The sequence below is a fragment of the Sminthopsis crassicaudata genome, chromosome 2, assembly GCF_048593235.1.
Source record: "Sminthopsis crassicaudata isolate SCR6 chromosome 2, ASM4859323v1, whole genome shotgun sequence".
Taxonomy (NCBI): Eukaryota; Metazoa; Chordata; class Mammalia; order Dasyuromorphia; family Dasyuridae; genus Sminthopsis; species Sminthopsis crassicaudata.
The window spans coordinates 666,128,123-666,200,211 of record NC_133618.1 but is presented as its reverse complement, the minus strand read 5'-3'; the positions used below and the strand labels follow the sequence as shown (position 1 = coordinate 666,200,211).

The window sequence follows — 72,089 nt, the reverse complement described above, 5'->3', positions numbered from 1 at the left end:
ACTAACTGATAAAAATATGATTATATGCATATATATGTAAATATGTATATACACAAACACACAAACATGCATTATATATGCACATGTGTATGTATGTATATATATATACATACATATGTGTATATATGTATGTATTATATTTATATACTTAATGTTCTACTTTTAATGGTAATATATATATGAAAAAATGAATTGAGACCAAACATTTTTGAAAATATTCTTCTTATTCTCTTTCCAGATTTGATTATTAGGCTTATCATTAAGTGAGAATTTTTTTTTTATTCATATGGGATTGTCAGGCATTTCAAAGCTATTCTATTCACTTAATTCTTTCAAACAGCCTTCTAATCTACCTATTTATCAAATATAATTGGAAGAGAAATTATCATTTTTGTCCTTCCCCCATTGGAATGCCAAAATTAAATTTCATTAGACTGTAACAATTTAATTACCAAAATAGTTGGGAGGGCATGAAAATTATTTTTTATCCTTAAAGTTACAGCTTATGAATTATTCTGCTTGCTACATACAAATCTATGATCGGTTTATTTAGTCAACAACAAGTACTGAGTATTTAGTGTGTGCAAAGCCTTTTAAAATAAAAAAAAGTGTAAATGATGGGGTATAAACAATATCATTTTAGATATATATGATTGGAGAATGAACAGAAGGACATTTCTGTAATATGTGACACACACAAAAAAAGACAAGAGATTCATTGATATTCATTCAATGTCAACAGAATAAAAGCAAGGCCCTAAGAACACTGAGTTTATGCCTTATTGAGGATTTAGCAGAAAAAAAACAAACAACATATGTGTTATATAGATTAAAAGGACATGGATGGATTCTATTATGTAGCAATGAATTCAGTAAGATAAGAAATCTGTTGACTGCTTAATTGCATTAAAACTTACACGGAATATATAAAGGAAAGAGAAAAGATGAGTGATAGGGCTGAATAAGTTCCTACTTATCATCAATGAGTAACTTATGAGCAAAAGGTAGAATCATCAAAGAATGTGTTAAAACAAAACAGGTGGTCTGGCCATGTTGTTAGAGCAAGGGGTAATGAATCAGTGAAATAAAGGTCATTTGCTAAGAGAAAAAGTTGAGAGCATTGGGTAAACACTGGAAATATTTGTAAAAGAACATGAATGGGAATTGAAGACAGGTATTAATTATGACTAGAACTCTAAGGAGATTCTAATACCATGGAGATATTGTGAAAGACACCAAGCTAGGTAGTGGGATAGAAAAAAGAAAAAAATACTCTTTTCAATTATTTCCTTTCCCCTCACTTTTCAGCCTATTCCAATCTATTTTATGATCTCTTCACACAAATGTAATTGTTCTTTCCATCTCTTTCAATGATCTCTTACTTATTGGATTTTTTCATTGTTTTCAGTTCATCTTTCAATGATTTCCCATCTATTATATTTAATGGTCCTTTTCAGTTTTCATCCTTCTTGTTCTGTTTGATCCAATGGGAAGTGGACATCCCAGCCCCTAATGGATACTTTCTCCACCCTGTCTTGTTATGATTGACCATTCCTGGTTTTCCTCTAATTATTCTGACCACTTTTTCCCAATCTCTTTGACTAGAACATCATGTTTTATCATATATATATATATATATATATATATATATATATATATATATATATATATATATATATATATATATATATATATATATATACATATATACATATATATATACATTTATATACATATATACATATATATATATACATTTATATACACACACATATATATATGTATGTGTATATATATATATATGTGTATATATGTATGTGTGTGTGTATATATATGTTAATTACAGCTCTGTGGTACCTCATAGCTGTGATTCCCAGATCTAGATTTCCAATCCTAATCTCTCATGATGATCAGTCCATTATTATTAATTTGATTGTTTGATATGTCTATCCAAATATCCTATACATACCTCAAATTCAATATGTTCAAAAGAGAACACATTACAGAACTTTCCTATTTCTGTTGAGAAAACCTACATGAACAAATGGATAAACAAATAAAGGGAAAAGAATAAATAATTATTATCTGCCTCCATTCTTCACTATCCCTTGTATTTTCAACTTATATCTAAAAAGTTAGCAAGTCTTTATTATTTTACTTTACCAATTTTTTCATATCATTTTCTATCTGAACCTTTTTTGTCTCTCACAGAGGCACAATTGATTCAAGTACTTATCACCCCATCTGATACAATTGCAACAAACTCATAATTTTTTCTTCCTGCTTCTAGTTTCTTCCTTTTTCTAATCCATCCTACCCAAATTTGCCCAACTGATCCTCCTAAAATTCTAATTTCATTTCCCTGCTCTCAAGAAGCTTCTGTGGTTCCTTATTGTTTCTAGTCTTTTAAAAAAGTATTTAAAGACCTTTACATTCCAGGGGAAAGGAAAGAAACAGGCATTTAGCTAGAATCTACTATGTACCAGGTACTGTGCTAAGTATACTTGCTTGAGTCTCACAATAACAGTGTAGAGCAATTGCCATTATTATCTCTATTTTATAGTAAAGAAAACTGAGATTCAGTGACCACAAATCTAGGAAGTATTGAAGGCTGGATTTGACCTCAAATTTTCCCGACTGCTAGGCCAGGATTTTATTCACTGTGCCAGCTAGCTGTTTCACTCCTATTTCTCAACTGATTTTGTGGTGTGTCCCATTGCAGTCTACATTCCGTCCAAACTGCCTTGCTTATTGTTCATAGAATGCAACTCCACATAAAGATTTGTGACATAGGGCACTTAAATCAAAATCAGTTTTTCTAAAGATAGAGACTGAACTTATATGATTGCACGGTATAGGGAACTCCTGGGTAAAAAACTCTCTCTACTAATGCAGCTCAACACCTCTGCAATTTATAGCCTTTGTTGCCTAAAGCAGTGGTATCAACCACAGGATCCCTGCCAGCCACATGTTGACTTAGGAAAAACATAAATAAATGTAACTCAAATTTTATTTATGTTCTTAACAAGTTCCTAATTACTTTTTAATCATTTTGGGCACCCTGAAGAGTTGTATGGTCAAGTGGAGCCTGCAAATTAGAAGTCTGACCCCTCTGGTCTAGGTTATTGATTGGTTAAGTTATTTTCTAGGATCATGCAGCCAGTATAGCAAAAGTAGGTATTGATCTGAGACTTCCGGCAGTCTATGCTTGTTCTCTACCCACTGGACTATGTTTCCTCTTAATTTCCATATCTAATCTAAAAATTATATCATTTTATCATGTTCTCACTTTATCAGCATTTAGTTACAATCATGAAAGGAGCAAATTGGGGCTACTCTTCACTGAGAAGCAATATTTATTTTTTTTCTTTCTTCTTATAGCCCCTTTGTTATATAGTTTTGTTTATTAAAGGATGAGAGACCTCAATTTAGACCCTAGTTCTTAGGGCAGGTGTAAGAGATTTAGGTGAGTTTCTCCCCACACTTCTGTTTGAATCACTGAAGAATGTCTACATCAAAGTAAATATCTACATGATACTATGTTATATGATTAAGTTTTAGGAAGAAAATTTAGAAGAAAAGTATTTAAAATGTAAAATTTGTATTGAAAATGACTCTCTGGGTATGGAGGTAAAATAAAAAGAAAAGGATGTTCCACCAGAGCATTGTGTATGTAAAAAACTCATGATCACACTCATTTGACATATCAGTCATTTGGAGGACAATGGACAGGGGAGTAATTTTCAGACATAATTTTCATATACAAGAGTTATACTCCTGCCAGGATCTAACAGTCAGTCAATTATTGTTCCAATATTGTTAATCTGTGAAAATTTCATTAACACATAACACAACTTTACCTTTCATAGTTTTCCGTCTTTTCTCAAGATCACCTGGGACTATAGGTTTTCAATTGCAATATGGAGTTCTCTTAAAGCAGCAACTGTGAAGGAAAACTATTAATGAATTTTCACATTTAGCCCTGAAAGATAGTTCTTTTCCCTTCCCCTAACTAAGTAGTTTCAAGGAATAGTATCCATCTTTCTGTAATTATAATAGTATGAAGTCAGAGTTATCAGATGTGGGGATGATTACTTTTTAAAAGATGTCTACATTAAGCATCTAAATTATAATTCACAGGGAAATTCTCATGAAGTTTTGTTAGTTACAAGTGGATGATTTCTGAGGTACATATTATCTAATTTATCATGGTAGTCTCTCATTCCTGAGTTGTTGAACAGCTCAGCATCAATGCAATTTGGACATGGACGGATGGGGCTGAATTGTGGGGCCCTCTCAGAACCAGTATTTGTAATCATTTTTGAGATTTTTTTTCCTAATCTTGAGCTAACTCTCCAGCTCCTGCAGGTTTCTTTGTAGTAATGAACCAGAACACTAGCAGAGAGTCTGTGGGGTAGTTGGTTTCATCTTTTTGTTTCATTTTGTTTTGTTTTTTCCTTCGAATTAGTCTTTGAGTATCTGCTGTCTTTTTTGGCAGTATTATGAGATTGGTCCCTGTGATCCAATGCAGTTCCAATGAAGTTCTCTTATTGTTTCAAAGATGTCTACTTTCCTCTTAAGGATCTAATTAGTTTCCTTATAGACAATGTTATGGGTTAAACTAGATGGTTTTTTAAAAGATATCATCTTCCAGCTGTAATGTGCTGTTATCTCCAGAAACTGTCCATCGCTCTCTGGGAGGAGATCTGCTGTCATTAACTCAATCTCTCGGCCAGACTCTCCTTCCTCCAGAGAGCCGCCACTCCAACTCTGACCTAGAGTTGAGACTCTTTTTTCTCAATCTCTCGAGTGCTGCCCTCTTTTATCCTCCCAGAGAATGGGCATGGGATAACACAAGGGCTTCTGGGAAGAAATACTCCGGCCAATGAACTTGCTCCTCCTAAACATGTAAGCTCCTCCCCAGAACTTCAAAAGGGTAAAACTCCCAGTAAAGGTGGGAACTAGAGAATTGTTAAGTACCAACTTAGCACTTAGTAAGAACCTAATATCTCTTCATCTCATTAGCACTTAGTAAGAACCTAACATCTAGCTATTGAACTGAACCTAGAGACAGTAAGTTTCAAATATGTGGATAAAAAAGGGGAGGATAGGGAAAAATAGTATCAAAGAGATACAATAGTCATTTCTCCAAGATATATATCATCTTCCAGTGAAGTGTTTGGGACCTTTTTTCCTAATTAATTTTATGATACAACTCAATACCAGATATGGTATTCAAATGGATATGTATTCAAATATTGACTGGGCTATGTAATACTACTATGATCTTAAACATACTATCTGACTTTTACAAGCTTTAACTTTATTTGAAATAAGAAGATTGACACTATTGATCAGAAAATGAAATTAAGACAACTCTGAAGTACCACTACACATTTCTCAGATTAGCTAAAATAACAGGAAAAGATATTGATGAATGTTGGAGGAGATGTGGGAAAACTCGGTAGAGTTGTGAACTGATCCAACCATTCTAGAAAGTAATGTGGAAATATGTCCAAAAGTTTATCAAACTGTGCATACACTTTGATGAAGCAGTATCTTTACCGGGCCTGTATTCCAAAGAGATCACATAAAAGAGGAAAGGACCCTATGTATGCAAAAAATTGTTTGTAGTAGCGCCTTTTTGGTAGTGGCAGAAAACTGAAAACTGCATGGATGACCATCAGTTGGAGAATGGATGAATGAATTATGGTATATTAATGTTATGAAAAAATTTATTTTTTGTAAGAAACGCGATCAATAGGAGGATTTCAGAAAGGCCTGGAGAGATTTATTTTTTTGCACTTTTGTATTTTGTAAAAAAAAAAAGAAAGAAAGAAAGAAAGAAAGAAAGAAAGAAAGAAAGAAAGAAAGAAAGAAAGAAAGAAAGAAAGAAAGAAAGAAAGAAAGAAAGAAAGAAAGAAAGAAAGAAAGAAAGAAAAAAAAGACTAATTGTTGATTTATTTTTAATATTATAGTTTTTATAGCCTCCATTTGGACTGAACTTCATCTTTATTGCCAAAAAGTATGATATTCATATATATAGTGTAACAGAATGTATATCATTTCTTTGGCTCATATATTTACCCTAATAGATTTCTATGACAAATTCTGTTTCTGTTTATGAAGACAAGAAGTATGTCAGAATTAATTCAATGGTCCAGATAAGTGTGTTATCTCTATGCTTGCTAAGTTTGTTGGGTACACCAAAGAAGATCTGGAAACAGGTCTGAAATTTCTTACATGAAATATTAAAACCCTGTTTTGTCACAAAATATTTTATTTGTTTTGTCTTCCTAACATAATATGAAAATCTCTCGGTTGATTAGATTTTTAATAAGGTAATTCCTTATCTTCTCTGGGTTGCTCACTCTGCCAATGATTGATTTTTTTGCCTTCATGCATCTAGGTCCCAATCTTAAATTTGAGTTTTGAGAGAAGATTTGAGTTTCAGGGCCCCAGGAAACAAGAATTGTGAAATTGGGGCAAAGTTCATTGTGGATAACCATACATCATTACCTATAGAAAAGGTCATGTGGCTTTATAATTCTTTCAAGGAATTATGCATCTTATGTAGCCCTGTGTTTTGGGGGGAAAGATGTACATAATTACCCAGTTTGCATCTTGAATCCAACTCCAGGTAAGAATACAAGGCTAATTTGAAGTCAAATACTTATGCCCAAATCTAGAGCATTGGAGAAACAGAAACATGGTAATAGAAATTCTGGAGCAAGCCTCCTAGCCTGGTGAACTAAATATTCTTCTCCTGTGACAAGGCATTAGCACATTCTTGCAAAAGATACCAAGTGTCATCAGATGAATTAGCCTATAACAATAAAAATAGAGAAGTGGGAAGATTCAGTAATATTAAGTGGCTTGGCTACTGTAGAAATTATATTTTCCTTTTTCCTATTAATCTTCCCCATAATCTTGCATTCACATATAATAGTTCAGTTAACTTCAAGGTGCTTGTCTGTCTCAGTAATTATATGCGAGCCAAGAGTATCTTATTTCTGCTGTAGAATCTTCAGAGTCAATGAAATACTGTTATTGCCAAGGAGAATTTTGAAAAAGAGGTCAAACCAATAAAGGTTAATATTGAAAAGCCCTCAAATTAGCCTAGTATACATCACTAACAAAATCTAACAGCAAGAGATACAAAAAGAAATTTGTCTAAAATAATCATCAATAGTATAAAATATTTGGGAAATTGTCTGTCAAGGTAAAGTCAGGAACAATATGAGCAAAAGTACAAATCACTTTCTACACAAATAAAGTCAGATTTGAACAACTGGAAAAGTATCAAGTGCTCTTGGATAGGTTGAGTGAATCAAAGATGACAATACTCCCTAAATTAATCTATTTATTTAATGTTATACCAATAAGACTCCCAAGAAGTTATCTTACTGACCTAGAAGAAAGAACAACAGAATTCATCTGGAAGAACAATAAGTCAAGAATTTCAAGGGAATTACTGGAAAAAAAAAAAAGGAAATGACTGTGGCCCTAGCTATACCAGATCTAAAACTACATTATAAAGCAGCCATCATCAAAACCATTTGTTACTGGCTAAGAAATAAAATAGTCAATCAGCAGAATGGCTTAGCTTTACAGGACAAAATATTTAATAATGATAGCAATCTAATGTTTGACAAACCCAAAGACCCCAGCTTTTGGGAAAAGTGTTGTTCCACTATTCTGTTTAATTGTTCTGCCTCAGTTTTCCTAATTGGTCTTGCCTCAGTTTCCTTAATTGTGCAGCCTCAATCCCCTTAGTTGTAAACCCCGCCTCCAGTTCCTTAAGACTGGTATAACTCAGAGGTTATAAATTGTCAATGTGCAAACTCAAAAAGGGGGAGTCCATACTTGCTGTCTCTAACCAGACATTTTGTTACCTCCCAATTAATAAGAACATATGATCCTACCCCCCAACCTGTCTGAACCGAGCTGATGGATCCTGCCTGGACATTACCACTCACCAGAGTTTAGACTCCACTCCCTTGCCTGTGTTTAGCTACTGTGTATAAATATGTCATGGGAACTCATGCTGGAGGCTGGAGGCTGGATTCTTGGAGATGATAGTCTCATTCAGCCCTGGGATTAAACCATGGATCCATTTGATCCCAGTAAATCTCTCCCTTTCAAATAAAATATTAAAAACTCTCTAATCTCTATCTTGCCTCCACTTCTCCAGCATTACATAGGAAACTCACTATTTTACAAAAACTGTAGGAAAAATTGAAAACTAGTTTGGCAAAAACTAGGCATTGATCCATATCTAACACCATATACCAAGATAAAGTTGAAATGGATTCATAATCTAAACATAATGATGGTATAAACAAATTAGAAGAACATAGAATAGTTTTCCTGTCAGATTTGTGAAGGAGGAAAGAATTTGTGACCAAAGAACTGGAGATCATTATTGATACAAAATAGATAATTTTAATTATATTGTTAAAAAGGTTTTATACAAACAAAACTAATACAGACAAGATTAGAAAGGAAACAATAAATGGGGAAATATTTTTACATTTACGGTTCTGATAAAGGCTTCATTTCTAAAATATAGAGAGAATTGACTCAAATTTAAAAGAATTCAAGCCATTCTCCAATTTATAAATGGTCAAAGCATATGAACAGACAATTTTCAGATGAAAACATTTAAAATATTTCTAGTCATATGAGAAGGTGCTCTAAATCACTATTGATATGATAAATGCAAATTAAAGCAATTCTAAGATACCACTATGCAATTCTCAGATTGGCTAAGGTAACAGAAAAAGATAATGATGAATGTTGTAGGGGATGTGAGAAAACTTGGACACTAATACATTGTTGGTGGAACTATACATGGATGCAACCATTCTGGAGAGCAATTTGGAATTATGCTCAAAAAGTTATCAAACTATGCATACCCTTTGATCCAGCAGTGTTTCTATTGGCCTTATATCCCAAAAATATTTTAAAGGAGGGAAAGGGACCCACCTGTGCAAAAGTGTTTGTGGCAGTCCTTTTTGTAGTGACAAGAAACTGGAAACTGAATGGATGCCCATCAATTGGAGAATGGATGAATAAGTCATGGTGTATGAATGCTATGGAATATTATTGTTCTATAAGAAATGATCAGCAGAATGACTTCAGAAAAGCCTGGAGAGACTAACATGAACTGATGCTAAATGAAATGAACAGAAGCAAGAGGATACATGGCAACAAGATGATCAGTTCTGATGGACTTGGCTCTTTTCAACAATGAGATGATTCATACCAGTTCCAATTGTTCAGTGATGAAGAGAGCCATCCACACCAGAGAGAGGACTGTGGGAACTGAGTGTGGTTCACAACACAGCATTTTCACTCTTTATGTTGTTGTTTGCTTGCATTTTATTTTGTTTCACTCTCTTGTGCTGCATGATAATTGGATAAGTATGTATGCATGTATTGGATTTAACATATATTTCTACCATATTTAACATGTATTGGACTGCTTGCCATCTCGGAGAGGGTGTGGGGAAAGAGGTGATTTAGCAAGGTCTAATGTTAAAGAATTTTTGATGCATAAATTTTGAAAAATAAAAATCTTTAATAATAAAAATGTTAAAATAGTAGAATCTACTTCATATTAAAAGTTCAGTCTTCAATTGTTCAAAAAATAATTAATCTTACCAGGACATCAAGGGTGATATGATAAGTAGACAGTTATTATTGAACTTCAATATTTCAAGAATTGATAAATTCACTGGGTTTTTTCCTCTCTTTTTTTTTCTGATAAAGGTATTAGAGTGATATGGGGAATAAGTATTTATATAGTATCTACTATGTGCCAGGCACTGCACTAAGGGCATTTGACAAATATTGTCTCATCTGATTGATATTATCCCGCCGTGACTTAATAAATGTGAGAAGCAAGTGGGCTAAATATATAGTTAATATAATAAAATTTTCAAATAGTCTCTATACTCAAGAAGCTATCAGAAAGAGGGTCTGAACCCAGTTAGATATTTTATAATGATTGATTGAATTTATTGATTAATATTAACCAAGGATAACTAATGCTATGTAATGGAAGTACAGTTACTCCAGTTGTGTCCAAAGAGTCGCCACAGAATCATAGATTTCTAGAGCTTACTTTAGTTGACCGATCTAAAATCCATGTCTGCCAGCCTCCAGATTCCACTTTTGGCCAGGACTCAAGCTCCCGTGGCTGTGACCTGGAATTGATTGGTGAACATTTACCTTATGTTGCCCAATCCCAGATTTCTCATGTTACTAAGTGATCTTGTTCCAATACAAGGAGCACTATTTTCCAAATTTGCTAGCATATCCATACATAGTTTTAACAGAATCATCTATGTAACATTTTCTAGCAACACTAAATCAGACTACAGGTCAAAATAGCTCTTAGAACAGAGACAGGCATCCCAACTCATCAATTAAAAATTGTTCCAAATCAAATTAGAATTAATAAATTCAAATAAAATCTGGAATAAGCAACTTTTTTAGCCCCAGAAATGTACAATAATGTTAACTATGAGGCAAACCAAAATACAGTGCCAAGGGAAGCAAACATTCCAAAACAGGCCAGAGACATAAGTAGAACAGATGTGAGAATTCTCAGGTCAGAACTCCATAAGCTCAAGAACCTGGAGATTCCTGATACTCTGTTCTTAGATGCTAGGATGCCCTAAAAGAGGGAGGGAGGAAAAGAAAGAGTATAGGAGGGGTAGAGGGAGGGAGGAAGGAAGAAAGGGAAGGAGGAAGGGAGGGAGGGAGAGAGAGAGGAAGAAAGGGAGGGAGGAAGGGAAAGAGAAAGCAGGAAAGAAGGAAGAAAGGAAGGAAGGAGGGAGGGAGGGAAGGAGGAAGAAAGGAAGGGAAGGAAGCTAGAAAGAAGTGTTCTGAATTTCAAGGTTTGGAGTGGAGAGGTAACCATGAAGCTAAAGATCAGCATAGAAACCAGGTGACTGATGCCAAGGCCATGCCTACCTACATTGAAAAGTTCAGCAGGAAGTTGAACTTTGTCTCTGCACAAAAGTCCAATAAAAAATTATGGTTATAGGATAAATAATCAAAAACATATGTAGGTAACTCTATAGAATTAGGAAGGATTCACAGATACCCCAAACTGCATCAAAATGGGATATGTCTAAAATAATTGCAAGGAGAGATGCAAAATAGAAGGAAAAAAATGAGTTTTCCATAGAACTAAATGAATATCTAGAGGAGATAAAATGAGATTTAAAAATGACTTAAAAGTTCTAGAGGAAAGAAATTGGAAATTGAATGTGCATATTTGTATATGTATACACTTACACACATGCATGCATGCGTACAGCTGTGTCTATATATATATATATGTGTGTGTGTGTGTGTGTGTGTGTATGTGTGTGTGTATGCAAGAAAATTATACATATATATGTTAATGTGTATCTTATATACACACAGTTGTGTGTGTGTTTGTGTGTACATACAACTAATAATGGCCCCATATACAGTAGAGGACTTTGGCGTCTTCGGTGTCTGATCATGTTCTAAGCACTCCACACAATCTGCTTCATCTGCCTTCATGGTTATTGGAACAAATTGTTCTCATCTTCCCATTTAGGGGAAGTCTTTACATACTTGCAGTAGACATTCCCCAAAGGTGAGAGTTGGGTGACAAGTAAACAACAAAGGCAGATAAGGAGCCCTGAAAATAGCTCAGCAAACCACCATACCAGAGATGCTACTCCTTCCTGAACACCTCATAGACCCCAAGCCTTAATTTACGCAAGTAGTGAACTTCATGAAAATTATATTAGACAAAACATAAACCAATAAGTTTATAAGATCGCAGGAAACATTAGAACAGTAAAATAATGAAAAAAAAATATAAATGTATCTATATTTTTAAAAAAAAGAAAATATGTAACCTAGATAAGTCAAATGGAAATAATTTAAGAATCATGTTTTCTGATCAGCAGTACGATTTCAGAGAAGTCTGGAGAGACTGATATGAACTGACGCTAAGTGAAATGGACGGAATCAGAAGATTGTTATACATGGCAACAGCAAGATTAAACAATGATCATGGGGAAAGAAAGCAGAGTTTGTGTTAAATGATAAAGCAGAATCACTTTATTATTTTCCTTAACTTTATTTTTCTATTATTTCTTAAATTTGTTATTTTCTATCACTTCTTCTCTGTCCTCTTGGAGAAAAAAAAAACAAAATAAATTTTAAAAAGTTTCAATATCAATCAAATCAAATTGCCAAACACATAGTAAGTATTAACAAATATTTATTATTTGACTAAGTGACCAGTGAAGGACTTACATGAGGGCATGAACAAGAATTACACAGAATGAAAGGACATAGATGGAGTCAGGTCTACATCTTAAAGGGAATGCTCACACTGATGTGTCACATGTAAGGATGGCAACACAGCCATTATCTGAGTTCATCATCAAATGTTTATTATTTATAATGATGGCAATTGCTGAATGTATTACATTCTTTCTTATTGTTTATTATCCTAATACTTAATATCTAAAAATTAAAATTCTTAACATTTTTATAATATCCTTAATAACTACCAGATTAATTATAACTATAAACACATGGAAGTAACAAGTGAACTAGTTTTCCAGACCCAACTTCCTACCAGACTTCCTGATCTTGAAATCATTACCCTCTACTTACCAATTTCTCTTGGTACACTTGTCATGCTAAACTGAACAACTGGGTTCATTCGAGGTAGTCATATGGGTCAATGACCCATTTATAAAATATAAACAAATAACAAAATATCTTCACATTTCACATTTGATGTTTCTCAACAATGTACAAGCCACTTCAATGTTGTATGAAGATGTATTCTGATGGAAGTAGATATCTTCAACATAAAGAAGATCCAACTCACTTCCAATTGATCTATGATGGACAGAAACAACTACACCCAGAGAAGGAACACTGGGAAGTGAATGTAAAATATTAACACTACTGCCTATCTACCCAGGTTACTTATACCTTCGGAATCCAATACTTAACGTGCAACAAGAAAATTGGATTTTCACACATATATTGTATCTAGGTTATACTGTAACACATGTAAAATGTATGGGATTGCCTGTCATCTAGGGGAGGGAGTAGAGGGAGTGAGGTGATAATTTGGAAAAATGAATACAAGGGATAATGTTATAAAAAATTACTCATGAATATATACTGTCAAAAAAATTAAAAAAAAAAAAAAACCCAACCCAAACTTCACCCTCAGAAGGCCTTTCCTGTCCCCCTCAGCTGTTGTGCCTTTCAACTCAATAGTAACTTGATTTTGTAGGCCTTGTTATATTTACATATGTGCATGTTTCCAATGTTAGAATATAAGTTCTTTAGGAGCAAAAATCTATTTATGTCAAAGATGGCAAAGAATGGAAAATGAAAAGAGAATCCAGTTAAAAAAAACAAACAAACAAACAAACAAACAAACAAACAAACAAACAAACAAACAAAAAAAAAAAAAAAAAAAAAAAAAAAAAAAAAAAAACAATGTACAAGCCCTTAACTGTTTTTCTTTTGTAGTTGTTATTGTTTTTATTGTTTGTTTTGTTTTGTTTTGTTTTGTTTTGTTTTGTTTTGTTTTTCTTTATAGAGGAAAGAGTAGGGTAATTTGTTTACAATGGTAAGTCATCTCATATGTCATTCTCTCCCTTTACAGATGAAACTATTAAAGCCCAGAGACATAAAGTACCTTATCTAAGGTCACATAGAGAGTAAGTATCAGAATCAGAATTTGAATTCATATTCTATTACCCAAAACCAATATTTTTCCCCACTGAACTACCCAAGAGTCTGCCAACATGCAACACTGAATGGTGTTGCTAGAATATTTACAAAAATGTGGACTTGTTCATCCCTTACAGAGGTTGTCATCACTGTTATATGTAACGTAGATAAGTCAAGGGGAAATAATTTGGAACATTGTTCCAAAGGGTACAATATAAAGATTTTTCTTCTAGTATTTTGTAGCTTACAAACAGAACACCTTTATGTATTATGACTTAGCACTAGCTAATCAGATACATGCAGATCATTCTTCATATTTTTTCAGTAATAGGTTAAATCTTTTTTCCCTTCCATCTCTTGTATTGTCACAATTTTGTTTTAATTTTCTGGGGATATAATTTGGTTTCTTATTAAAGATAATTGGAATGCTTTTATCTCATTGCTCTGTCCAAGAAGATGAAATATTGAAAGACATTAAAACACAAAAATCTAGGCAACTAATACTTTTTTCTACTAATGCTGGGGGATATAATCTGAATTAACAACTTTCCATATCTTATTCATTCATCCCCATTATAAGAGACAGTCAAGGTGAAGAAAAAAAATGTGTAAGTTTTCTCTATTGTAGTAGCTTCTGCATAGCAATCATCCCAAGGAAAGCAAGATAGCAATGAAATTGCAAATTTTTAAAAGTGTGAGTGGCATGTTGAATATTTTCTGAAACTTCATCAAGTTTTCCCAAGAGAAATATTTCAGAATGAACAAAATGAACAAGCTTTTTATAAAAAGACAAACTAAATAGAGATTAAGGTCCAAATTTCACACTCACATTTCAACCCCTGCATAGAAACACAAATTAAACTTTAATAATTAATTGAAGGAGATAATTTTTAATTATTGACCAAGGACTGCTTGCAGTGAAACTTACCGCTTCATTCTGGTGCTTGGTGAGATGTGAAAACAACCCTATATTGGAAAATTTGTCATAAATTCACACATATATGTACATGTATAATGATTACCCATATATATAGACATATGGACTATATCATAATTTTATATTTGATTGCATGTATAGAAATGTGTAAATTGTACACTATCATACATGTGTATATATACATTGTAATATATATATATATACATATATATATATACATATATATATATGTATACACACACACTCACACACACATATATGTATATGTATTGTGTGTGTGTGTATATAAAACCACAAGCCAATGGGCTTTTTAAAGCCCTCAAAATAGTAGGCACTGTGTTAAATATTAGAAATATAAAAAAACAAAAAAGACAGTCATTCCTCTCAAATAGCTTTCATTCGAATGAAAAAAGACAACACATAAGAGGAAGAACAAAGGTAGGAGGGATGGAAGAAGAGATCTCCACAGAGTTATGGTAGGGAAGTCTAGAGAATAGAGGTGGTTGACATGGGCCCTTCCTCAGAATGGAAGTTCCTGAAAAGAACTCACTATTGGAAGAAGAGGGACTCAGGAGGGGAGTGAGAAGGAAGTATTTGTCCTAATAGAGAATTGTAGAGGATAAAGGATAGAGACTCAGCAACCTTATTGGTAATGAAGTCCAGATAATATGTATGTTATGTATTTATATGTATTTATATATGTATGTATACATATATAGATAGGTACATATGTATATGTGTGTATATATATATATATGTGACAAAAATATATATATGTAAGCAAAAAACAAAAAACAAAAAACAAAACTGGTAAGCCAGTTGACAATAATTAATGAAAGCTTGCTTTATTCTAAGACATTGAGTATACATTGAGTATACAAAAATGAAACAGCTCAAAGATCTTCTATTCAGATAGAATATGGTTGAGTTACTCAGAAAAAGCATAATTTTGATGGTTACAAAGTGCTTTCTTTATGTACCTTATCTTAACCAATGCCCATAACAATGAGACTAAAAATTTAAGAGGATTACCGGCACTGAGTTCTCTTAAAAATGGGACTTGAACCCATCTCTCTTAATGCCAAGTGCAGTGATTTGCATGACACAGTTTCCATGTATAAAGCCACTGAGTCAATCCCTGTATGAGTCATTGGTTTCATAAAGAATAAGGAAGGATCACAGGTTGCACCCTGACCCAGCCACTTTGCATTTCCTGAATATATCCTGCTAATGGCTAAGCTAGATCTTGAACTTTGATTCCAAATTCAGTATCCAATCTCTACCACCACCTTGGGTAATCACAATGTAATAGGTGACTTTCTTAATGCACTGATTTACTGCACTCCTGGAATGAAAATTCATACATGTTTTAGGGATCTGAAAAGCACTCAAAATCATAAACCTTCTCAACAGAGAAGTGTTTTATTTAACCAATGAGAAATACAAAAAGAAATTCACTTCTGAATCCATAATCAAAGGTCTCACTCTACAATAGACAATTATCCTTCAAGGAACTATATTATCTTTGATACTACCTTGGATAGAATTCCAGCAATGAAAACAGTCATCATATAATCTTGATGCTAGTGCATCATGGCATAATTCCCTTCCTCCAACAGCCATCCTTTGGTACAGGCTTCTACGACTTTATTTTCATTGTTGCAGGCTTTAAACAGATACCATCAATCTTCTTGCAGTTGCCATGATCTCTTATAATTTTTAAGAGGTATTACAGGTCCCTTTGATTTCCTAGCTTCCTTCTCTATGTTCTCCTCCAAGTAGAGAGTGCAAATTATTTCACAGATTCTCAAGGAGCTTGCCCATGGAATGATTGCACTGAATTTGCACCTGACAATATTCACATTTAACATCTTGCATAGCTTGACTCCCTTCTATTTGTCCAGTTTTCTTAAATTATTCTTTTTCATAGTCTACAATCTAATTATTCTGGACTACTTGCTGTTCCTCACATGTAATACTTCACCCCCAATCTTTGTGGCTTTGAAGTCGACATTTATCTTGCCTGAAAGGCCCTTCCCTCCTCAACTCCATCTCAGGGCATTCCTGTTTTCCTTCAAGACAGATCAGATTCCTTCTTCTATAGGATGCATTTTCTGGTCTCCCCCCCTCTACTCCAGCAGCTACAGATTTCTTCTCCAAAATTATCTTTTATCTATTATATCATTTATATAGCTAGATTATGTACATGTTGCCCCCTGACTAAACCATAAATTTCTCAGAGAGAAAATGTTGTTGTTGGTGTTGTTGTTGTTGTGTGTTTGTGTGTGTGTGTGTATCTCTACTTATTTCCCCAGCACTTATAACTGTTCTTGGCACATATTAAACACATAATAAATGACTGTTGAATGACTCAGAATTGATGATCTTTTGTAAAATAAGATTTAAAAATGTTTATTCAAGACTTGCACTAATTTTGATGTTCATCCATCAGTATCTAATTATACTTACAGGGTGTATGGGGTATTCAAGGAAGTCTAATACTCTAGAGTGAGGGCTGCTAAGCTCTTTTCCGGAATTCTCACTGCCCTTTTGAGGACCAACTAACACTCAGCACTCACCAGCAGCTATTGTATGGACAAGAGACACACCTCTGTAAAACCATCTCAGTAGGCATGCTAAAAGGCTAGAATGAGCAGATGCATTTACCATAAGGTAACCTAGCACATATGGCTAATTACCAATTGGGCATTTTTCTATTAACATATGCTTGGGGGATGACCCTACTTAACTATTCTGTGCTGGCTAGATCTGTGGGTATGGACCAAGAAGGGGAAGAGAGATCAAGAGAGTGGAGTAGAACAAGCAGGATTATTCTTTGGTGGTGGAGAGAGAGGAAGGAGGTGTGGAGATTCCTATATCTAATCCCCTGACAGTGACCCCAAGAGACCAAGAATAAAGACTTTTGCTTATCCTGACTCTGGCTGATTCTAAGATACCCAGGGTCTCAACAGGTTGAAGGTACCTGATGGGCCACAAATCTATTGGAAGATTCTGAGTTCAAATCTGGCTTTAGACACTTACTAGCTATGTCTTCTTGGGCAAGTCACTTAATCCTCTTTTCCTCAGTTTCCTTATCTGTAAAATGAATAGAAGGAGGAAATGACAACACCCTGCCAATATCTTTGCCAGGAAAATTGGCAGATAGACTTATGAAAAGTCAAACATGATATAAAACAATTGAACATTGGAACTATGTTCAAAAAGTTATCAAACTGTGCATATCTTTTGACTCCACAGTGTTTCTACTGGGACTCATATGTGAAAAAATGTTTCTGGCAGCTGGATGCCCATCAGCTGGAGAATGGCTGAATAAGTTATGATATATTGATGTTATGGAATATTATTGTTCTACAAGAAACGATCAGGAGGATGATTTTAGAGAAGCCTGGAAAGACTTACATGAACTGCTATGAAGTGAAATGAGCAGAACCAGTATTATACAAATAATCAATTCTGATGAAGATGGCTCTTTCCAACAACAAGATGATTGATGCCAGTTCCAATGATCTTGTGATGAAGAGAGCCATCTGCACCCAGAGAGAAGACTGTGGGAAGTGAATGTGGATCACAACATAACATCCTCTTTCTTTTTATTGTTGTTCACTTGTATTTTGTTTTCCTACTCATTTACTTTCTTTTTTTGATCTAATTTATCTTGTGCAGCAAGAGAATTATATAAATGTGTTTATATATATATATATATATATATTGTATTTAACATATATTTTAACATATTTAACATATATTGGATTGCTTGCCATCTAGGGGAGGGGATGGGGGGACAGAGGAAAAAATCTGAAACACAAGACTATTCAAAGTTCAATGTTGCCAATTTATCCATGCATACGTTTTGAAAATAAAAAAGCTTTATGAAAAAAAGTTTTAAAAAAGAAAACCAATTGAACCACACCACTTATCTTTATTAAGCTCTTACCAAAATTGAGTATTTGTTTCAATTTTTATGATCATGATTCTGAGAAGGGGTTTATGAACTTCACTGGACTGCCAAGAGATCCATGAAACACAACAAGTTTAAAAACCCTTGCTATACACTGACTGGATAACAGGCCTAAAGAAATAATGCTTTTGTATTTTCACTTGATTCCACCTCCATCTATCCATCCATCCATTCATATGTACATCTATGCATATGTGCAAACCTACATAAAAATCTCATCAAGAACCTTTAGCAGCACTTTGTTTTCATTTTCTTTCAAATAGGTCTTCATTTTTAATTCAATTCAATAGACATTTATTAAGTACCTTCTAGTGTATTCCAAAAATTGTGAGAAAGAAGAAAAGGAGGAGAAGGAGAAGGAAGAGGAAGAAAAGGAAGATGATGAGCAAGAAGATGATCAGAAAGAGAAGATGAAAAAGATGAAGAAGATGAAGAAAAAGAAGAAAAAGAAAAGAAGGAAGAAAGCAAATAATGTCTAGCTTACATTACATTGAAGTTAGTTCATCTAGAACTCATGAATGTTTGTCTATGCTGTATTTCAGCTCCAGAGGGCTGTTTCCTAGGAATACTTTTGACATTTGGAGATACTTTGCTCTCTTTCCATCTCTCATTTTCTTTTAGGGCAGCTGGACCTGATTATTCTCATTTCTCCAGGCTACTGAATAAATCCAAAGATGATGAGGGAAGCAAATTCTCTGGTTGTCAACTCCAGGATAAGTTCCTGTGCCTCCCAGGGACAAGAGGATCCCCTCACTGCAGATGCAATAGGCATTGCATTAATTCCTACTGTGGATGTGCTGAGAAACTTTATCTGTATAGCACAAAGTTGTCAGCTAAAAAAGTTTGCCCTCTAGCAACACCAGCCTGAATAGATTTTTCAGTACCTAATTTTCACCTTCTTGCAAAAGCATTTGTGTTCTTTGTACTAAGAGAAATTGTCCCCATTAAATCATGCTAAAGCTCAATGAAAATCAGCCGTTGATACTTCAATTAATGCTGTAATCATCAGTCATCTGTAAAGACTAATGTCATCAGCACAAAGGAAGACCAATAACCAGCCTGACCATGCAGGGGAATTCATAAGCAAATGCAGATATTTCCAAAACCATTGGGGAAGGAAGGTGGAGGGGGAGCAGAGACAGATGATTTGGAGTCTATCATTTTGCTATCTTGCATTCGGTCTCATTCCAGTGAAACAACCCTGCCCTCTTCCACCTCCACAAGGAAGGATAAGAGGAAAAAGTAACTTTGGGACCCAAATTTTGCCTTTGACTACTCATTTGGGGACATCTACTCTAATGTGTGATTAATGCCAGTGGCCACCTCTCTTTTGGAGACATCACAAATTATTAATTAACAATCCTTGTAAAAAAAAATTCTGTATCCTAAAAGGTGAAAATTAGGCATTGGCCCCTCAAGACCAATGGCCCTGATCATTTTGCTTACTAATGAAAAACTAAAGGAAGTTTTCATCTTATTCTCCTTTGAGAAAAATGAAAGCACACAGACTTCAAAAATGTTATGCTTAAAAGGAGTTACTCATTAAATATAATCCGATAGCCTTCCCACACAGAAAATGACAAGGGAATATGGCTATCCATTATAGAGAAGGGGAAAACAGCCCATCGGTCCCCATTAGTGGGTTTTAATAGTCACCCAGGTTCATTGCCCAACTCAACTTGATCTTCAACTGCTCATGCTCTGTTACTTTCCCAAATTGAATCTGTCTCCAGGACTTGTCAATCTTATCTCCATGACATTTCTTGTATCTGCTTTCTTCTTTCCACTTACATCACATCCACCCTGATCCAATTTCTTAACATCTCTCACGTATACCACAGCAATAAGCCTCTTACATCTAGCTTCCCACTCTCATCTTCCTTACACTCACCAATTTGGTATTTTAAAATCACTGACCCGAACATGTTGCCCCATCTACTCCAAAAGTTTCAATGACTCCCTAGTGATTTGAGGATACAATACTTTGGTAATTTATAATCCTACACAATAAAATTTTATCCTAACTTTTCAAGGTGATCACACATACTCTGTAGTTGCAGAGTTTATAATTCAGCCAAAGAGGTCTCCATCTGACTCTCAATATAAGAATTCCCATCTTCTTTCCCTGTGCCTTTTTGAACATTGTTACCTCTAGCTAGAATCTCTGTTCCTAGAATCCTTACATCCCTTTGAGATTCAGTCCAGGATTCAACTTTTACAAGAGGAATTTGCTGATTTCCCTGTGACCCCCCAATAAAATTGCACATAGTCCACACTATATATGCTTTTTTGTGAGTAAATATGATTTCTTTATAGTAGGAGGGATGCTCCTTGAGTCCAGGCAGTGCTTATATTTCTGTCTTTATATATCAAGCCTCTAACCCAGTATTTGGCAGATAGTAGTGGAATTAAAATGAATTGATGATCAGAATTGAATGATAAAGTTAAAAAAGGATTTATAGAGGTACAGTGGACCTAGAGTCCTAGACCTAGAGTCAGGAAGACCAGAATTTGAATCCAGTTTGATTCATAGATGTGTGACCATGAATAAGTCATTCACCTTCTGTTTGCCTCAGTTTCCTCTTCCCTAAAGCTGAGGTGATAATAATAGCACCCATCTCCCAAGATTGATGTGAGGACAAAATGCAATACTTGTAAATTACTTTGCAAACCTGAAAGTCCTGTATGAAAGAGAGCTACTCTAACTATAGGTCATCAATCTTGAGCTAAAAGGGACCATTTCAGCCCAAATGATTTATTTAAAGATGAGCCTCAGAAGACACAGAGATGGAATAAGATTTTTCCAGTGTTACAAAGGAAATAAATATCTGTGCCAGGATTTAAATCTAGATCCATTGGTTATAAAGCAAGCTTTTTTTTTTCACAAATAAGGTCAAATAATATCGACAGACATAAAATTTTAGCCCAAGTTCCCTGCAACAAAATGCAATACTCCCTGAACTAAACCATGTGCACTGTGTCATATTGTTTTGTTTTGTTTTGATTTAATAGTAAGAAGTGGTCATTTATAGTCAGTTCAAGGCGCTCTCCAAGGTACCATGCATCTGATCAATATGGCAGATTCCTAAGAATTAGGAACACTCATATTCACAATTACCCTGTAAAGATTACATATTACGTGTATGCAGGGTGGGGGTGAATGAGACATATAGGGTGTCCATGGAGGCCAAGTACCTCCGGTGTGAGGCCTTATCAATCCTTCTTCAAGGCTGCTTATCCAAGGCTGGTATCCCCCTGCCTCCCAATTCTTACTTATGATTCCAAGAAACTGTAGCATGCACAGCAACTTAGTGTTGCCGGTAAACTATCTCAATCAGACAAACTAAACCAGGTTGAGGATAATTGATGGGCCTCAAATCCATTGGTGAGTTAGGGGGATGCCTACCCCAAGCATGTGAAGATATTTTCACAGTGAAATGTGCAGGTGACACCAATGGCAGATCATCCATTGCATCCTGGACCATCTCCAATCATCTTGACTTTCATCTTGTCACTGGATTTCAATCACTCAGGAAGAGAGAGTGAGGCTATGACTTTGTACAATTCTACCTTAAATCCAAGTTAGATGTAAGTCAGGATATCATCCCCATGATATCACTGGTCCCCTTCAAAAACAAAACGATGAACAATAACAATAAACTTTACTGTATAGGAATATTATGGGCCAGAACTCTGAACTTGAAACAAAGAATGCTTACAAGGTACTAAGTGGAGACAATGGTTATCTGATTTAGCATGGTTCAGTATGATTGATTTAATCCTACAACAAGTAATGGTTTCCTAGTGATAGAATGATTAATGTATATTCAGTGTGGAGCATATAAGCAGGGACTGAGAGCCACAGAGAAGAAGCTGGCAGAGACAGAGAAGACAAAGGACTGGAGGCAGGAGCTCAAGCTCTCAGAACCAAGGAGAGAGATAGGCCTCTAAGAAAGCTAACTGGGTCTCAGGAAAGGAAACAAAACTTTGAAAGAGATAATAAAGGATTTGGACTTCAACACCTGGCTGATTAATGAACTGAAAGGAAGGCTGCTCCCAGGGACCTCCAGGAAATCAAACCAGAGAACATTATATAGGAAGATGAAAGAAAGAAAGAGAAGAAAGAAAGAAAGAAAGAAAGAAAGAAAGAAAGAAAGAAAGAAAGAAAGAAAGAAAGAAAGAAAGAAAGAAAGAAAGAAAGAAAGAAGAAAAGAAAGAAAGAAAGAAAGAAAGAAAGAAAGAAAGAAAGAAGAAAGAAAGAAAGAAAGAAAGAAAGAAAGAAAGAAAGAAAAGAAAGAAAGAAAGAAGAAAGAAAGAAAGAAAGAAAGGAAGGAAGGAAGGAAGGAAGGAAGAAAGAAAGAAAGAAAGAAAGAAAGAAAGAAAGAAAGAAAGAAAGAAAGAAAGAAAAGAAAGAAGAAAGAAAGAAAGAAAGAAAGAAAGAAAGAAAGAAAGAAAGAAAGAAAGAAAGAAAGAAAGAAGAAAGAAAGAAAGAAAGAAGAAAGAAAGAAGAAAGGAAGGAAGAAAGAAGAAAGAAAGAAAGAAAGAAAGAAAGAAAGAAAGGAAGAAAGGAAGAAAGGAAGAAAGGAAAGAAAGGAAGAAAGGAAGAAAGGAAGAAGAGGAAGGAAGGAAGGAAGGAAGGAAGGAAGAAGGAAGGAAGAAAGAAAGAATAAATGACTTAGCCTTAGTCCTTAAAGCATCTATGTGTTTCCAGTTCAATGCTTTCCCAAAGTACCATGCATCTGACCTATATAGTAGATTCTTAAGAATTAGAAACACTCATATTGTCATATTGATGATCAGAACTGAATGATAAAGCTAAAAAAGGATTTATAGAGGTACAATGGATAAAACACTGGACCTAGAGTCAGGAAGACCAGAATTTGAATCCAGTTTGATTCATAGATGTGTGACCATGAATAAGTCATTCACCTTCTGTTTGCCTCAGTTTCCCAAATACCCAAAGCAGAAGAGCCTTTATTTTCATATTTATACAATGATGTATAGATCACAAGAAAAGGAAGGGAGCTTTCTTCACCACTGTCCTGAGAGAAATATGGCATAGGGAGTATTATCTCCATTTTACAGATGTATAAACTGAGATTCATGTTCATGAAACAGTATGTCCTTGGTAAAATTTCTAATAATTGACAATGCTAGGTCTCTTTCCAATTCCTGTTCTTTTGATTCCACCATATTTCCTGTAAGTTAGCAAATTGAAGGTTGCAACAGATAATTTCTAAGGTCACTTCAAGCCCTAAATCTGTGATTTAGGATCTTATAATATGGCCTAGTAAAACTAGTTACCTGTAATTGAAGTAGGATGTTACTTGTTAACTAGCTCGGATATTCTCTATTGTGATGTGATTCCTATGTTCTATAGTACAGCCAGACTGACATCCTTGCTCCTCATAAACCGCACTGTATCCCCCTTCTTCATGAATTGGTTGTTCTGTTCTCTATGCCGAGAATGCTGCCCTCCTTCCTCATTTCCACATATCTTTCTTTGTTTCTTTCAAAACTCAATTCAAGCTCTACCTTCAAGAAGAAGTCTTTCCTATTCATGCTTTCTCTTTGAAAATTGGCTTCATTCGCTGCATATCTTGGACATATTCTCTCAAACCATGTATCAATTCTCAAGCAAAAATTTAGGAATCCTATGTGTCAGGCACTGCACTAAACACTGTTATGGTCCTTCATTTTCAAAGACAAGCAAAATGACATCACAATGTTAGAATCAAGTGAAAGTGTGTCCAACTGTGACTGATCAAAGCAATGTAAGTTGAGTCCCGGTTAGCTTGCCATGATCATACAGTGGTAAGTACTCTGATTTGTGGCTATAGCAACCTCAGTTCAAATCCAAGTCACGGCATCATAGAAGCAACCGAATGACAAGAAAACTAAACATTAGAGATAGAAGGATAGAGATCGGGCTTAGATAAATGATTTCTTTGGTGTGAGAAGCTCTCTACTCTATGCAGTTCAACCAACTCTGAAACTCAGAGTGGTAGAAAGCTGGAAATAAAAAGAAAACCCAAAAACTATCCTGTTCTAACAAAAAAAAAGGTATCATGTATGTAAAAGCATTCATACAAGATACACAATACTTACAGAGCAGGTAGAAGACAGCTTTAGGGCAAACATAATAGCAGCACAGGATGACTGAAGAAAATTTTCTGTAGAAGATGACTACTGAGCTGGAGCATGGAGCAAACCAGGCATTGTAAGGGGCCAAAAACTAAGTAGAAAGCATTCCAGGTACAGATTTACAGTACAAAAACATGGAAATGAAAGAGCATAGAATATGAGAAAGAGCAATTAGACAGGTATAATTGGATGTAGAGTCTATGGAGGAGAGTAATGTATACAGCTGGCAGAGTAAGAAAAGGCAGATAGAAATATACTTCATTATATTTATGTTCTCAGAATCTGACAGCCTAGCAAACAGCAGGCACTTAATATATATATATATATATGTATGTATATATAATGAACTTGTAAAGGTAGGCTGGAGCCAGATTGTGAAGACTTTCAAATGCTTGAGAAACTTATACTTTATCATAAAAGCAATAGGAAAATGAGGACTTTTTGGAGCAAGGGAATTAGCTAGAAATGGTGAATTCCATAATATGAAATGCTTGGAATAAATAGATCCTATATAAAATGTAATTCTAAATAATTGAAATTATTAATTAATGTTCTATATAATAACATTTGGAAAATAGATCCAGGTTATAATTGAATCTATTATTTTCTTATTTTAAATGAAATTTATCATTTATTATTACACTATATTAGGAATCCTTTTTGTCAAGTTACTGTACTTACAAGATTTGTCATATGTATAAAGTACATAACATAAGAGCCTCACTATGACTTTGGTCTAAGAGACACAGCCAAATGACCATCCTTTTATTAATATCCTGCTGGCCTTCTTTGTAAAATGATCAAATAACTGAGAAACTATGTTTTTTGAACATTTTGAATAATCACAGTTACAGCTAACTAAGAAGGGCCCAGAGCCTTTCATTCTAGATTCTTAATAAGAAGGTCCCCTCGCTAGGCCCATGTGGAGAATTCTATACTGGGAGAGCTCTCTGTTAGGCCTCTAGCTGTGAGCTAACTTTCCCTTTTACCAGTAATTAAATTTTATCTGGGTAAATGTATATGTTTTCTCTCTATCTATCTGTTTTTTGCTCCTGTAGCTTTCTAATTTTTATTCTCATTAGCATGGAGTCCTCTTGACATGGGTTATGAAGTGTGTAAGCAAATGATTAGGAGCTTTGCTACTGGGGGGGTAGAATTTCCATTGGAATAGGGGCCTGTACCATTTTAAGTTTGCTATAATTAAGCTAGTGTGGTCCAAAGTGTCTTGCAGGAGAGTTCTGCTAAAGAGCCCTAGGGTCTTGACAGGAGTGAGAATATTTTGCCAAAGAGCTTTTGAGTATTAAGGAGGGTTTGATATTAAAACTAAGGCAAACTGGAAGAGCACTGATTCTTCTGCTTTTGATTTCTGAGTCACTGAATCTCTGTTTGGTCTGTCTCTGTGTCTATGTGAGGTTTGCTAAGAAAAACTTGTTAAGTAAGGGAACTGAAAAATCTGAGGGAGTTAGTTTGGGAGGGGAAATCAAGGGAAAGATTTCTCTCTGAGCACTTCCTAGCAGTTAAAGGCCTAGTTTTTAATCTAGGCATTCAGTTCTATCTCATCCAGGTTGATGAGAGAAAATCACCTTTAACTTTTAATGGACATGTGAAGTGAAAACTAAATACCCACAAAAGGGATTTGTGCAAGAAAAAAAACAAAAGATATGACAGGTGAGTAAAACTGGAAAAAACTAGAGGAAAAAAATATATTTTGACTGGATGGGACCTTGGTTATTTTAGTCCATGAGCATTTTAAACTTGTTTTTGTAGTTCTAAAGGTAAGGACTGTCATATGATACTTATTGTTTAAAAAAAAAAAAAAAAAAAAAAAGGTGAGTGTCTCTCCTTTCCCTTTCTGATTGTGATCCAAATTGGAAAAGCAGACAAAAGAAAGACAGATAAAGGAAATATATGAAATCATTGGAATAAGTTGTAATCGGGGTGTCATTGGAAGATTAATTAATGACTTTTTTTTGGTAATTTGATTTGAAAGTCAATACAGGCAGTTATATAAAGTTAGGAGAAATTTCATAAGCAAGGTGTTGCTAAGTGTGATAATTAGAATATGTTATGTGCTACCACTTTTAAAATCTTTTTTCAGTGGATGATTAGCTAGAAATAGTGAATTCCATAATATGAAATGCTTGGAATAGATCCTATATAAAATGTAATTCTAAATAATTGAAATTATTAATTGATGTTCTATATAATAACACTTGGAAAATAGATCCAGGTTATAATTGAATCTATTATTTTCTTATTTTAAGTGAAATTTATCATTTATTATTATACTATATTAGGAATCCATTTTGCCAAGTTACTTTACTTACAAGATTTGTCATATGTATAAAGTACATAACGTAAATTTATTGTATAAGGAATATTAAAAATGTGAATTCTTTAATTTTTTTTTCATTAAGAATTTAATTATTAAAACGGATATAAAAAATCAGTAGCAGATTAATAATTAAGTTAGTGTATCAGTATATTAAGATTTTAGGATCTAGTCCCATGCTTAGGTGATTAAAATACTATGATTTGACTCCAGTTAAGAACTAGAAATTTCAAAGAAGATTTTTAGAAATTGGTCTGTAAACAGCTTTAGTTTAGGAGTAAAGTTAAATAAACATCTGGCTTATTACATACAATTTCCTGAATGGGAGCAGTGAAGCTTTCTCCAAGTCTATGAGACTAAGCTTAAATCACAGGATCCTTATTCCCAAGGTCTGCAGAGCTGAAAGACCAGGTCTTAGGCCCAGGTTGCAGGAAGTCACAAGATCTCTAGGCCTACAGGTAACTAAAGATCAGTGACAGGAAGTGGCAGGAAGTATGTGACCCACAGGAAGCAGACAACATTAGTGACCATTGGTCAACAATGGTTACTTCCTTTTAGTCTATCCAATGAAAAGACTTGGGTCTTTTGCTATTTAACCACCTTTATACTACTTCTGACTTGTCAGGTTGAGCACATGTTGGGACCTGAGATGCTTTCTGGATGTGTGTAGCCTTCTCCCTGCAGGTACTAAATTAATTCTTTCTCTTTGTACCTGAAGATGTCTCTCATTAGTCAATTTGGGGAAGAAGATCTAGCACCCATCCCATACATGCCTTTCTGGATAATTCTGTAAGAAAGTCTTATTAAATTTCTTAAGTATTGGATATGGTAAAGACTTGGCTATTATGATCAGTGATTATTATATAAAAATCTTAATATTTCCTTGTACATTAAATAATTTAATGATTATTTCAATACAAATATGTAAATAACTCTGAAAGTTCCTGAAGGACTCTGCCTGGGAAAACCAGCCATAACCTGCCAGCATGAAATCAGATCTCTTAGTCTCTTTGCCTGGACCAAAAGCAGCAGTACAGCTTAGAATCTTGGGATATTTTAGCCCAGCACATTTCAAGCTAACCTGATGGAAACAAATGTTGTTTCCAAATGTTGGTAAAAGTTTTTTTTATGTTTTTTTCTAGTACATGTAGCTTGAAATTCCCAGGAGGCTGGGACCAATTCCTAGGAATACCTAGGATAGCTCTTTATTTCATAAGTCTCAAAGTTAAAGGTAGTAGATTATAGCTCCATAAGGAAGTAAAGGAAAAGCCTCTAGAATGTATATCATTTGTCTTTTTTTAAAGGAGATGGGGGAAACTAAATGGGTTAAGAAGCTGTCAGTATATTCTATCAGCTATAATATTCTGAAGTTTCATTATTTAAGTTTCACTTGAGTTATTTGTCTATCACTTATAAAAATCATGAGATTATTAACTAGGTTATTTGGAGTTATTGTTTTAACCTGAATATTTACATAGGCATTTTAAAAAGAAAAATTCATAATTATACAAAGAAAAGATCTTGTAAAATCTCCTTTGTAAACCTACAGAGATTCTTAAAACCACCAGCATAAAAGGTTTTCTGTGTTGTAGAATTCCTACTGAGTAAATGGGATACAAATATTCTTTGCACAAAATGGGAGTGAAATTTTGAAACCTTGCCATAATGTAGAGTAAGTTTCATCTAAGGCTATTTGTCTTTCACTTGTAAAGGTTATATACATCTTGAAACAACTTAGTCTTAACACACTCCACTCTTAAAGACTAATTTTGCTTTAAGAGGTGAATATAAAATGTCTTTAAGGAAAGAAGTGCATGGTATATTAATCCAGAGGTTTATAGCAATTGTCCAGTGCTGTTTTTTTTTTTTTTTTTTTTTTTTTTTTTTTTTTCTGGAGGTTTAAGTGAATTATCATCTATTCACTCTCTATGTGGGATGCTGGAATGTAATTATTTTCTTAAATTCTAGTGATATATTTAAAGATAAAGGGAAGAAAAACATACTGAGTAAATTTGAAAAGGTCTGGTAAATATTATTATTAATGGGGTATGTTACTGTAATGCTGGAGAAACTGAGGCAAGATAAAGATTAAAGAGATTTTTTTTAAATAATTTATTAAATGGGAGAGATATATTGGGATCAAATGGATCCATGGTTTGGTCCCAGGGCTGAATGGGACTATCATCTCCAAGAAGCCAGCATCCAACCAGCATCCAGAAGCCAATGCCGGTTCTCAATGACATATTTATAAACAGTAGCTAAACAAAGGCAGGGGGGGGAGTCCAAACTCTGGTGAGTGGGAATCTCCAGGCAGGAATCATCAACTTAGCTTTGACAGGTTGGGGGAATAGAACCAAAAATTCTTACTATTTGGGAATTAAGTATGTAGTAAGAGACAGAATGTCTGGAGTTTCCGTTCTGAGTTTACACATTGACAATTTATAACCATAGAGTAAATAAACCTGAGTTATATCAGACTTCATGAACCAGAAGGGGGGGAGGGTTGCAATTAAGGGAACTGAGGTAGAACAATTAAAGAAACTGAAGCAGGATCAATTAGGGAAACTAAGGCAGAGCAATTAGGGAAACTGAGGTGGGACCAATTTTGGGAAACTGAGGCAGGACAATTAGAAGAGAACTGTGACACAACAGTACAGAAGTGCAGAACCCTAAAATATATTGTAGTTTCAGAACTCTCCCCATCCAGTTCAACAAATGTTGGGTAGTAGGGATTGATTCCAAAAATATATTAGGGTTTTGGGACAGTGTTACTAAAATAATTTTTAGGTTTAAGCCTTCTCCAGATCAAGAGACAAAGATTTTATTAAGCTTGACTGACAAATTAAGTTTTGAGTTAGCCAATAATAAAGGTAAGATGCCATGAAGGAAGGCTGAATTCCTAAGGAAGTAGCCATTGTGATGTTTAGTAAGTGGGCTAAAGGGAATTAGAAATGAATTGGGATTCTTTTATAGGAGGCTGACATCATAATTTGGCCTTCTGATTGGATACAGCAACTGTGAAGTCATGATAATTTTGTCAAGGCAAGGAAATCAGTGAAGGAACAAAAGCCCACTTAAGAACAAAAGGTCCATTTATAAAAATAATTCCCTCCTTGCTTCAGTGGTACCTTAAACTACAATTCAGGACCCCTCCTTATGACCTATCCTGGGGTCTTTATACTGGGGTCTTATTCACGCAAAAACCCCCATCATTGTGATAAGACTAATTTAATTAGTTATGTTCTTTTTGGCTTAGAAAAATGAATAACCTCCCCATTGTAAATATATTTTGACTAAAAGCAGGTGGTACTTAGGAATTCATTTTGTTTTCATGGGATTTATTCTGGGATTTATTTATTTATGCTACTTAGAAACAATTTATACCAACTTAGTTTTAATAAATTCTAATTTTAAAGATTTGTTTTGCTTTGAAAGCTGCCATTTTAGAGCTTTCCATCTAATTTATTTTATGAAAGTTTAGTAACTTTTTTAAACAGCAGGATAAATTTTAAGCTTTTTTTTTGAAAGAGAAGTACTCGAGGAAAAATATGTGTATGTTTAAAGATATCTGGGTGTTTTTTAAAAGTCCTGATAAATTTTTATTTGTGAGCTTATTACTGCAATAATTTGACATTAAAAGAAAAAATAGGATGGAAGAAAATACACAGTAAGTAATGATAACTGTAGATGGGAATGGAATGAACTCTCCCAAAAAGAAGAAGCAGCTAGCAAAGTGGATCAAAACCCAGAATCCTGCAATAGATCGTTTACATGAAGCAGAGACCCACACAGAGTAAAAGTAAACAGCAGGAGCAGAATTTATTATGCTTCAGCTGAAGTTCCAAAAAAAAAAAAAAAAAAGGGGGGGGGGTATGGCAATCCTGATCTGGCACAAAACAAAGGCAAAAATACACCTAAGAAGAAAAATCTTAAAAGGTACAATAAACAATGAAGACATATCAATACTAAATATAAATGCACCAAGTGATATTGCATCCGAGTTCTACATGGATAACTTAAGTGAGTTTCAGTTTCATGACCAAACAAGAGACAGAGAGAATTATGAAATGTAAAATAGATAATTTCAATTATGTTAAATTGAAAAGCTTTTGCAATAACAATACAATGCAACCAAGACAAGAATGGAAGCAAAAAGCTGGGGGAAAAATCTTTATAGAAAGTGTCTCTGGTAAAGGTCTCATTTCTCATATAGAGAACTATAGCAGAACCAGAAAAATATTGTTCAAAGTATCAGCGGCATTGTGGGTGAATAACTCAGCAACACTAAGAACTTAAGACAGTACAAAATATTCAGGAAGGAAAATGCTATCTCACATCCAGATAAAGAATTTAAGGACTCAATGCAGATCAAAGAATATTTTTGACCATTTTATTCTTTTCCATTTTTATGTTTCTTCTTTCACAACTGTATAATTTGGAAATTTATTTTACATGATAACACATGTATAACCTGTATCAAATAGCCTACCACTTTAGGAAAAGGGGAAGGCAGGGAGTAAGAGAAAAAAATGGAACTCAATATCTCATAAACCTGAGTGTTAAAAATTATCTTGACATGTAATGGGAAAATGTAAAATATTATTAAAAAGAAAGAATCTCATTTTATCATAGATCATGTTGCATCATACATTTAAAGCTTGAATAGAACTCAAAAACTCACTCATTTTACTCATAATGAAAATTATCTCTAGAAGAATTAGCAAGACTTTGTTTCCCCTAATGGAGAGTATGTCCAAGATTGTCTTGAGTCTTTTTTTTTTTTAATTATAATCTCTACTTCTGTAGCCTCATCAGCTCTCAAGTATTCAATTATCTTCTTTAATATGTATATCTAGCCTCAGTTTCTCTCTAAGTTTTCACATTTCCAGCTGCCTATGGGATTTTAAAAATACATCTCAGATCTATCATGTCCAAAACAGAATGTGCTCTCTTTCCACTCAAAACTAACTCTATTCCAATCTTATATATTTCTATATTTCTGCTAAGGGCACAAACATCTTTACACTCTTCTATTACTATTATCCTAGACTCCTCATTCTTATCCCACTTTTCTAGTCAGTTAGCAAATTACATTAGTTCTAACTTTTGTAATACTTCTCATCTCTACCAACTTATCTTTAATCATAAATACATCATCATGGATCAGGCTTTTATTAGTCTCAACTGAAATGCTATATTACCTTTCTAATTGGTTTCCTTAGTTCAAGCTCCTCCCTTAGTTATTCTCCCAACAACCACTAAAGTGATTCCTCTTTATAATTTCCTCTGGGGAGACTACCTACAAATTTTTACTTGAATTAAATTCTGAAGATCCTCCTCAGGGGGAGAATATGAAGAGCTAGAGTTTCTACTATAACATCTTCTGAGCTCCTAGCAATGTGTTCTACATTAATAGTTATATAATAGATATCAAATAATTTGCTATAAATAATTTTTTTGAGAATTTAGTTCAATAATTTGGGAAAAATCATTACTCCTCTAACCTGATGGTTTAGTTTCCCTTTTTTTTCTTTTTTATTAATTTGTATAATTATAACATTTTCTTTGACAGTACATATGCATAGGAAATTTTTTTTACAACATTATCCCTTGTAATATCCCTTCTGTTCTGAGTTTTTCCCCTCTTTCCCTCCACCCCCTCCCCTAGATGGCAGCCATTCCCATACATATTATAGTTTCCCTTTTCAAGATTTCTTAGAAAAAGAAGGCTCAAGTATGAAGTATGATAAGTAATAAAGTTCCTGTGTAAAAAAGCATGTGACAAATAGATTAACTTACTGGCTGTAGAGTCTTTTTATTCCTCCAAGGAGTTCTGATGATATTTTCTGTGGGGTATGACATCAATAATGGATAAACTACTCTATTACTCAGCTGAGATGGTTTCCAGCAAGGCATAGCATCTCTACAATAGAGGTGGTTTAGTTAAACATTCTTTTTATAGGATTTTGTTTTTCAATTGGATGATCAATACATTGTCAGATCGGCTCAAGCAAGTCACTCAAGGGCTTCACTCACTCATAATTGGGCTGCAATGTTGTTGGACTAGGACATTTAGCTTCTGTCATGTAATCTCTTTAGTACTTACAAAGTCTATAAAGTCATTACCTAAGCAAGTCCATCTCTAAGTTGACGTTTGTTTATTTCCTCATTCCTAGAGCTACTGATTTTAACATCAGTGTAATCTGATGCTACCTTTCTGAACCGGTGGGATCTCTGCTATGATTCCGGAACCTACTGAATTCTCCAGGTTACTTAAGCAATCTCATATCAAATTCTTTATTCACTTAATATCAAGAAACAATAAATACGGAGTGAAAGAACCACATGTATTCACAGATACTTGATAAACAGGTGAGGAAAACTGGTCATCTGTCTTCTCTACTTGATAAATCAAAGCTTCCTCCTCCGTATAAGCCTTTTAGCAAAAGAGACTGAGTAATGAATGACTTTATTATTTATTATTTTATTATTTATTGCAATTAACCCAGAAACTTTGAAGTCATCAATATTTCTGACATCATAACATTTTCATTATCACATTTTCACCCTGAGTCACTATTTCATTATCAGAAACTGAATCCCCCAAGTTTTAACAGAAAACCAGCAGAAAATATCCCCTTAGACCTCAATGGCTGCTCTTCATAGTCCAATTCTGCTAAGGTATATTCTAATTCCCCTCCATTCCTATCACCTTCTCAAATATGCTCCAATGACTACTTATTTCCTGAAGTATCAGATATAAAATCCTTTATCTAGAATTTAAAACTCTTCTCAACGTGGCTCCTTTCTCCTTGTTCAGTATTACCATGCATTTTTCTCTTCACATTCAATTAGCTCCTCACAATCCTGCTATATTGACCTACTTCCTCATCCCCTATTTGACATAGTATTTCCCTTTCCCTTTCTTTGGCTTTGGTTGTCTCCAGTGGCTAGGTTACAACCCCTCTTTACTTCTACTTCTTGGGGTTTTTAGTTTCTCTGAAACTCCACTCAGATAACCTATTTTATAGAAAACATTTCCTCATTCCACCACCACCTTCCTGCCACAGTTGCTAATGCTCTCTCCCAAGATCACATCATTTAACTTTGGAAATAGATGTATTGGTACATTGGTAAATTGGTACAATGTATATTGGTACAATGAAGAAGGTGTTTCCCTCAATATAAATTTCTTGAGATTAGGAACTTTCATTTTTGGTTTTGTATCTGTAGTGTAGAACACCGAGTTGAATGAATAGTAGGTGCTTTATTAAGTAATTTACATAATTAAGCATGTAAGCATCAGAAATGGGATATGAATCTTGATGCTCTGATTTTAGGGACAATGTTTTTTTGTTTGTTTTTCCATTATCCAGTGCTGTTCCCATAGAATTGGGCAAGATATATTCAATAAGGCGGAAACCAGAGCTCAAGTGGACCTAAGAGATCACTTAGCCCTTATCTTCACTTTGTAAATGAGAAAACTAAGGTGCGGAGGGACTGTGTCTTACATAAACTAAGTGGCACAGGTGCTTGGTGGATTTAGGTACTAAAACTCTGAAGCTTTTTTTGTCCCATTGCACCACCAGAAGGGAATGGATTGGATTGTTGGAGACCTCCTCTCTCTCTTTTGCCAAGAATTTTGGCTTCTGCCATTTTTCTAATTTGGTTAAAATATTTTAATGTAGAGACTTTTCATTATCATGATTCACTAAATGACATGTTTTTTAAAATGATAAAAATAAGCTGAAACGATATGAAAGCAAATCAAAATCAAACAATAGTGTACATGAATATAGATCAGAAACAGGCAGAAAGCAAGTTCAACATTATTTTGATTTTTTTAGCCTTCAGAAAGCTATTCTTCACTAAAAGAGCCTATGATTTTCTGAATGGTTTTAGTCTTTATTTTGTGCTAATTTACTGATTTACTTTGTGAGGTCCTACTCAATACTAAGTGTGACTAATCTTGTCACTAAGTCTCTGATTGATATTGAATTCAACAGACCTTTTTAAAGATTTGCTGTGACCAAAAAAACCCAAAAAACAAATAAAAATTGCTTTCTATTACATTGAGACATAAACCTCTCTGAATTTCACTATGTGAGTCTTAAGAAAACTGAAATAAAAGTCTCATCATCTTCTCATACTTACAGGTATTTCAGCTTGGTGAAAATAGACAGAAAACACAGGTGTCACTCCCAAATAGCTGATGACATTAGAGGAAACATTTACTAAAGACATTTAGTAAAGGCTCCTTTCTTTTAAGGTCATATATTATTTTTAAATGAATGAATGAGCACATAAGAAAGTATTTATTAAAATCTAAGGGCCAAACTTTTTTTTTGAGCTCCAAACTTTATTATTTTTTTTTCAAATTATAGTTATTATTTACCAGATATATGCATGGGTAATTTTACAACATTGACAATCGCCAAACCTTCTATTCTAATTTTTCCCCTCCTCCCCCCCACCCAGATGGCAGGTTGACCAATACATGTTAAATATATTAAAGTATATATTAAGTACAATATACGTATACATGTATACAGTTGTTTTGCTGTACAATTGGACTTTGAGAGAGTGTACAATTAGCCTGTGAAGGAAATCAAAAATGCAAGTGGACAAAAATAGAAGGATTGGGAATTCTATGTAGTGGTTCATAGTCATCTCCCAGAGTGGGTGTAGCTGGTTTGGTTCATTACTGCTCTGTTGGAACTGAGTTGGTTCATCTCATTGTTGAAGAGGGCCACGTCCATCAGAATCGATCATCATATAGTATTGTTGTTGAAGTATATAATGATCTCCTGGTCCTGCTCATTTCACTCAGCATCAGTTCCTGTAAGTCTCTCCAGGCCTCTCTGAAATCGTCCTGTTGGTCATTTCTTACAGAACAATAATATTCCTTGATATTCATATACCACAATTTATTCAGCTATTCTCCAATTGATGGGCATCCACTCAGTTTCTAGTTTCTGGCTACTACACATTCTGGCTGCCACAAACATTCTTGCACATATAGGTCCCTTTCCCTTCTTTAAGATCTCTGGAATAAAAGCTAAGGGCCAAACTTTATGATAAGTACTAAAGATATGAATATAAAAGCTAAAACAATATCTCCAATGGCCTTACATTCTAATAGCAGAAATAATACAAAATGAAGTTATGAGCAGAGAGATTTTTTTCTTTGAAAATCATGAAAATGGCAATTATAGTCACAGAAGATTGGAGGAAAAATGACTGTTATTAAGTTCATTTCCTTGCAATCTGGCTGTAAATAATGATTTACTTTGGAAGTTCAAAAGAAGTCAGCTAGCTTTGCTCATCTTTCAATGTATTATGCAAAAGATTTTCATTTTCTACTTTGTTTTCCTTTGTCAACTACATGTTTACCTAGTCCCCATATGTTCCCACTAGTGAGAGATTACAGTAAATGTACTGCACTGACATTCAAAACAAATAAAGACATTGACCCATGGCATAATAGACCTTGGGATAAAAAAGAACCTAAGATCACCTAGTTTAGCATTTCTTACAATGTGCTTCATGGAAACTTTAAGGTCTGCCTAATGTGGAGATGGATTACAAGGGAAATTGTCAATGCTGGCAGTATTCTGTCCTCTGAAGTAATAAATATTCAATTATTCCATCTTTATTATATGTGGTGGTTTGGGGCAAAAAAGGAGAAGATAGATTCCATTCACTTAGTATTTCTTTGCTATTTTCCTAGCTTGATTTTGTAAAGAGATTTTTTTTCTTTTAACAATAGAAGTCCATTAACTATGTTATGCAAGATTTATGATTCTCATTCGAGAGATAAGGAAAATGAAAATTTTAAAGACATAAATAATTTGCTGGAGGGCAGGTAGGTGGCATAGTGGGTAGATTGCCAGGCCTGGAGTCAGAAAGATTCCTCTTTCTGAATTAAAATCTGGCTTCAGGCACTTAACAATTATGTGACCCTTAACAAATCACATAGTCCTTTTTGACTCAGTTTCCTCCTCCGAAAAATGAGCTAGAGAAGGAAAGGCTAAACCGCTGCAGTATCTTTGCCAATAAAACCCCGCAATGGGTTGAGAAGACTAAAAAAGACTAAACAACACCAAATTTGCTCAACATTATTGAATTTCATGCTCCTCAAAGACTAAACTTATTCCAATTCCTAAACTCTTATTACACTGCAGAAACACAGAAATGAAGATGGAGAAGTGTCAATGTTTTCACAGCATTTTGTCACCATCTAAGAAATTATCATATGATATGAGGGGTAGTGGTCATTCTTTGGTGTGGAAAATAAAAGAGACAGTTTGGTCCATCCAAAAGATGGCTTGCTTAGGAGTTAGGAGACTTTGTTCAGATCTTTGTTCCCTCTGTTACTACCAATGTGGCCTTAAACAAATCCCTTAATCTTTCTGTCCTTCTCTTTTCTGTTCTAAAATTAAGGTTTGGACAAGATAAGATCGAAGATCTGTGAGACCTCCAAGTCTGTGATCTCTAATATTTCTTGGACAGCTCTCTTCACTAGAATGCAAAATATAATTCTGAGTTATTTCTGTAATGATTCCAATCCCATCGTGACTCAGAACTGGGACTAATTAAAATGGAAATCAATGTAAATGTGTGTAGATTTCAGACATTATGCTAAATTGTATCCCAAATGATTAAGTGCTTTCAACTTTTATCCTACCACTGTTGGCACACAATTGAAAACACATCTCCAGTTATGTTTGTTTTTATTCTTGTTTAGAATTGTTTCAATGGAATTTTCCAGGGAATTAATCAGCATTTATCCTTTGTGACCAGTTGGAAATTGACATTTTAAAAAGTGAGTGGGATGAATGTAGACTTCCATGAAGATAAGTAATAATTGGAGAATCACTATCATTTTCCCCTTTTTACAACTAATTAGGGAGCTTGGTGAACATTGACAGAGGACCGTAATGTGTAGTACACTATGATTTACCCAAGAGACTGAAGAGAGAAGAAGGAATACAGGGGAGAAAAAATTCTACATGATTATGTTAAACCTTCCTAAAAGTAATAGGTTGGAGTTGATAAGTGTTCATTGAATATTTAATTCACAAGGCTTTTGTTGGTATCTGAGAATTTATTAAGGTTTATGAGAGGATAATTTCAATCTCTGCCTATATGCTGATTCATTACCAACTGTCTATAAATATGCACAAATCTTCCACTTCTTTTGAAAATAAAAGATCAGACTGGACCTTAGCATCCTTACTACTTGATGTCCTATATCTCTCTTCCTTTTCTCAGTCAACTACCTACCCACCACCCATACACAAAACATGTACAATTTTCTCCATTCTCCATTGCCTTTTCTCTCATTGACTTCTAGCTTCCTGTCAAATAATGGCTAGCATTTATACGGCACTTTTCAACAGACAAAATGTATTTTGCTACTCTAGATATTCACAACAAACCAGAGCGGCCCTCTTTATCCTCCCAAAGAATGGGCGTGGGATAATGCAAGGGCTTCTGGGAAGAAGTACTCCAACCAATGAGCTTGTTCCTCCTAAGCATGCAAGCTCTTCTCCAGGAAAGGCTGGAACTAGAGAATTGTCAAGTACCAACTTAGCACTTAGTAAGAACCTAATATCTCATCTCAGTACTTAGTAAGAACCTAACACTCAAACTCAAGACTTTGTGACTATAAGAGCAGTGTTTCCATGTAGAACATCATTCAGGTGTCCAGGCAAGGCTCCAGGCTCAATTGAAAAACCATGTTCTATGTGGGGTCTTCCCTGATCCCCAACTGACAATAACACTACATCTAAGAAGACATAAATAAATAAAAACACCTGGTGCCTATTTTATATATAAAGATATGTATGTATTTATACATTTGTTGTTTAGTCACTTCAGTTGCGTCCAACACTTTGTGACCCCATTTGGGATTTAGGATTTGCCCATTCCATTTCCAGCTCATTTAACCATGAGGAAACTGAGGCAACCAGATTTAAATGACGTGCCCAAGGTAAAAGCTAGTAAATGTCTGAGGGCACATGTGAAGTCAAGAAGATTGACCTTAGGTCAATGACCTCCTATGCCAACTAGCTGTCCATGTATTAGTACAAAAACACATACACATCTATAATTATATTAAAAATTCTAAAATAAATTACTTTGTATCCATTTCAAATATATGCATATATGTTATGGTTGTACATGTATATGTACATACAGGTTGTATTGTGTATGTATACATTATTTCCATCACCGCCTTTGCATATAAGTTGCATGAAGAGAGAGACCGTTTAGTCTTTCCTTTCTATGTCTACTGTGAAATTGGGAATATACAATATTTATGCCAAATGAATACAAAGTAATTTGAGAATGGGAAAATTCCTGACAGCTGCAAATATGAAGAAAAGTCTCCTGAGCAAGGCACAACTTCAGAGATCCTAGAAGCAAACTAGAGATTCCAAGAGCCAGAGGAAGGAGGAAATCATTCAAGATGTTAGGGAAGGCCTGTTCACAAAGGCAGTGAGATAGGGTTGGAGGGTGGGACGTGGAGACAGCAAGAGAATTAGTGTGTCTACTTTAGAGTGTATGAGGGAGAATAATGGGAAATAATTCTGGAATCCTCTAGCCTGAGCCTCCAATCTCTTGATTGATGTTTCCATAACAGAAAGCATCATTTGTTGGAAGAAAAAGATAAAAGGTGTCTCAGTTATACTAATTTCATTCATCCTTGGCTCATCTCACTCTCCAGGTTTCTCTACTCCTTCACTGGAAGGATTCCCTCTGTCCAGCTTGGAAAGCCCTCTATCCCCAAAGCGAGGCTCACTGTGCTGACTAGGGACCTCCTGCCTCAAAGCATACAATTCTTAGCCACTCTCACTCTACTCTAAACTGGATTATCCTTCCTGACTTTTCTGTCTGCTCAACTACACCATTACCCACTTGGGTCTTCACAATGTGCTTCTTTTTATATGAAGATTGTTTCCATTAGAATGGATGGTTGTTATCTATCCTTTGTCTCAGAGAGGACTAAAATAGCATTACTCATGGGGTGTTTCCTTTCTTCTGGTAAATGACAAATTCCATTAGAGAATTTTAAAGCCCCTTTCTATGTTCTCCTAACTCTATTTCATATTTACCATTTCTGGTGTCTATTGTATCTCTTCATTTTGTCTGTAACTCTTCTAATTAGAGAATTAAACCTATTTTTTTGCCAAAGAGAATAGCCATTGTGAATTCTTCACATGACTGAACCCCAACATTTGGTGCCTACCATCATCTGGTGTCAACAGAAGCCAGATCACCTCCCTCATACTTTGGAACCAGATTGTGAGGGATGTTAGAAGCCAACAAAATATTCTAATGTAAATTCTAGAATCAATGGAAAGCTGGTAGAGATTTTAGACAGAAATAATAAATTCATTAATTCAGAGGTGATTTATAAACTTGTAGAGAATAGTTTCATTCTATTAGGCTTTCCCCAAAATGTTGAAGTATCTAAGATATGCATTCTAATGTCATCTCTGAAAGAACTGTGTGGTATAGAAATGGTGAGGGGTCACCATTTAATAAAAAAAAAGCTGGAGCGATCTCTAGAAGCAAAGCAAAATTTATTATACATTCTCTTGAGAAGGATGTCCTACCCTTCAAATAGGCAATCAAAGGGAAGAAGCACCTTCTGGGGCAGGATTCACACTTTTAATGCCTAATGCAAACACCCCCTTCCACCACTGACCCTCTTTCTCATTGGCTGAAGGTCTTATATTCTAAATGTAAGATCTACCCACGAAATTGAACTTGACCAATAAGTACATAGTCGCCCATATTTGACTGAAATAGGGAGAAAATGATGTCATGGTAGGATAGCAGGAAGGGGACTTGAGTATGCCCTTGACTCAATCTTCAAAGTCCTTCAGGCCTACTCAACTCTGAAGTGAATGAAACCTTACTCAATTTTTACAACTGTCTTGAGAGATCTCACCTCATCTCATTCAGAACTAAGGCACCACCATCCCCAAATCAAACAAAGGACATTTATGGGGGTGACACATCTTTTTGACTTCCTTAGGAACCAACAGGAGATTTGGGCAAAGCAAAGAAATTGGACCATCTCAGAAACCTTTGGACAACTTCTGATAAGATAATGGGGGGAAATTGTGTTTAATTAGATATATCTCAGATAGGATATGCATGGGGAAAAGTCTGTTTGTATTAGTAACTTGTATATTGGGCTGGGGGTAACTAAATACGCATGGAAAAGGTAAAAGGTCATTTTGTTTTACAAGGAGAAAGTCAGGACACAGTTGCATGATATGAATAGAAAAGGTAAAAGATGCTTTTGTAGAGTCAGGATACTGGGGCTCAGACAGGAGTTAAGCTCCTCCAGTTCAGGAGGGGATTGGAACTCAGGTTCCAAGTCCAATGTTCCATCCACTGCTTCACCTTGCTACCCTAAATAGGGATCCCATGTTATCTAGCAGAAGATTATTTAATGCCTTCTGTAATTTAATTACATGTAAGGAAGGTAGCAAGTTGCTTTCTCTTCCATTCCTGAGCCCTTTGTTAGTGTCTAGACTTAATTACCACTTCTCTTCAGGTCTTTTCATGATTTCCAGAACAGTCTTACTAGCTTTTGTAGCCCATAGTCCCAGGGCTTATCTCAGGTCTTTTGTGATTCAGACTCAGGAGCCAATTAAAAAAAAAAAAAAAAAAAAAAAATTTCAGGCTTTCTAATTGCTTTCTTCTGCTTTAGCTACCACTTTTTGGCTTCAATCTACTCTTTGAATTACAGTAGGAGAAAACTCTTTTGAGCTCCCTCTATGACCAAGCAAATCAGATCTTGGGTGCATTGTAATAGATTAAATCAGTTGGGGTGGAGCTATCAATTTAGCTCCATTTACAAACTAGATTTTCTCCCCACAGATTAAGGATTCTGAAATACATCTTGTCATTAACAGCCTAATGTGACTGTGTGAACTGTGTGTGTGTGTGTGTGTGTGTGTGTGTGTGTGTGTGTGTGTGTGAAATTCACACACATAGACTTAGACAAGTGAAGGTATCTTGCTGATTTTTCAGTGATATCTCATTTCTCTGGACAGAGGAAAAGTCAGTTTATAACTTGGCCAAAATTATTTAAACCGTAAGGAAAGAGAATTGAGGTCAATCTAAAACCCAATTTCAAAATCAGTTTCCTTTTGACTATCTTTTCTGCTATCAGGGCCTAGTTAGCCTGAAAACCTTGAATGTCAAGGAAGAGAAAGAGAGTATTAAAACATAGAGAGAATAAAACAAGAGGTGAAGTCACATTTGGCAAACTCACATGTCTTGTTTTGCCTCTGGCCAGCTCCAATCCTAACAGTACTCCCAAATCCCTTTGGCTATGACCAGGGGCCCAATTAAAAACAGAACATAATTATCAACAAGGCAATACTGACAGTAAGATATTTTCTTACTGCCTGTTTGTTAATATCTAGATGTGAACTTCTCCTTGATGGAATCCATTTTCCCAGGAGCAACCAATTGAATCTTTATTTTAATTAGGGATTTGCAAACTGATTTTAATTGTAACACATCTGTCTTGCAAAATACTTTAATCTTCAATACATTCTGCACTGACCCATGACAGAATCTGCAGTGCTCAAGGAGATGGCAGTCAAAGCAACCTTTTCTTTAATTAAGATGATGATGGAAAATTAACTGGGGGCATTCTGGAGTAAGTTAAAGAAGAAGAGAAATAGTTGAACTCAGGCTTTCCGGAATGATATCATGAGGAGTCACTTTGATATGAACAAGGATGTTGGGAGATTATGAAATGTATTTTCTCTCTCACTTCCTGTATCCAAGCTAATGCATTATTGTTGTTGCACCCCATGCCTCCAGAATGAATTAGTTTTAACAATAAAAGGATTAAAAGCATTTTAAACCATAAATAGAAACTGATAATTTACTAGTTACTTGTTAATTTTCTATTATGTATTAAGACATTAGGCTATATGTTAGGATTCTGAAGAAAGTAACCCCTGCTTTCAAGATGCATTATCAGAAATGAATTAAAATCAATGCTCAGAAGTTTTTCAGCCTTAAAGTGACCTAATCTATTGCTAAATAATCTGATTGGTGAGTAGTTCAGAAATAGTGAGGGGTCACCATTTAATAAAAAAGCTGAAGAGATCTCTAAAATCAAAGCAAAGTTTATTATACATTCTCGTGAGAATCGGGGCCCACCCATTGAACAGACAATTGAAGGGAAGAACATCTTTGGGGCAGGGTTAAAGCTTTTAATGCCTAAAGAAAACTCCCCCTCCCACTACTGACCCTCATCCTCATTGGCTGAGGGTCTTACATTCTAAACTCGGGAACTACCCAAGAAATTGAACTTGACCAATAAGTACATAGTCTTCCATATTTAACTGAAATAGGGAGAAAATGATATCATGGGAGGATAGCAGGAAAGGGACTTAAATATGCCCTTCACTGAGTCTTCAAAGGCAGGCCTACTCAAACTCTGAAGTAGATGAAGCCTTACTCGATTTTCATACCTGTCTTGAAAGATCTCACCTCATCTCCTTCATGGGTATGAAGACCAGTTATTAGCAAGGGATTAGTAAATTGGTAGTTAACATGATTAGGGTCATGGGTAAATAGAATTGGGGACTCAATATAAAGAGGAAAGTACTTAATAAATTAATTAATCAACAAATTATTAAATGCTTATTTTGTGCCAGGCATTGTGCTAATTAATATCTATGAAAAAGGAAAAATGAGGTTTGTTACTCTGTATTAGCTGTAATGTTCTTCTCTAAAGTGTGATGTTCTCTGGGATCAGGTTTCTTGGGGGGCTTCTGGGAGCAGCCTTAGTTTCAGCTCAGTGTAATAATCACCTCAAATGCATCCAGGGATTAAAAGTCCAAATCTTTTACTGTCTCTTTCCAAATTTTATCTCCTTCACTTGGGGCTCGGCTAGTTTTCTGGAGGCCTTCCAGGGATCTTGGTTTCAATGTTCTCCACAGGACAGCCTGCCACCACTTCTATGTCTTCTTTTGTTCTGCCTGACTTGTGAATCTCCTCCACTGAATCCTGGCTCTGAATCCCCTGAAGTGCCTCCTGGTTGAGGCTCTGAGCTCTTATATATTCTCTCTTAAAGGTATGAATCTTGTAGAATTCTAGTAAATACTAAATACATCTAGAGAACTGTTAAGCACCCTGCTAAACAACCATTGTCTCTATCTATTCCACTGACTGAGCACCTTATAAGAATTCTAACAATTCGAAATTCAGAAATCATGATTTTGTAAGTTTGTGTAGCCTCCTATATGACACAATGGATAAAGCACTGGGTCAAAAGTTGTGACGAGCTGTTGTCTCTAGAAGCTGCCGGATCACTCTCTGGGAAGAGATCTGCTGTGTCAACTCAAATCTCTCGGACAGATTCTTCTTCCTGTAGTTAACCGTTGTCTCCAGGCACTTGCTGTTAACTCTTGTCCTTAGAAGTGACTTCCCTTCCTGCAGAGAGCCCCGTCAAGCCTGATGCAATTCAGAGTCTTCTTCTCTTCCTGGAGTGCTGTCCTCTTTATCCTCCCAGAGAATGGGCGTGGGATAATGCAAGGGCTTCTGGGAAGAACCACCCCAGCCAATGAGCTTGCCCCCTCTATCAAGTCAACCTGAGTTCTCACCTTGTAATTGTCCAGAAAACCTGAATTCTCACCTTGTCACTGTCCAGACAACCTGAGTTCTCACTTAGTAATCCTAACAAAAAGTCAGGAAGACCTGAGTTCAAATCCAATCTTAGAAACTTAAAAAAAAAAATCAATCATTTATTTTTTATAAAGGGAAAGTGAATTTTGAGGGTTTTTTTTATTGAAGGTTTTTTTTTTTTTTATTTTCAAAACATATGCAGGGACAATTTTTTCAACATTGTCCCTTGAAAAACCTTGTGTTCCAATTTTCTTCCCTTCCCTCATCCCCTCCCCTAGATGGCATGGAGTCCAATATACATTAAATATCATAAAATATGTTAAATCCAAAATAGGTATACATATTTGTAGAATTATCTTGTTGCATAAGAAAAATCAGGTCAAAAGAAAAATGAGAAAGAAAATAAAATTCAAGCAAACAACAACAAAAAGAGTTGTGATCCACCCGCAGGTTCTACAGGCCTCTTTCTGGGTACAGATGGCTCTCATCATCACAAGATCATTGGAACAGGCCTGAATCATCTCATCATTGAAAAGAGTCACAATCATTAGAATTGATGATCATATAATATTCTTGTTGCAATGTACAATGATCTCCTGGTTCTGCTCACTTCCCTTAGCATCACTTCATGTAAGTCTCTCCAGGCATCTCTGAAATCATCCTACTGATCATTTCTTATAGAATAATATTCCATAAATCTAATGCTTATTGTGCAACAAGAAAATGGTATTTACACACACAAAAAAAAGAATAATATTCCATAGCATGCATATACCATAACTTATTCAGCCATTTCCCAAATTGATGGGCATCCACTCAGTTTCCAGTTTCTTGCCACTACAAAAAGAGCTGCCACAAACATGGGGATCCCTTTCCCTCCTTTAAGATCTCTTTGGGATATAAGCCCAGTAGAAACACTGCTGGATCAAAGGGCATGCACAGTTTGATAGCCCTTTGGCATAATTCCAAATTGCTCTCCAGAATGCTTGGATCTGTTCACAATTCCATGAAAAATGTATGTATCCCATTTTTCCCACATCCCCTCCAACATTCATCATTATCTTTTCCTGTCATCTTAGCCAATTTTAGAGGTGTGTAATGATACCTCAAAGTTGTCTTAGTTTGCATTTCTCTGATCATTAGTGATTTAGAATGCCTTTTCATATGACTAGAAATCATCTTTAGTAACTTACTAGCTGTATGACCCTACGGAAGATTTAATCATGTTTGCCTCTGTTTCCTTATCTGTAAAAGGAATAACTCCAATATTTTGTCAAATGGGATCACAAAGAGTTAGATGTGACTGAAATGACTCAATAGCAATTGCAGTAATCTGCTTCTTCTTCCCACCAACAGTGTAAATCTCAGTTGCCTCACTCCTATGTCTTCATAGAAATAGATGATCTTCAAAAGTTTCCATGAGTAAAGAACTCATCCCATTATGGCCAACAGTGCAATGGAAGGAACACTGGGTTGGGTATCATAAGGTTCCACTTTGAATCCCAGCTCTGAAACAATGTATATGATCTTGGCAAGTTCAACAGTTTCATCTGTTAAATGGGAGCCTCTCAGTTCCCTTTCAGCTGTAAATCTTTGGTGTATGATACAATCTAGTAATAAATCTTTCTGACTTTTAGCTAGACTAGTCTTAGACTCAACTTACAAGCATTTATCAAACACCAGCTCTGAGTCAGGAGTTTGGATAAATGATATGGATAGAAAGGCAAAGAATAATAGGAGAGAGCATAGACATACTGCTATGTAAAACAAGTATATTCAGGATAATTGGAGGTGATCAAACAGGACTGATGAGAGACCCAAAGTCTATACTTGGCCCATACTCAAAAAACCTTTACAAGGTGGTAGGACCAGTCAGGACTTCTCATTTGGTCCACTGGTGCAGCCTCAGAGAACACAACAGAGTGAGATAGCAGAACATAATTGCACTGTGTAGGATCGAGTTTGGATGATATTGGAGAGAATGAGAACAAAATGGCCAATGATTTGAAGAGATATATTGAGTTGTTTTGAGTTGGAGAGAGATTTGATTTATGTTCACTTCATCTTCAAAAGTTCCAATATAGTAAAGAAAAACAAGAAATAAAGTCTGTAATTCAGGATACTGTCATCTATTAACAGTTTTTTTAAAAAATTTTGTTCATATTAATATTTTATTAATATACTTTGGATTTTTCACATTTCAATCACTTTTCCCAAATCCACTCTTCTTCCTCTTACCCTGGAGTTGCCACATTATTAGCCTCAATAACTCCCAGTGATTTCAGCGACTCCTAATATAGAAGTTTCTTTCTCTGACTAAATCAGATTAGTGATCCATCTCTGATTTATATTTTCAAAGGACCCCTAGGGAACACAGAAGTTAAATTATTTGGTGATATAGCTAGTATTTTCAGATGTAAGACTCAAATCCATGTCTTTCTCACTCTAAATATTTCTCTATAGATATTATAAAATCATAAAATTCTCAAAATAAAGGCATCTTTGAAGCCATCCAGTCAAATACATTGCTGAAAAGGAATGCCTTCTGCCTCTGTTCCAAAACCTGTAAAGGAACCTACCACATTCCAAAACAACCCATCAAATATATATGTAGCTGTAACTATAACAAAATTTTGTGTTAAATTTTCCTGATATTCATAATTTTTATCCATTGCTTTTTGCTCTGCCTTCTGAGCCCAAAAAGGATAAATTTAATTTCTCTTCATGGAGAATCTAGAGAACTACATGGACACAGCTATCATATTTCTTTTCTCTCAGTACTTTCCAACTGAATTTTATAAGACAAGGTTCAAGATCCTTCATTTACCTATTTTTCCTTCTTTGAATAGTCTCTAGCTTGTCAATATTTTTCCACATTCAGTTGACCACAAGAACTTAACAGAAAACTCTAAATAGTTGAGACCAGGTATTAATATCATAGTATTATCAATTATTTATTTCTGGAAACTAACACTATTTCAATATAACCCTAAATTCCATTAGTTATTTTGTTGGTTCCCATGTTATGCTTTTAACTCATATTGATCTTGTAATCCATTGAAACATTCAAATCTTTCTTTTTTATTAAAAAAAACTGCTATAAGTTTGATCAATGTCATATCAAAATTTATAGGGGACAGCTAGGTGGCACAGTGGATAGAGCGCCAGCCTTGAACTCAGGAGGACCCGAGTTCAAATCTGGTCTCAGACACTTAACATTCCTAGCTGTGTGACCCTGGGCAAGTCACTTAACCCCAGCCTAAAAAAAAAAAAAAAAAGAAAAGAAAATTTATATTTAAGTCTTATCCCTTTTTGTACTATATACCAATTCTAAAATTAACAGACATTATGGACAACAAAGAAACTCCTTTAATCAAAGCAGTAGCAAAATAGAAATCAGAGGATATATATATATATATATATATATATACACACACATATATATGTATATATATATAATATGTATGTATATATATATATATATAATTTTAGAAAATATATCAATCAACAAAAAGTGAAGGAGCTCTCCCATGGAGAGTGAGGTGACAGCTCAACAAAAAGGGATAATTATATATCTCATCTACAGAAAACTCATTGAAGTCTCAAACATAGAAGGGATGTGATAGAGACTGCTGGCTCCTTTCATATCTTCAGGATCTTTTTCTTCAGCAACCTAAAGTATGCCATGTTCCATCTTTACTTTTGGAGCTGGAAGTCAGAAGAGCCCAAGCTAATAGAAACTTGAAGTTCTAAATACTGAAGAAAATAGATCTCTCCTGTTTTCTTCAAGTACTGCCCTACTGCTCTTACAGGGAAGGGCATTCATCTTCACCAATGAGAAATGAGTATTTTACCAATGGGATCTGCCACTAGGGCAATACAATAAAATATATATATTTTTTTTAAAAAAGAAAGAAAGAAAGAAAGAAAGAAAGAAACACTACAGTATATTCATAGCTACTGACAAAGTATGTGAAATTCTATCCCTGCAATATACCATCTTACTCCTGAGGTGAAAGAGATTTGTTTGAACATTATCCATCTGGAACCAATATTAATCACGGTCTTTATGGCTATTTATGCTTACAAAGCACTTTATATTTAAATCATATTTGCTTCTTACCATAGTCCTATGAAGAGGCTAGTGTAAGTGTTATGAGGAAAATAATAGCATCTACTTCACAAGGTTGTTGTAAGGACCAAATGAGATAAAGTATTAAACACATGTGGCTATCAACATTATTCTATGGGGAAGATAGATCAGTCAATAAAGTCAGGAAGATGACTTCAAATCCGGCCTCAGATTCTTACTAGCTGTGTGACCCTGGGCAAGTTACTTAACCCTATTTGACTCAGTTTCCTCATCTGTAAAATGAGTTGGAAAAGGAAATGACAAATCAGGCTAGCATTTTTTTCCCCAAGAAAACCCCAAGTGGTATCACAAAGAGCCAGTGATGATTAAAGAACAACAACATGGTATACATGAGAAGACTGATGATTAGAGAAGTGAAATAATTTGTCGAGGTTTTCATAGCTAGCAATATTCAGTGTAAAGGGCTAGAACTGAGCAAATTCATTTGGATAATGGAGCACATGAGACTAATTTCCAATTGGACAATTCTCTATTAACATGTTTGAAGGATGACCCTCCCCAACTATTCTGTGCAGGCTGGATTGGCGGGTGTGGACAAAGAAGGGAAAGTGACTTGTGTGGGTGGAGTAGGAGGAGGAAATTGATCCATTCTCCTGGCGGTGGAGAGAGAGGAAGGAGGTGTGGAGATTGCTAGATCTAATCCCTGACTGTGACCTCAAAAGACCAAAAATAAAGACTTTTGATTATCCTGACTCCAGCTGATTTCTGGAAAGACAGAGTTCCATCAATTCAGGTTAGGACTTTGGTCTAGAATTTGGGGTTGTTACTATTTGTAGTTGTTTCAGCATGCCTGACTCTTTGCGACCCTTTTGGAGTTTTCTTTTCAAAGATACTGGAGTATTTGTTATTTCCTTTTCTAGCTCATTTTCCAGATGAAGAAACTAAGGCAAACAGTGTCTAGGATCACACAACTCGTAAGTGTCTGAGGTCATAGTTGAACTCAGTTCTTCCTGAAATTTAGCCCTGTACTCTATCCAGAGAGTAACCCAGCTATCAGACTTTGAGTGCCAAGACCAATAACTTTTTCTTAGAATATTCAGAAACACCTTGCAGTCTTTGAAATATTCTATAAATATGAGCTATTTTGTTCCTCTTCATCAGAAAACAATTGTTCAAACAGATAAAAACTTACATAAAGATTGGCATAAGCACACACAGGGACATCAGTTCTTCAATTTATACCAAATGCCTTTTATTCTATTCAGAGATCATAAATTTAGAGCTAGAAGCAACCTGAAAGACCATCAAATTTAACCTCATATATTTAAAGCTGAAAGGGACTTTAGATGTAATCACATCCAACCCTCTCAGTTATGGATAAGGAAAATGAGTCAAAGAGGGGTTAAGGAGCTTGCCTGCCTGTGACACAGCTTATAAGTGGATGGAAGACTCAAACCAGGATTTCTTGGCTCTAATCTCATTCTCTACCCACTGCACCATGCCTCCTTTTGTTCCTATATTCTCATCTCCCGGGTCAAACATAATCAATGTCATATCTGATTGGTCAAAGCTAAAGGCTGAAAACATGGGAATGAACCTTAAAACACTCTCCGTGGAGCTCATTTTGTGTGAGACTTAGAGAATATCATTTAGTCTCTCTGACCCTGTTTCCTGATCTATTGAGGGATAGTTACTGCAGTTACCTTCCAAAATAGGGGTGTGAAATCAGGTTTTAAGAGGATCTGAGACCATGTTGAGAAAATAAAAGGTAATAAAGTGATAAATAATCTCCCCCAATCTCTCCCAAAGCAGCCCCTTTTTGATGGGCCACTCTCTGCACCTACAGTATCTGCCAATAAAATAAAAATATTAGAGGTGCTCAGGCGTGAGAGCTTCCACATAATAGGCGTCTTTCAAGCACTTTCATCTTTTCAATAGAGACAATATTCTGGAATGAGAACTCATCACATACTTTGGCTGGTGATTTGGTGAAGGGAACTCTCCTAAATTATAAAACAAGTTCAGTAGTGCAGCACATTCTCTGGTATAAATGATTAAAGCTCCCACTGGGAAATGAGGATGCTAGCTTGATGATAAACTGATTTAAATTAGTTGAAAATTAACAGGATTCTTCTGCATTTCTCCTAATGAAAAAATGGATCATAAGACTTTTTGACATTTTGGAATCAAAGCTGGGGTGCTGAGTTTTCCCTAAGATGAAGAAAAAGTTCATCTGAACTTGAAAACTTTGAAGGGGAAGTAGTTTTAAGAGACAAATGGAGTTTGGGGGGAAAGATAATGAGAAAATTACGCAAATGTACAGACAGAAATAAAGGAAGAGAGATGCACAAAGAAAATTAATAATAGGGAGGAGAGGTTAGAATTAAGAGGCAAAGCCAGAAACAAATGGATATTCCTGTCTCAGGGACCCATGGACCCATAGAAAAAGTAGGGAGAAAGAGAGGTAGGTAAGAAAAGTGGAAGGAAGGAGAAAATATAGGGAAGGGGGAAAGGCAAGAAAGAAGGAAGGAGGAAAGAAAAGAAGGAAAAAGAAAGAAGAAAGGAAGGAAGAAGGAAGAAAGAAAGAAGGAAAGAAGGAAGGAAGGAAGGACGGAAGGAAGGAAGGACGGAAGGAAGGAAGGAAGGAAGGAAGGAAGGAAGGAAGGAAGGAAGGAAGGAAGGAAGGAAGGAAGGAGGAAGGAAGGAAGGAAGAAGGAAGGAAGAAGGAAGGAAGGAAGGAAGAAGGAAGGAAGGAAGGAAGGAAGGAAGGAAGGAAGGAAGGAAGGGAGGAAGGAAGGAAGGAAGGAAGGAAGGGAGGAAGGAAGGGAGGAAGGAAGGAAGGAAGAGAGGAAGGAAGGAAAGAAGGAAGGAAGGAAGGAAGGGAGGAAAGAAGGAAGGAAGGAAGGGAGGAAAGAAGGAAGGAAGGAAGGAAGGAAGGCAGGAAGGAAGGAAGGGAGGAAGGAAGGAAGGAAGGGAGGGAGGAAGGAAGGGAGGGAGGAAGGAAGGAAGGAAGGGAGGAAGGAAGGGAGGAAGGAAGGAAGGAAAGAAGGGAGGGAGGAAGGAAGGAAGGGAGGGAAGGAAGGAAGGAAGGGAGGGAGGAAGGGAAGGAGGGACGCAGGGAGGAAAGAAGGAAGGGAGGGAGGAAGGAAGGAAAAAAAGGAGAAAGGAGAGAGGAATAACAGGATTGTGAGGAAGATAGAATAGGAGTGGAAGGTTGAGACAAGAAGATAGGAAAAAAATAGAGTGTGCGTGTGTGAGTGAGTCATTTTAAAGCAATTTGTTTATTTTCTTCCTGTTGCTTGTTACAATTTAATCAAATATTCTTTCTATGTAGCCCAAGGGTATACAGAGATATTAGCCAAATTTACTAACCAGAGAATCCTTTCCCTCTCCTCTTTTACAATATTTGTCTTTGCCCAGACTGGGTAGAAGTGAGAATTAAACTCAAAATTATCAAAATTCTGCATTCTTTCTATGCAATAAGATCAATGGGCTCTTGGATAATTCATTGTTACTGAATGGCATTAAAGGTACACCAGAGCTTTGCAATAGGCTCAGATTTCTTCCTATTTTTATCCTTCAATGTTATTAATGGGACAGGAACAGGGACTGAGCCAGGGATTTCATTGACATAGGGTAACTCCCAGGAAGAAAACTCCTTGGACCACTAAAGATCAGTACCTGATTTGCAATTTATTGTCTTGAAGTGACATCTGGAACACTGAGAACTTAAATGATTTACCCAAGGTCCCACAGTATAACACAGAAATTATTCTCTTGGTTCTCTTTCTGATGATGATAAGCTTATTATGCTTTCAAGGACACAGAGGTTGCAAATAATTTTTCACCTGATCTTCTCTACAATCCTATAAAGTAGGTACTCTTATTATCTCCATTTTAAGCTGAGAAACCTGAAGCCTAAAAAACAAATGAGTGGATCATCCACAACTACACAGTTATTATTATCTGAAGTAAGAGTTTCCAAGCTCCAAAGTCAGGCTCTTTCCACTGCCCCATGGTGACACTTCAAATGAGCTTCAGAAGGATAAAGAAGGCTATCCTGGCTATCCTACCCTAGCTATTTCCCATTTTGAAAAAAAAAATTAAAGTACCTGCTAAATCATAATTTGGATTATCAAAAATGATCCCTTCCAAAGTCTATCATAAAGGGGAGTGGGGGTGGGAGTAGCTATAGGTCAACTGTCTTCTTTCATTCAAGAAAGTCTGGTCCCAGGAATTAAAGTCAAGTTCACTAGTGTATGTTTGCCTACTTTGTTCTCGTCACTTTTTTGAGAAAGGAAAAGCATTGTGGGTGCCATTCTAAGGTTTGAAATTTTCCTCAAAAATGAATTTTGTGACTAAATATGTTAGAGTCAGCCCTTTCCCTTCCCCTCAGACCTGCACAGTACATGTCACTCAAGGCATTAACAGATGGCAAAATCCTGATTTGATCTTTTATGTCATGGCTCAGTCCCTTGCTATTCCTTCAGCCCTCAAACATATGCTTGCTTCTCTTATCTCTAAAAGGTTATATTTAAGAAAGGACTGTTAACCAGGCCAAGTCTCATATCCTGCTTCTCTTGCCATAACCCTACCACCTTTTCTAAAATCACTTAAACCATGTGGTTCCTTATTCTTCTAGAGCCATGTTGTTCTGCCACTGGGAAGGGAATTCCTTTACCACTCTGATTTTTCTAGTGTCGCCATTTTGGAGAATGAAGCGATTGCTTAAATAAGCCCAAATGATTAAATGGATATTCCTGTCTCAGGGACCATGGACAATATCTAGTTTCTTGTCTCTGTGCCTGGTTAACTCTTTCTGAGTTGATCTCTAACCCTAAGCAGGAGGAACACAACAGGCAAAGTAATCAATCCATATTGTCTCTATAGATAATAAAATAATTCACCCTTTTAACGTCCATTTAGTTATTTGGTTGTTTGATGTACTCCTGAGAATATCTCAATTACTCAAAGCTTTCCCTTTCTTATTTGCGCAAGCACACACACACACACACACACACACACACACACACACACACACACACCTAGAAAGCCTTGATTCCTGTTTCGGAGGAAATATATAGATATGATCATCTATATCTGTCTATAGCTAGTTATCTCTGTGTGTGTGTGTGTGTGTGTGTGTGTGTGTGTGTGTGTGTGTCCATAGCTTGGATTTGGAGTCCCATCTTGAGAAGAAGCAGGCATTGATTATTCTATACAAATTTAATTCAGCAAACACTGATGAAGAATCTTATCTCATATAGCTTAAATGGACAAACAGATCATTATAATGGACAATGGTTTCTTGCCTCAAATGAATGCAAAATATTGTGCTTGGCTCACTGAATCCTCATGGGTCTTGGCCAAAGTTTCTTAAACTGGGTCCAATAAAGGGTGATACTATAAACAAATGAAAAGAGAAAAAAAAAAAACATAGTTCATCTGTCAGAATTTATGTCCAAAGGAGAATTAAAGAACATGATGAAAAGCAAAATTGGTAATTCAGATTATGAGAAAAGCAAAATGGATAATTCACACCAATGCAGCCAAGATTAGAGGGGTAGCAGAGCTGAGGAAGATTTTTATAGCCACTGTTTCTGATAAAGACTTCATTTCTCAGATATATAAAAAAACAGAGTCAAATTTATAAGAATACAAGTCATTCTCCATTTGATAAATGGTAAAAGGATATGAATAGACAATTTTCAGATGAAGAAATTAAAGCCATCTAAAATCACATAAAATGTTATAAATCACTTCATCACTACAAATGTAGTGATATAAATCACTACATCACTACAAATGTAGTGATGTAAATCACTACATTAGGGAATTGCAAATCAAAACAACTCTGAGGTACCACCTCCTACCATTCAGATTGTTTAAGGTGACAGGAAAAGATAACGATAGATGTTGGAGGGGATGTAGGAAAGTGGGACACTAATGCATTGTTGGTGAAGTTGTGAACTGATTCAACCATTCTGGAGAGCTATTTGGAACTATGTCCAAAGGGCTATGAAACTGTGCATACTCTTTAATCCAGCAGTGACATTGCTGTGTCTGTATCTCAAAGAGATCATAAAAGAGGGAGCAGAACCCACATGTGCAAAAATGTTTGTAGCATTTCTTTTTGTGTTGGGAAGAAATTGGAAGTTGAGTGGATGACAATCATTTGGGGAATGGTTGAATAAGTTCTGGCATTTGAATGTAGTGGAATACTATTGTTCTATAAGAAATGATGAGCAGAAACCTGGAAAGACGTATATGAACTGATATAGCGTGAACTGAGCAGAACCAGGAGAACATTTTACACAGTACACACAATATTATGAGATGATCAACTATAATAGATTTCCCTCTTCTCACCAATGAGGTGATTCAAGTCCTAATAATAGACTTGGGATAGAAAATGCTATCCATATCCAATGGGAGAACTATGGAAAGACTGAATGCAAATTGCAGCATACTATTTTCACCATTTTTATTCGTTTGCTTTTCCTTTCTTGTGTTTTTCCCCTTTTCTTCTGATTTTTCTTTTACAACATGACAAATATAGAAATATGTTCAAAATAACTGTACTTGCATAACCTAAATCAGATTGCTTGCTGTCTTGGGGAAGGGAGAGGAAACAGGAGGGAAGGAGGGAAAAAAATGAATTCAAAAGTTTACAAAAATGAATGCTAAGAAGTACCTTCACATGTAATTGGGTAAAGTTAAATAATATTTATAAAAATAAAAAAAAATAAACTGTGGGCCAGCACCCTATATATGATTTCATAATGAATGTGGGAGTTGCAGAAAAACTTGGCAACAGTAAAAGATATCAAATATTCTGCCAAGATTCAATTCTTTATGCAAAAATCAATAAGTACATCCATGTCATTGGTATGCAAATTTGCTTTTATCAATAATAAATGGTAAAATTAAATGTATACTAAAGAAATTGTTTAAAAATAAGTTTTGTTATGCTTTATTTCCAGTAAATGTTTGATTTGTTTACCTATCTCATATACCTACATACCAAGAGTCATATAAAAAATTTCTCAGGCAAAAAGGGGTCACAGATGGAAAAAGTTTAAGCCCCAGTCTAGATAACACTAAACCCAATTTCTTTTAGAATAGAGGTGATATGGTAAGACCTGTGCATTATAAGAGATCACTTTGATAGATGGCTGGAAAATAGATTGGAGTGGAGAGAGACATGAACCAGGGAAAATATTGAGAAACTCATGGCAACAATCCAAGTGTGAATCAAACAGGGCTTGCACCAGGGAGGTGGCTACATGCGCAGAGAGAATGGGACTTCTATGGGAAATATTGTGAGGTTAGACATAACAAGATTTGAATATGATCATATAACGAGGGAGGGATTGTGAGCAAGGATATGAGGAGTGCTAACAATGAGGTGAGGTTGTGAGCATGGGTGACCAGGAGCATGATGATGTTTAGGATGTCTTTTGTATACCTCCAAGTTCAATATTGCTAGCTATATCAGACTGCCTTTGGGTAATGCAAATAGAAATGCAATTGATATTCTTTTTCTTACAAATTATTTCCAGTTCCAAACCATACTATCCTATTAATTGTACCATAAACCATTTGTAAGAAGGAAGCCTGGGGTACAATTTCATAAAAGAAGGGAATCAATTGTATGAGGCGACATCAGGTCGGTAAAATATCATCTGCACAAATTGCAATTACGTGGTTCTTTTGTTGGCTCATCCCATAGATTTGTCATTCATACTGTTCTGCACTGCCAACTAGTGCCTTGCCTAAAGGGATAAAAGGAAGGAAAACAAGCCGACTTTGGTTAATACTACTGGAACAATCAATTGGTGAGCTGTTTTAAGTCCATCTTATCTGATTTATGGTCAGGGAAAAGACACAAAACACCTTTGTACTGGTTCCCTCATATGAAGGTTTCATTTTGTGCTTTATTTTTAAGAAAATAATTTTTTTGACTCATGGGTTGCAGACTACTATTATAGAACCCACCTGCAGAGTATGGCTAAGGTTCCCATAGATGTGAAACTATAGTAATACATTATTGTTGGACTAAACTTTTAATTCTCTCTATGCCTATGCTATAAATAGGTAATTTTTTCTCCCTGAATTTCTCTTTAGGTCCAATGTTGGTGGAGTCAAATATGAAATAGGAATAAAAATGGAAAACATTTTTCAATATAATCACTAATTCCTTCTACCCAATTTGTCCTTTTATTTATTAGAAAATAATATTAAAGACACTAATATTTTTTATAGAAATTGAAACAGCTTTAAAATTGGGTATATCCTAGATCCTAGAAAGACAGAGAAAACAGATCCACCTCCCTTTTGTCAATGTATACAAGGATAAAGACACAACCATTGCTCAAACTTGCAGGTTTGGAGTTCCTCAGAATACTGTACCCTACAGTGAGTTTTCTCACATATTATACCTGCAGTAACCATTCTGGAAAGAAACAATTAGGTCACCAGCAGTATAAAACCTTTGGTAGCCCATATATACTACCCTACTGCTTTTACCAAGGGCAATTACTGATTAATGGGAATGCTCTCAACAGGGCCTTATAGGACATTATTTCAGACAATAACATCTTGGGTTCTGTTCTTCTGGAGCTTATGTGGGCAATCAAAAATGCTTAGCTATAGAAGTCTGCACCAATGACTCATGTGCAATTGTATGTCCTTCTAAGGCTCCCATAGTGTGCTTTAACTCTCAAATTTCAATTCTTCACGGCCATTCTCCAAGTCACTTAGAAAAGTTTCATGCCATTTCTTTGTATTTCCATGGGATCAATAAATCGGAAAACAATTACTTATCAAGTGCTTATTATGTGCCAAGAATTGTGCTGAACACTAAAGATACATAGAAAAAATTTAAATAGTTCTGTGCTCAATGAGCTTATATTACTATGGAGGAGAAAATATATAAATAGTTAGATATGCATTCAAGATTCAAACAGACAAAAAGGAAAATCAATGTGAGGGTAAAAGCAATAGCAGCTAGAGGAATAAGAAAAGACTCCCTGTAAAAGGTATTATTTAAAGTCTAAAGGCAATCATGATTAGTGACTTGGATTGGATTTCCTTCTTCACTGAGAGCCCAGAAAACAAAGCCCATTTTCCTTAGACTGAAGTCTGAGCTACTGACTAAAAAGGAAACATACAACCAAAGGGGCTAAATTGTCATTGACCCCACATATGTGGATTGTGAAGATATAACTAAAAGCTAAGAGTGAGGGAATCAGGGCAAATATTGGATGTTATGGATAGAAATAATTTGAGGAAATTGGCTTAGACAATCCACAGAAGTCAACAGTCAAGATGGAGCAATAAGTCAGTTAAAATGAGGATGCCAGAACAAGCAATGTTAAGCGCATGGTCAATGCAGCAGAAGTAGTAATAATGTCCCAGATGAAAAGGGTCTTGAAAATGTGACCCAGTTGGAATGGGGACTAAGAATGACTTCTCAAGGCATGAGGCAGCTAGATTATAAAGTAAAAAAGTATTGATTTGGGAGTTAGGAAGACCTGAGTTTAAATCTCACTATTGCAAATATGGGGCAAATTACTTACCATTTGTTTGCCTCAGTTTCCTCTTTTGGAAAAATGGGAAAAAAATAAAACCTACTTCACTGTCATGCAGACCAAATTAAGGTAAGATGTAAAGTGCTTTATAAACCTTACGATATAATAAAATGCTAATTGTTGTTGTTATTATTATTATTATGTCTCACACTGGAAAGAATAAAAGACCTTGGAGTGTAATGTAAACAAACCTGAAAACAATTGAGAATTAGCAACTCTTTAGATCATTGTTTAGTGAACAGATTTGCCATTTAGATCTTTTATTTTTATAATTCAATTACAATTCAAATATACAATTTTAATAATTTATAATTCAATTGTAATTTATTTTACAATTCAAGATCCTCACAGCAACTCTTTGATAATGCTCATTGGTGAGGAAACTGTGGCAAACAGAGATTAAGTGATTTAGTCAGGGTCACACAACTAGTCAGTATTCAAGGATAGATTAAGATGATCTTTCTGACTACAGGCCCAGTGCTCTGTCCACCATATAATCTAGCTGTTGTTGGACATTATAGAGATATTTCTAGCTCAAGATCATGACATTCCAGAAATGTTAATTACTATTATTTTTTCTTTCCATTTATGTCATTTTAGTCATTGTATATATGATTTTCTTGATTGTACTTCTTTTCCTTTGCATCAATTTATAGATCTTCTCGGGTTTCTCTGAGTTCATAATATTCATTTCTTTTTTTTCCAGCACAGTAATAGTGGAATATACTCCCATACTACAATGTGCTTTTTTTTCCCCCTTTCATGAGCATCTATACTTTGACCTGCTTGCTTTCTCTTAACCTATATGAATTTTAGTGGAGCACACAAGCTTTTATCATTTCCCTCTCACTTTATCAATGAGTAAGTCAGCAAGCATCTGTTATGTTCCATGCACTCTACTAAGCACTAGAAATACAAAAACTAGCAAAAAGCTCACGTTATAAGGGAAGATAATGACTAAAGGGGAAACTGAAGATAAAACCATTATTATTAGAGATACCCATGGTTAGAAAGTGATGAGGGAAAGGAAAGGGGGAACCCCGTTTGCTGGCGTAAAGATAGTAAGATAATCCCATGAGGTGCAGTGTCCCCTGTAAATGAATTTACAGGCCCCAAAACCTAGATTGATAAAAAAGGTTTATTGTAGAAATTTGAAAGCAAGGTTAAGTTAGAAAGACGCCAGGGCCAGAGGTGGCCGCTGGGCGGGCAGGAACCCCTACATGGCTGGAAGGATACCATGCATTGGGGGGAAGGGCTCCTGCAAAGAGAGAGCTCCAGCTCGGCTCTTTCATACCTAGAAGGGGATTGTGGGCGGTACCCCAAGTTCTTGGCAGGCTTTTCAGTTAGCTCAGATCAGGTGGGGGCTGGGGGAAGCTGAGCAGATAGTGGGGGCTGGGTCTGAATATTCAAAAGGGTGCTTTTGACCAGAATTTGCGAATCAAGGTCACCCATGGGGGTTGGGCAATCAGAAAGGAATCTTAAAGGGACCTCAAGCTCCATCAAAAGGAATAAGGTCCAGAAAATGAGAGCAGACCTTGATGGGCTTGAACTCTTGCTTCATGATGAGGTCATCTTTTTTTTTTTTTTTTAATTTTTTTTCCTGAGACTATAAAAGAAGATTGACCAGTCAAACAGTGAAATAACAGGTGAACAGCCCAAGTGATACATAAATATCTGTTAAATATTAAGGAATTCTTTTTCCTTCCAACAAACCAGGTGTATTTATGGAAGAGCATGAAGAAGAACCACAGAGGATGGGAAATCATGAATGGTCTATAGTCTGTCCCTATGGGGATGGTCTACATGAGGAAAATACAAATCCAGTGAGTTTTGCTAGTCATATCTGAATTGGAGAGAGGAGGAGGAGGAGAAAAATGGGAGAAGGGGAGATGGGAAAGGGGAGATAGACAGAGGGACAATCACAAAGATAGAGACGAAGAAACAGAAACAGAGAAATGAAAAGAAGTAGGAGAGGGGAGTGAAAACAGAAGGGAAGTCCCTTTTTGTAAAAATAGATTTCTTTAAAAAAATTTTTTTGATCTTTGCCTTATAGTCCCCCTTCCAAGAAGATTTGTGACAAGATCCCAAAGTTTTCCCCGTTCAAAACATCTCTGTTAATAGCTTTGTTTCTGAAATGGCAAGTGAATTCTCAAGCCCCCTTTCTCAAAACTATCCCAAGACCCAGTGTGGTGAAAACATTTCCTCCAGTGATGAACCATCTGTTTGCAATAAATCAGCTTAAAATGATATTTCCCTTTGTTGCTCTGCAAAGTAAATATATTCAGGAATAAATACATGAATAAGCAAATAAAGCACTCACTGCCTATGAGGAGTTCTAACAAACCTCTCATTCTTTCATACTGCCTTATAAAATCAGATCATCTGAAGGTCAAAAGAAGCATATGGAAGATAAGAATAACCAGAATAAAGGTTGGGGATCTGAAAATTAAAACCATGTGCCAAGCACAGCATACCACAGCATGACGTTTTCTGTGTTAAATGGAACTCAATTCTTCTTGAATTGGATGGCCATTGTTGATCCAGATAACTGTTTGATCTGCAATTTATATTGAGATGAAGCAAAGTGAAAAGTTCTGTCTCAGCTTCTTTGCTTTTTAATTCAGCTTTTCACAGATTTTTGACCTTTGAGGTTTAATGTGATAATGTAGTTGCCCCAATACTAAACTCTTAACAAAAAAAGAAAATCCAATTGTCAGAACAGAAGTGATTCTTTCAAACTCAGATTATCCCAACTGTGTATAAAGAGGTACTATAGTTAAAAAAAAAGACTCTCCCAACTATTTCAAATATGCTTGCTCTTGATGATATTTGCAGAATTACAAGTAAACCTCATAGAAAAACTATGTTAACGCAGTCATTCCCATGCTTTTAATTTATCTGTGTTTTTAACTGAGCAGCTAAGGAATGAGAACTGATTTCCCTGATCAAGGGAGGTGCATTGATTCACCCTCATCAACTTTATTCCAGGCTATTATGGTTCTCATTATCTTTCCATCACATATGTTCACAGCTCTTTGGGCCATTTGTCCTTGTTCAGCTACCTTTTTTTCTCCTTCCCCCTCCCCACATTAGAGAGCCATTTGTTATCATTTGACACTCATGTTCACATTGTTTCAGCCTTCTGCTGAACATTAAGGGCTGAGTTCTGTTCCCTACTCTTCCTCAGATTTTTTTTTCAGATTTCTATCATGATGGCAAGAGAATTTCCATAGCTCCATTCCTGATTGTGAATGAGGCGGGAAAAAGAGAGAGGAAGCAAAAAGAAGATGACGATAAAGGGAGGAGAAGAGGAGGGAAAGACAGAGGAAATGAGGAAGGCAAGGAAAGAAAGAGGGAAAGATTTAGTAAGAGAGGAAAGGGGAGGAGAAAAAGAGAGAGGGAGGGAAAGAGGGAAAGGAAGAGGGAGGAAGGAAAGGAAAAGGCAGACTGAAAAAGAGAGACGTAGAGATACACACAGACACAGAAAGAAAATCAGAGATTGAGAGACAGAGAATCCATTCATTTCCTAACTTGTATTTTTAATTTTTTGATTGACTTTTTGTTAACTATAAATGTGTGGTCAGAAAAATATTACTTGGCCTACACAAAAGACACATATTTATATCTGGTTTATGTAAATAACAGGGATTTAAGTTACTTTCTAGTACCTTCAGTATTGGTGTACCATATGCAGATCAGTTCATCTTTTGTAAGATTCAGAGTACAACGTGAACAACTTGGAAGATTATTCAATAATATTAGTCTGAATGTTTGGTCCCTTATCCACTGCTGCTGTTTCATATGGCTTTAACTGCTGGCCCTTTTCAAGAAGTCTACCAAAAGCTCATGGTGTCTTGGTTTTTCAGGATGTCTTCCTGTAGACTTGACAGACCTGATCTCTCAATTCAGTCATATTGTTCAGACATTTCTAAAATGTCTTACTCTTTTTGACCCAATTTTTGTTCAGTTGTTTCAGTCATGTCCAACTCCTCATGATCCCATTTAAGGTTTTCTTGACAACAATCCTGAAGTGCATTGTCCTTTCCTTATCCAGATCATTTTATTGATGAGGAAACTGAGGTAAACAGGGTTAAGGGACTTTTTCAGGGTTATACAAGCTCGTAAGTGTCTGAGGCTGGATTTGAACTCACAAAGATGAATTTTTCTGATTTCAGGCCCTGCACTCTATCCACTGAACCACCAACTACCCTTACTTCAATCATGGGAACATCTAATTTCTACCAACTTTCTTACCACTATAGGTAGTTCTGTGGTAGACTTAGATCTTATTGTTGCTTAAAAATAATTATACATTGTTAATGCAATATTCTTATTTCCACCACTGATATTGTCCAGTGCAGTGTTCTGGTTAGTTTTCTGGAGGTCACTGGACCAGCCTTCATTTCTGCAGAGGAATTACCATAAGAATAGCCAGAGATAAAGTCCAAATTCTTTATTTTCTTTTTCACAGTCTAGTTTCCTTGTCTGGGGCCCAGCTAGCTTTCTTGAGGTCCTCCAGAATGTGTTTTGGTTTCTGTGGGGGAGGCAGGAGGACCACCACCATGGTCTGTCTTGAAGTCTGTCTCAGTCTGAGAGCTTGAGAGCTTGTGTTCCAGCCTCCAGCCCTCTGTCTTTTCTGAGTCGTATCTGACCCCTTTCTGAGTCTGTCTCTGGCTCAAACTCAGTGGAGAAATGAAGAAGGACAGGCCTGCCACCATGGTGGTATGAGATGGAATGAATGAATCTGGCTGAGTTGATCCCAGCTTATATATTCTATTATAATTACATCATTGTAAAGACCAACTTAGCACCCTGGATACCTTAGAATCAGCCGGAGTCAGGATAAGCAAAAGTCCTTGGTCTTTATTCTTGGTCTTTAGGAGTAGAAGTGAATTGGATGAACACAGGATCTTTATAATCTCTCCTCTCCTCCTCTACCACCAAAATGACTCTGGCTTGTCTTATTCCACTCCCTAATCCCTTCTACAATTCTCTGTATACATCAAATGATTGAGCCAGCACAGAATAGTGGGAAAGGCCATTTCCTAAGCATATGCTAATAGAGTATTGTCCAATGGGTAATTAGCCTTAAGTGGTCAGTTGTCTGACCCCAGTGCATCAATTCAGATTTTTGGCCCTTTACACATAGGTGTGAAGCTTGTAGAAATATATTAAGTACTAAGTACATGTACTGAACTAGAGAACTATTAATCATCATGCTAAACCATTGTCTTATCAATTCCACTGAGTTAGCACCTTCTAAGAATCCTTGTTTGAAGTTCAGAGTTCTGGCCCATAACTGTCCAGATGTCAAAAATATATAGTAAAAGACGTTTGATTTATAACTATTTTTGAACTGAAATAGGAGTACTGAAGCTCAAAGGCCATATTCTGCCAGGGACAAGTGGCCTTCCCATTCCACTGTTGATGTATGTGTAACAGGGCATGCTGTATTTTATGAATTGAGTGGTTATTTTGTCTTTTTGCAATCTGCTACTTGGCTGCCATTTGGTTGTAAGAAATAGCTAAAGCCATTCTCTCTTTCTGATATGACTATGTAATTTCAAGATAAAATGATACCCCTTGACCCATTGTCCCATATAACAACATGTATACTGAACATCCATGTCACTGACTGTTTTTCTTAGAAAATACTAGTTTATTTTAGACATGATAGAATGTAAAATGCTCAGGAGCCACAAATTTAATAAATGATTAAAACATTCAAGAAAAATTTGTAAGACACACAGCAAAATCTAATCTTTGTACTTAGATCAGACTTAAGAATAGGAGGTAGTCTCTAAAAAACAAATGATCTTAGCAGCACAAAGGTTTTCCTGAACCATCAGTAAACCTTACTTGTGCCCCTTTGCTATCACTTGACATTTGAACCTGATAACCATTAATAATGTTAAATAAGGACTAGATAATATACCCTCTCTTCCAAAAAAATTTGCATACATTCTTAAGTTCCTGAAACCACAAGGGACAGTACAGTAGAGTGGGAGCAAGCTAGTGTTGGTGTCAGGAAGACCTTGGTTGGAGGTCCTTCCACAACAATTTCCAACTGTCTTACTCTAAGCAAATTACTAATCTCTCTGAATCTCAGCTCTAAGATGAGGGAAATAATGGCACCTAGTACAAAGAATAAGAGTTCAATACAGTACTATGGTGGTACATTTTTAATTACCATCTCTCAAAAAAAAAAAAAAACAACTACAATACAACACATTTTAAAATTTCCCCATACCTTAACATTTTTTCTTAAATTTTAAATTTATACAATCAACAAAATTTAAATCAAGTCCTGTTTTTAGCATTTATTGATCTCTAAGGTGTAAATGCTTCCAAGAAGATTTATCATTGATCATTCCTGAGAGCCAGTTTGACTTGATTCCAGTACATCTAGGAATTAAAATAATGTTTGCAAAACACTTTCTATTATATACATGCAGGTATTGTTTTGTTTTGTTGTTTTTTGAAATGACTCTAAAGGGTAGAGCTAAGAACAATGAATAGAAGTTTTGAGAAGGCAAGTCTTATTTTGATCTAAGGGGGAAATTTCTTAAAAATTAGCTAGATCCAATTATTAGATCTATCAAAAAATAGAATGATGTACCTCATAAAGTAGTGAATGACCCTCAGCAGAGGTCATTAAGCACAGAATAGATGATCACTTAATGGGTATATTTCAGGGAACGTTTTTTGTTCTATTATAGATTCTAAGACTCTAAGAACCCTTTCAATATTGAAATTCTCTGGTTCTATGTCGTCATACCAATAACTGAAAAATTCCTGCTCTGATACCAATCAGTTAGCTTCATCAGTAACATACATAAAGACCACTAACTCCTTCTCCAGAGTACTTAAAAAGAGTAGGGGATTTAAAATATGACATTTAATTACAGTATAAAAAATTTTAAAGCCCTTTACAGCCTCACTTGATCCCCACAAGTTTTGAATTTCTTTAAATAAGAGATATTATGGATAATATTTCTCCATTTTACATTCTAGTAAACCAATAATTAGAGAGTAAAAAGGACTTTCCCAAGAGTTATAAAGGTTATTTGAACCTATGTTTCTGTTAACTTAAAATCTAGTAGTCATTTAGCTATCCCATAGTGCCATCCCAAAAAGACTTGAAAAAGAGACAACATTTTAGAGAAATGAAGACATATATGGAGGAATGTAGCTAAAGAAATGTTCCAAAGATGAACTTCAGGTGATCTTCTCACATTTGTTTTAGGTAAAGAATCAATATTAAACCTAGTTTCATATCACATTTAATGCTGGTGTACCATGGAAAAGATAGGTCATGCTTCCAAGAATTAGTGGGTTCTAGGTAGAACAGGAACGAAAATAGCCAAGTTGCCAAAAAATTTTGATTCTAATGGGATGGGCTTTCACCTTGGTTATTGTGGAAGTCCTTTTCTTGAAGGCCATCAGTAGTTCTTAGCACATCTCTGGGTTCTTTTAGTTGCCTATTTATGTTCCATTGACAAGCTCTGTTTTGCTTCAGAATCAAGACACGAGAAATAAGAAAGAGGAATTCATATTAATGATAACTGATTTTCTGATTTTCTGAGTTCTGATTTTAGAAATCTGACCTAAGAATCATCTATCAAATCCTCCATTCTAAGGAGATTTGATACTCTATCATTGGGGAAGATTGCACAGAGATGGATACCTTTGAGACATACTTATCATATGTGCCTGATGGCACCTGAAGGTTTTCTTAAGTAAATGCTCTGGCAAGGATATTTAAATATCTAAAATCTTTTTATTATTATTATTTGAAATATTTTTGAAGCCATTGGTGTATTTTTAAAAATAGAGTTCAGATTTTTTGTTTGACAAATTCTTTTGAGAAATTTCACGTGTCTGCCTGTAAACTTCCAATTCAATTCAGCTTAGTTCAATTCAACAAACATTTATTATTCTCCTATTATGTTGAAGAAAGTGCTCTAGACATCAGCGCTCAAGTCAAATGTTGCTTTTCCCTAAAAGCCTTTGGCTGTTTCCATTCAGGGACTGACTTGGCCTTGATACTGAATCAACAAGCATTTATACTGTCCATTAGGTCCTTATTGATATGTCTGTATAAGATAAGATGTATCATTTATTGTATTAGTAACCCCAGAAAATAGATGCTTACTAAATGCTAATTGACTGATTAGTCTTCAATAAATTGCCTCTAATGTTGAAACAATTAGCTTTGTCAGTAATCAAAGCTCTTTTATTGTGATTCAGTGACTTTTCTTCTCTTTGGCTTAGTCTTTCTTTAAACCTGTAAATGTCTCTCTTCCTTTCGATATTTCTAATTTCTAAATTCCCCACCAGTTATCTGCTTTAATACAGTTATCTGCTCCTGATCAATCTCCTTAGCTCAGATTCATGGAATATGTCCTAACCTCACTGCTTTTTAGTAACTCAACCTACACTGACCTGTTGTAATACACTCATCCTGGTAGTAGATCTTTGTATCTGTCTATCCTTCTTAATTCATCCTTTTTCTCCTTCCAGCTATTCATGTCACACTTATTTTTCCATTGTAGCAGTAAAATGCATCTTTCTTTCTTTTTTTTTAATTAAGTTTTCTCACCTTAATGACTCCATTGCCTTTTGACTGGTATTAAAAATATAATTTAGGCAGTGCTATGAGGACAAACGATCCAGCCATTTTGAAAAATTAAGATGAGTCAAAAAATAAAACTAAAATTACAAAGTCAGTTAAGAAACGTGTTCACTGAATTCCCATTGATTTTTCAACACTTTAGTACTCAAATGGACACATGACCTATGATGGGGTTGTTCTTTCTATTCACAAAAATCACAACCCAAGTACTCAGTGATGAGAAAAAGAGGAAGTTTTCAATCTGGAGCAACAACATAAGCTTCATCATATTACTGAGCAAGGTTGGGCAGTGAGGCCCAGAAAGCTGGTCAGAATTAAGCCATCATTTCTATAGGACTGGATAAGTGCAAAAGTGGAAGAAAACAGAACAAGTCCAAAACTCATTGGTACTAAATAATCTGGGTTTGACAGGTCACTAAGAACCATTTAAAGGATTCTAGATTCAGATCTAGAAGAGGTTTCAGAAGCCTTCTGGTCCAACCATTTTATTTCATAAATTAGGAAACTAAGGCCCAGTCATGTTCAATGTCTTGGTTCAGATAATTAAGATGTAAATTAAGATGTGAATTAAGATCTTTTGATTCCAGAACCAGTAACCAAAAGTAACACTTCTTTAGTACTTGGGTTTCTCCTCAGAAATCAGAGGGTAGAACAGAGAGGATAACTCTAGCTAGGGTAGAAGGCAATGCATTAGTGAGTGGGAATCCAGACATCCAGTAATGAGATCAAATGAGTATTAGGGGTCAGATGGGGGACAAAGGGGTCTGCAATTCTTAAAATAGAATTCAAATTCTTTTATAGATCATTATACAATAAAATGACAGAACTTGAAGAACTTTGGAGGTCATTTTCAAGGTAAAAAGCGTGGGTAAAAAAAGAGAGGCAAAGAAACTGATAAGTCCACACAACTATTTGTGAGCTGGAAAAAGAGTTTGAACCCAGATCTCCTGAATTCCAGTCAAATACTTTTGAATGCCAAATAAGGCCAACCAAATTCTATCCCAAATTCAATCTTAAAACAATTTGTATCTTTTTTCTTCCTCATTTAGCAGATGCTCTCCTGTTATCTTCAAAGTCCTAGTTTTCATATTTCCTTTTATTCACATTTTATATTACTAATTTTCTGTGTGAAATTATCTTCTCTCTTACTGATTGATGAAATGAAAGAATTTCTCATTATAATTCATCCATCCTCTAATGGTTCATCTCAATGATTCAAGTTGTTTCATATAATCCCTAGATCATCATGTGGGTTTACATGCTAATTATTTCATTCCTCATCTCTTAATATCATCTATTTTGTTTCTTCCCAATCCTATTTCACTTCTACTTCCCTAGAATTCAAATATCACATTTTTCTCCTCCTTCTCTACCATTTCTAACATTTTAATTCTTCCAAATGAATTTTTAGGTTTTTAAATACCAATATTAATTTGCTCAGTATTCATTTCCCACCATGATTTATTGTGGAGTATATCCTCATTAATTTTTAAGAAATATATTCATCACTTTTGCTACAAAAGAACTGATAACTATATATATATATATATATATATATATATATATATATATATCATGCATCCTGATTTGCATGCATGCTATAGAAGAAGAAGGAATTTTAAAGGACATATTTCCCAATCACCCCATTATTCAGATAAATAAGATGAGGCAACAAGAGGTCAAAAGGTAATAAGTGACTAAGCCAGATTTAAACCTAGATTTTCTGAGTCCAAATTCAAATCTCTTTTCATTGTGCTCAGCTGCTTTTCATCATCAGAATTCTTGCTATTATTCTATCTATGTATGTTTTCCTTTTTATTGGAACAAACTGTCAATTTCAAAAGAAAATTGATATGCTTGGAACTCATATATTAGGCTGAATTTATTTTATAGCCATTTCTCCACAAACAGAAATTTGACAAAGATCAACCAAAAGGCTGTGCTTCTTTGCATAATCCTCTCACTATTTTTAGCAGATATTTTCCCCTTTAAATGAGATAAAGACTGGAAATACTGGGTACAAGTTGTTCCTTCTTGCTAATGGGACTTGCACAAATGACTACAGCTGATTCAATCAAAGTCATGATTCATTCATTTCCCCCCACTCTTCTCCAACCTGGCAGGGTTCACCTGCAAGCTCTAGTAAATTGTGACTCAGAATTGGGAAAAAACAATATTTCAGTTTTTCAGTGTGAAAGACCAAACCCCTTTCAACCATAAGAGTAACTTCTTAGGAAAGAAAAATATGCTTTCGATAGAAGACTAATGTATATATATATATATATATATATATGTGTGTGTGTGTGTGTGTGTGTGTGTGTGTGTATTTACATATATATATGTATATAGATATATATATATGTATATATATATATATCTATATATATATATATGTATATATATATATCTATATATATATATATATTTAATAATGAACTGTCCTTCTGTGCCCAAAGTGGATACCACCCAAATCTTCTCATTATGAACTGTGAAAATGAACATTCTGAGATCATTCTGAGAATTACTTGAGATGAAGAGATATACAATAAGACTCATGGAAAAATCATATCATTTGTTGACTTTTCCAGGAAATGCTAAGTATAATTCCCAATTTTTTGTGAAAATGATGTTTCCTGTGTGTTTCTTTAGGGGAATAAAGAAAGGAAAGCCAGGAATCAGCATCTGATTAAAAATCAGAGGGAGAGATGTGCTCACATATCTGAACATTTTTAATGATATATCTTTCTAAGAGGAAGAATAAGGAGGAGATAAACTAGAGTCACAAGAATCTTTCAATTGAGGCATCACTCAACAAGGATTGTGCTGAGCTTCTTGTGGGCCTCAAAGTCATAAAAAACAGAAAAAAAAAGAGGAAAGATAACAGGAATTATATACATGTATCAAACTAATCACCTCATTTTTTTAACCCACCAAAAGGAGATTTATGTATTCTCAGCACTGGAAGGGACTTCATAGTGTGTTTACCATGTCTCTAACTCTAAAAGAATTTCTTCTTCATTCTTCCACAGAAGGTTACACCATGGTCACTCCATGACCTCTAGCAAGGGGGAAGAGAAGTCATTGCCTCTTAAAGTAGTTCTCGTGCTTAAGAACATAGATTTAAAGCTCAAATCAATGAATTAATAGATTAATAAACAAAAAATACATGTATACTTTTGGATTAAGCATTCTTATAGCATGCTCACCAAAGATAAAAAGATAGAATAGTACAAGGAGTTCATATTCTATCAGGAAAGATATGGACGCCTATTCCATAGCATATACTTAAACCACAATAATATAGAAAATTAGTAAAAGATAACATGTGGGGGAAAGTTATCAGAAGCTAAGGGGTTGGACATTGTAAAGAAAGACTTTAGGTAAAAAAGATGAGATTTGAAGAGAAGGTTGTGTTTAGAGGCAGAGGTGAAGAGAAAAGACATTCTAAGCAGAATCCTGCTATGGAGAAATGAAGCTATGAAGGAATGGATATCTATTAAATATTTACCATGTGCCAAACACTGTGTTAAATGATAATTACACAAACCACATTCTTCAAGGACATTCTGATGGGAAGGACAAGATAGATAGGGGAGCATGACTAGAGAGGAGCATTATGATTGTGAATAGAGACATAGAGGCAAGATAGTTGGTGAGAAAATGGTTGGGGGGAAAAAGAAAACATGGCTGGAACCAGACATATAATAGGTCATCAAGATGCATACCAATCAATACACTTAATGTTAGAGTTTTGATCTAGAAGGATAGAGTCATCTGCCATGTGAATAACATTAAGAAGACCAGTCTGTCAAGACCACAGAGTGTAGGGAAGGTAGTAATATATAACAATGATATAAATGTGGCTTGATGGCAAGTCAACAAGTATTTAGTTAACTACTACTCTATGTCAGACATTGGACTAAGTCCTGAGAATATAAAGAACATCAAAAATAGCCCCTGACCTCAGAAAGCTCACAATCTATTAGAAGAGACATGGAAATAACTAAACAACATAAGATAAATTGGAAATAATCAGCAGAGGAAAAGCACTAAAATTGAGGAGGACAGGAAAAGATTTCTCATAGAAATTGAGACTTTAGCTGGGACTTAAAGAAAGTTGGGGAAACTGAGAGGCAGAGGCAAAAAATGAATTTGAGACATGGCAGCCAGTCAGTGAAAATGCCTAAAAGCAGAAAGTGAAGTGTCTTGTGTGAATAACAGAAAATAGGTCAGTGTAACTAGATCTTTGAGTACATGAGTGGGATTAAGGCATCAGAATACTGGAGAAGCATCAAAAGGATGGATTAAGAAGAGAGAGATAAGAAGGATATTAAAAATAAGAGTTTATATGTAATGACAAAACTAAGATGAATGGGGAGAAATTTCAAAGGAGTTGATTTCGATTAGATTTTAGGGAGAGAAATCTTCCTAACAATGGAAACTCTCCAAGAATAGGATGAGTTGTTAGAAACTTTCAGGTAGAGAGTCTCTGGATCACCTGTCTACAATATTATGCTAGGATTTCTTATGTGAATAAAGTGGACTTGATGGCCTTTAATTCCCAACTCCACCTCCAAATCTGATATTGAAAGAGTCTTTTCTCTTTTCTCAGTATTATAGAATGAGAGGATCATAGATCTAGAATAGAAAGGATGCTCAGAAACCACCTAATTAAATCCTTTCATTTTAGCTCAGAAAACTGAAGCCTATAGAGTAAAATGAAAAGGTCACACATGTAAGTATCATAGGTAAGATTGGAACTCAAGCCTTCTTACTGCAAATCCATTATACTTCCTCTAACTACCATGTTCTTTGAAGGCAACTCTTTGGAATTTTTTTTCCTAAGTACTTGCTGTAAATGAATATTTTAACTTGATTTTCTTCCTTTACAAAGTCAATTATCACTATGCAAATAATTTCCTTTACACTATTAATGAAC

At 35.3% G+C, this 72,089-nt stretch overlaps 1 long non-coding RNA gene across 1 annotated transcript; it reads left to right on the top strand.

Moving 5' to 3' along the window:
* The first annotated feature begins 24,443 nt into the window (after positions 1–24,443).
* LOC141553842 (uncharacterized) lies at positions 24,444–60,844 on the top strand. Its single transcript, XR_012485680.1, has 4 exons — positions 24,444–24,491; positions 33,330–33,525; positions 56,655–56,760; positions 60,232–60,844. It is a non-coding gene; the product is annotated as an uncharacterized LOC141553842 (long non-coding RNA).
* The last annotated feature ends 11,245 nt before the right edge of the window (positions 60,845–72,089 follow it).